Raw genomic sequence first — 72089 nt, 5'->3', positions numbered from 1 at the left:
ACAAGTTCAAGATCTAAAGTTATATTCTTCTCTTGGGGAAAACAAAACAAAACAGTTTCAGATAATTTTGTTTGCTTCCAGAAGCTGAAAACATTAGTATCATAGAACATCTCTAGTTTGAAGGTACCCATAAGGGTCATCAAGTCCAACTCCCTGCTCCTCACAGGACTATCTAAAACTACACTTACGAAATACAGGTCTAAAAAAAAGAAAAAAAATCCACATATGCTCAACATTAACAAAACTGTGCATTTGTCAGTGCAGCACCTAGTCCCGACACTTGGACTAAGGTTAATTACTGTTCCAGTTAATTAGGGGACTCAAGAGCCTCTGTCAGCCTCCTTCAGGCAGGCATCGGACCCTGCAGCACCTCCTGGCTGCAGGGACTTGAAGCTCCTCCTCAAGATCTGTAGCAGGCAATGGGACCCAGTGTATTTGTGTCTTTCGCCTCCTTCTCCCTTGTGGTAACAGAAGACACGTGTGCATTGACCTTTTTGTGTAGGGCAGGGTCCCCTGCAGGGGAAGCAACCTCGAAAATATTTATATTGAACTTGCAATTAGTCTTTGCAAAGCCTGCGCAAAGTCAACATAGTCTTAGCAAAGGAACAGATATTTTTGGCCTATTTAAACTATGTTCAATCTCCTTTCCATATTGCCCACTTTTACAGTTAAAACAAAGTAGAATTCTAGGGACAACTGAAATACGGAGATACTTATTCTTCTGACTGCACCAAAGTTTGTAATTAGACAGTAATTCAGTCATCTGACCACAATCTCTTTCTTACATCAGAAACATCTCTGGCTTTCAAGCCAGCTCTAGCAGTCAGCTCTTTCCAGCACTCAGCCCTTACCATTGAAACTAATTACTCAGCTGTGGATAACGAACCTTCCAAAATGACCCCAAGGGCTAATGGTCCAGTCCTCCTCCTTCCGAGATCAGTACAATGATCTATAAGGTGGTTTTGTGATATGCATCACATAGATGGAAATCCTCTTGATTCCCATTGCCTAGAAAAGTAAAAAAACCATTAATTCAAGCAGAAAATTTTACAACTTCTGGACATTCCGTACACAGCCCAATGGTATAATCACCGGTGTCAGCACTACAGTCATGCCGGCAGAATGGGCTTTGTCCTCTCTGCATGAAATTTCTCAATTCTGTACTTTTTCCAGTCTGTGAGTCTACTCCTTGGTGATTCTGGCTCTAGCAGTTGTTAAGCTGTGATAATAACCAGTAGATGCAATTTCATTCTTATAGCAGGATTTCTCTGTTGTAGTGTTTCGTGCTGTGGTCCATTACTCCAAGACACAAAGAGCCCAGCAGTAATCTCGCAGCTCCCAGCTGACTTCCTGGAGCCTGGCCTGCCTTGCCCAAGCCAAACTGTGTGGTGTCAGGTTGGAAGCAAAAAATATCACTGTTGGTAGCAGTGATGTAGTAGCATGAAAGTAGAATTTGTTATGAATGTGAGGACTTGAATTCTCAGCTAACAGGACAGTCTCCCCTTGAAAACCATTAAGAGCCAAGCTGGTCAAAAAGAAAAAAAATACCACATACTTTAAATAACTTCTCCATCAATTTAGAAATGCAGTCACTGACTTTTTCCATATGCTGTTTCAAAAAGATGATTTTCAAATATCAAGTTAGGATAATGGATATTTTTCAACATCCAAAAAAACCAAAACAATAAAACATTTTTCATAAAGGTATTTCTTGCAAATCAAGGCAAATGTTCACTAATTTTTCTATGATTCAATGATTAACCGTGAATTGAACTGTTCAGCTTTTTCTGCCTCACATCGTCAATGAGTAAGACTGTGTCAAAGCTACAACCATCTTTCTGACACCAGGCTCAGAGCTTTTAGAACTGTTATATTAAAAGAAAAGAGAGTAAAAAAAAAAAGAAATGAAAATCATGACTTTTATGCTCCTCCTAAGTAATGGTCCTCACTGTGGGTAGGCACACAATGCAGCTATAGCACACTGGGCTTTCAGATCAGATTAGCTGCAGAGCATACAGTAATTTTTTTCAGATTCCTGCGTGGCATGTGGCTGGTTCTCTTTTCTACGTCATATTTTAATAGGCAAATTATTAGAAAAAGCCTAAGTGTAATTTTTCATATTGGAGATCATTTTTCATTTGGAACCCATTGCGTCTAAGTGGTTTCTGCTTTGTTTTGAGCTATGTGCCACGTGTCACTCAAATATTTACTTTGCATATGAAAGCAACTCATCTCTAGATCTTATCTGAAAAGAACGATGTTTCATATTTGAGTCACATTTATCCTTCTTGTGTAATCAGTGCTCTAAGAAATATGTTGCATTCAGACACCAAACAGGACAGGCAAGTTCCCAGTCAATAGGATGTATGCTCAGCTACGGTAAACTGGCATTTTAATTAGGAAAAGGAATTTTTTCTACCAGCATGTATTTATGGTAGACAATAGCAGGAATATTCACAGACATTGAGATTTCTTGAATTACAAAACACTCCCAGCTCCAGATAACATTGACTGCAAGCAAATGCCTGCTGGTGTAAACAGGAGGGGAATTGTGTACACAAGGTCCCTGCTTTTTATAACCGTAAGGATGGTTCAGATTTTTCTCCAAGCTTTACTAGGCAAGGTCCTTTATTCATTGTTAGTTTTCCAGCAGCAGAGAAACTATATCAAAATACGGGTTATCTGTAATAAGATATACATTTAAATTTGTTTTTGTCATGCTTTAACAAAGGTTTCAGTCAACTGGGCTAGACCCTGAACACAAACAGCAAGAAAGAGACAATCATGCTTCAAAGAACATACAATCTATTTAAAAGGGAGCAAAGAGAGGAACACATCTCACAGGTTCATCCACCCAGAAGTTAGGAGCACAGTGTGAGCCAGTTGGCTGAGGCCCCACTAAAGACAACGGAGAGACACAGAAAACTCCACTGTGCTCCATTCACCCTCACACATGGCATGAAGAAGGCCTGGCCATGGAAGAGAGCTGCCCTGTCCTAGGGGCTTGCTCAGGACATTCTTAGTCTTGGGCCAGGCTCCAAACCTCCCTGAGCTTTCACTGGGGCAGCTTCCCCACAATATTGCCTTATATATGGGCCTGGGTAGGGCTCAATATCCAGAAGAGCTCTGGCTTCACCAGCAGCTGTGCAGGAATCTCCAGGTGAGGTTTTACAGCCTGTATCATACACAATGATCCTTCTGATCTTAACTCCATGGTTACAACATCCACAGTCAGAACTAGGGCAATCAACTACATGTAGGAAAAAAAAATACCTTGAATCCAGTTGTCCCATCCTATGAGATGACAGGAAAAAAGCCCCCAGATAATTGTCAATGTAGCTCCTACATGCAACGATATAAAGATAGGAAAAGCAATCAGCTCTGATGGATTCATTTATAATGATTATTACACCCTTGTTTTTCTCTGATAGCATACATGATATTCAGGGGATTTATATAATTATTCAAAGGGACTGATACAATCTTTCTCTTTGCTAAGTATCACACTGCTCCTCTTAGAGCAAACAGCATAATTAAGATTGCAAAAGAAAGCCAGTGATATGTGTGTAAACAGAAGTTTAAAATCACTCACTTCCCCTCCAGGCTGAAGAATCATGATGAAGTTGGTGGGTGACCACAGCAGGGAGGGAAACATGTATGGCAGGAGGGTCCTTGCATTCCCTCATCTCCCCTGCAATAAGGAACACGTGCATGCCCAGTGCCACTCGGAACAGGTGGAACAGATCTGGCTCTCACATCAGTGCCTGCCTCCTGTGTGCCCATAAACAGCCCTAAGAGCTTAAACAGCTTCAGGTTCTTTCATGAGCGTCAACTTGGCAGAATGTTAAGCATATTAAAGCTGTTCTAAATATTTAAGCACTTAAACCACCCTACACCACAGTGAGAATTTCTTGTCCATGAGTGCTTTTGGATGGATTCATGGCTTCATCAATTTTTCTCCTCTAATCTTCGGGGGGAAAAAAAAAAGACACACCCTCCCCCCCCAAGAAATGGGCCCTTTCTCCCACAGATTAGTTTCCCACATAATGGTAGTGTCTCTGATTGCAATGTTACAGTCACTGAAATGCAAGGAATGAAATATATCAGGGCTAGTGATTACCATCTTCACACCAAAAACAAGAACAATATACATAATTACTAAATTAGCAATTTTATATGTCAATGTGGAAGAGGGGAACTATGTCTGAGACTAAACTTTGTGCCCCCTAGAACACCGGGTATGTGTTCAGAGAAAAAAATATTTCAAAAAAGCTACAGTCTCACAATATCCTACCACAAAGAAATAATAATTTGATATGCAACCATGGTGATCCTAAAATCTATCTTTAACCTACCTTATCAAATGTTTCCATGAACAACAGAAAATCCAGTCTGTGCCAAGCATCTGCCTGGTTCCCCCCAGAGCTGTGCAGGAGAGAAGGGGAGAGAGGCACAGACAGCCCCTGCAGCACACACCCCAGGAGCAGCTCCTCTTCCCAGCCCAACACGCTATGGACACTTACCTCGAAAACTGAGAGAAACACATGCACTTCTTGGTACCCACAGCTTTTTTTCCCATATGTACATACATGCTTACAAAGCTATTGCTGAGGTTCAAATCCCAGAGGACCATCTCACAAGTATAATTTCACAGATATTTAGCTATCGTATATATATACACATAAATAGAAGGGACTATCGTCGACTCCATTTTGTTTTACAGGTGTTACTTTTGACACTTCTCTCTTTTCTTTCTTTAATACAGTCTTTTCACTAGACCCTAATGAACATGTAGTGACTAAACCTAATCCAGCCTCTGTCTATACTAAGTTCTACTATGGAACTCCCTAAAGGTTAAGAGCACATTATGTGCTTCTCTAGTGGAGATGTGGCACTTCCCAGAGGGGACCACAACTACTTTGATGGTGGTCAAATGTAAATCATGGCATGAGTGTAGTGTATAAAGTGCTGAGCCTCCATTCTTGCCAGCGAGGCAAACCTGATGCAAGTGCTCTGCACCTGGTCCTTCAAGTCTGGATGAGAGGCAGGTGATGGGCTTTCACCACTAACACCACACTATCCATTAACAAGAGAAATCTCTGTTCCAAAGAGTTTCCAAGTTATGGTGACAAAACGGGCATGAAAACTCAACTGTTCACTCTCTTCTTCCTTTACCCATTGGCAGTTGCTCAGCTGTAACTTACTATTTTGCCAATTATTTTGCAATCCTGACCTCTCAAGGTCAGGGGCTTCCTGCACTGCTGCAGCCCTTTCTTGAGTAAGACTTTGTTTGCCCAGGAGCTGAGTAAACAGTGTGTTTTGGACTGGTGATGTGATTGTCCCAGACAAACCAAATACATCATGCTCTCTCCTTGTCAGGAGCACTGTGGATGGGCTCCTGTTGTGGAGAACAGTCTTTGCACAAAGCAGTTCCACAGTGTTTGGATGAAGCGAGAATGATCCTTAGTAAGAAGTTCACGTGGCCACCATTATATTTGGAGATGCCAAATCTGTGGGATCCGGGAATGTGTTTTCCGTTTTGTCTTTGTTTCTCACCATTCAAATGTATTTTAATTTGCAATGAATTAATTTTCCCCAAGTCGAGTCTGTTTTTCCCATGATGATAATAGTGATCTCCCTGTCTTTATCTCAACTGAAGAACACTTCATCTTATTTTCATTCCCTGTACTGTTGAGGACAGTGAGAGTGTCAGGGTGGGCATCTGGCAGCTGACCACAGTCAACTCACCACAGAGACCAAGCATCTGTTTACAAAAAGTCCAGTTCAGCTACCAACCTAGTTACCAAGGATATCCCAGCAATAATCATGTCAATGGTTACCACCCTGCACAGATATCTTTGCTGATCTAAGCACAAACGCTTAATCCCAGGGAGTTAAAGTGATCATTGACTTTGATAACAAAATATCAGAGCCCATATACAACTGTACCTATGGCTTTTCTTCATCCTCTGTGATGGGCTGTACAGAAGCACAATGGGTTGGGATATACATTTTTCTCCGCTGTCCTCATGTTAATCCTGTGCTGCTTCTAATTGTCTTCATCTAGCTTTCAGGTTAGCATGAAGTAAAATTTCTGGGATATTAGAAAACTCTCTGAGAAAAAACTCTGGTGCAAGCCTGTCACACAACATTCCTTTTGCTGCAGAGCAGGTGTGAGCAGTAGGCTGGGACTGCTGGCGAACTGCGGTAATTATACACTCTCTACCAACCCGACTCGCTCACGTCTTCAACTGGATACGCTACTGAGGCAAGACAGCAGGTCATGTCACCGGTCATGTGTGCTGCTTTTCTTTCCTAGACGCATCACAAGGACATGGGTGAAGTGATCGGCTTTTGAAGTGTTTTTTCCCCTCGGATTTGCCAGAGCTACCTAAAGGTAAGAGCTTTCAAGTTACTTGGGATCAATACTAGGATTACTCCCTAGGAAATAAGGAAAAGGAGATGGCAAGGATCAAATCAGACAGTGAGGTCAAGGAGTAGGACAGTTCTGGCTCTCGGTTGTAAATGTTAACTCTTTATGTAAGCTCTCTCTCATGTTCCTAAAATATGGAGCTATAGATTTTTCTCAAGATATTTTAACTTTCTCCTAGAACAGATCAGAGATGGATAATCAGAAAACCTGCTTTCTGACAAGGTGAAGCTGAAAACAGTAGTAAGAATGGAAAATCAAAATAATACACCATAGGAAAGGGCTTAGTGGGGACACACCTGCTCTCTTCAAATGAATGTTTGTTCATAATAACTTTTAAAAAGTTGCTAAACAAGGTCCAGATGCTACATGACATGTTACTTAAGCTGTTCTATCAGTTTTCAATTGAAGGACAAGTTATGGACATTATTTCAATGTGGGTATAAATGAAATGCTGGCTGCCCATGATTCAATGCTGTTGGTAAGGGAGTGCTAATCCATAAAAGAATTAAATGAAAAGATGGCAACTATCAAATGTTAAGGTAATGATGAAGTGCTGGAAACAATTGTGTAAGGCTGCCCTAAATTTCGACAGCTAGAAGAGAACATGAAAGACAAAATTGTGTCACTAGAGGACACGCTGAATCTAAACTCCATATTTCCTCCGTTCTGTTGTTTCCTCAAGTCTGAAGGCAAGGCATAACGAAATTTGGACCATGTCACTGCAGAATGGTCACAGTGTCTCCCTGATACAGTACTTCTCTATACAACGTAGTTGAGAAAAACCAAGAGTAATTAATTTGCTCATTGCCACTGTTGCAGAACAGGAGCTGAACCCATCTTTTCCCCCCCCTCAGTCCAGGTTAATGCACAAACCACTGGACAATACTTCCTTTTAGTGGTTAGCACTCTATTTTTGGAATGGTAATTAAGGAGGGACAAGTTCTAATGTAATCCCAGGGCCCAGTTGTGCTCATCCTTCAGAATACAGGCCCTTTAAATGTGAATGAAGTTGGTCATCTGAGAGAAGCAAGGGATTATACCTCAAACAGTAAATTAAAGAACAAGATTTAAGAGATATATCTGGTTGGCATCAAAGGTTAACACAAAAGTCAGTGATGGAGCTTATTCAGAATTTTAATTAATAACCTTGACAGAAATATAGGAGTGGCTAATAAAACGTATGAATGAAAAAACAAGTAATGGAAGCAGAAAATCTATTACACAGAATGATAAAACCTAGAGAATTGCTGTGACAGAATTTATATGTATTATAATGCTACAAAGCAGTGCATTTAGAAAATTATATTGGGAATTTCAGCTACAGGCTGGGAGTTCATTAGCACGAAATGACATTGGAGGAGAAAGACCTACTGCTGGTTAATGACAGCATAAATACAAACCATCAGCATGATGGGGCTGTGGAAAAGAAGTAGTGCTACTGGATTATTCTAAAGACAGCATTTCCATTAAATGTAAGATGACATTCACATCATTATATATGTTGAGGACAGAGCTCATTGGCCACTCATGGCCAAGAAGGCTGAATTCACTGTACAGAAATGAGGACTTGGCAAGGTCGCTTAGCCCTGCGAAGGAAAGGCTGCAGAGAGACAGGAATGTTCTCTGGGCTCTCTTGAAGGGAAAAGGTTTTCCTATAAAAGCATGACGCTGGCACAGTAACAAACAGGAATAAACTACCATCAATAATTTTAGGCTAGAAGGTTTGTGAAAGTTTACAGCATTTTCAACTGCGTTAGAGGTGAGAGCAACAGGAGCAGTAAATGTACTAAATTATAGACCAGAGCTCCCTTCATGAAGGAATAACCTAACATAAATGTCTGACCAGGGACAGGACTGAAAAATCCAGGGATTCCCTGCCTATCCAGCAGCCTTGTGAGCCCACATAGGCAGGGCCAGGCTGCTGATCTGCATGCACAAATGCTGCAGCTTCCTGCCAAGCACAATAACCACACAACCAACCTTCCAGGCACACATCACAGCAAATAGACACTGGTTTACACTTAAAAACAAAAAAGAAAAACCAAAAAAACCTCAAAACACTAACAAAAAACCACCAAAAAATCCAAAACAACAAAACAAAACCAAATCCCAAATCCTTCCAAATCTCTTTCTCCAAAATGGAAAAAGAGCAGAGCTCTTTCTTTCTCGGTAGAGCTCTGTTCTCCAACATTTCACTCTTCAGTATATGCTTCCTCCTGATTTTGTGAACAATGGTTATGCTCATTTTACTCTAAACTTCCACGTAAGCCATGGGGACTTGGATTACACATAAATATCTCCCTTTCCACACGAGAGGAGGAACAGTATCTACACAGTGACTTTCTGGATTCTGCCCAACTCCCTGGCTCAATGACAAAAACATCCTGATGACTTCAACAGATGAACAACCAACTTCTTCCACTGACCAAGCAGTGACTTTACATATTGGCTAGTGAGTCAGTGCAGTCAAAAGACAAGCCAGTGGAATCAAGTGAAGAGCTTGCAACAAGAAATACAGTTCATCTTCAGTTGCATCCCCCCTAGCTACATCCTCTCTGTTTGAGAAAGGAAGCTGGTAAGCCTTATACAGGCCTAAAAGCCAGAATAACTGGAGGATTAAAAATGAAATCTGGGAAGAAGAATGGGGAACTGGAAGACCATCCTTCATCTCATTGAAAAGGTTCTCTACTTCAGAAATCCTGAATACATTTTAATGTCCAACTTTTAATTTGTTGCCAGTAGCCATCTGCTTCTATTTTAAGAATAGGAATAAACAAATACCTGAATGCTGCTCATTTATGTTTATCTGCATTAGAGCTGGAAATGTTCCTTCCTGAACATCTGAAAAGCCTCAGCACATTATGAATGTTACCATAAATGACCAACTTGAGGCTAAAGGGAAAAGATCTCTCCACTGAGGAATTCAGTGTTTCATTGCTACCTGAAAACTAGAATTAACTGCTTCAATAAAGTAAAACAGAGGCACTCAATATTGTTCAAGCCACAGATGCAAATGCATGCCAGCAATGGCATTTTATGGTCACTCTTTAAAATAGCAGAAATTGAAACTGTCTCATAAATGCAGCTGGAAGGGCTAAATGCCCAAGAAAAAATTAAACTAGTGACGACAGAACAAGAACACATTACAGCAAACTGAAAGCCTTTGGACTAGTATCCTACAAGTCAACAGATCACCAGCGAAAACTGCTATACATCCATGTGTCCATGATATCTGAAGATCACTTACTGTATTGTTATAACATTAATCTTCCAAAATACAAAACTTTTGAATGTATTACCCTATCTTCTTCAAATACCTAAATGACTTCATCTTTCCTCCACTGCTTCAACCAGAATAGAGAGAGGCTGGTGCCAAACACTTTCAAAAACTTTTTAGGAACTTCATTTGGAGTCTGCAGTACAAGATCAACAATTAACCTTCTTGATAAAAAAAGCCTCAGTTAAAAAAAAAAAAAAAAAAAAGATTAGTAAATGTTTAAGTAAATCTTTGTCTGCTCTCACAGAAGTATCACACAATTTTTTTTTAACTAGGCCAATCTATTTCTGACGAATAACTGCAACAGAACAGAATACCAAGGTAAGGGAAATGTTACCTGGACTCCGATACATGCGTACCTGCCAAATCCCATCTGCCTCCTCTTTTTTTCACACTATAATTTCTGAATCTGAGTGGAGAAGAATTAGTACTGCAGTGAACTTCAATTCTCAAATGAAATTGTAAATACTTCATTGGCACAGGCTCATAAGACTAAAACAAAGAGGCATCGGCACTCAAGTAATGAGATTTCTGAAATGACTGTTGAGTAGTTCCCAGTTTGTGTTCTGCTGAGCTGTACCTGGGTCAACATGGACATGAATCCCTCGCGACTCTCCAGGCTCACGAATGCTTCCATTTCAAACACCACAATGTCACCTTTGAAGAAGTGTTTGTGGGAAAAGCATGTTTCCAAAGAACTTGAAATCAAACTGGAAAAAGTACTTCTGAAAGGTGAAAAATGATTTGCATAGACAGGACTGTCTCTCTGCCCACCTCTGTGAACATGCAGCACATGAAAAACCTTTTGGAAAAATACAACAAAGAGGATAGGAAAATCATCGTTCTCTTTTCAAATCCTTGAACCATACCTGGGAGGCCAAAGGACAACTGTCAGGATTGTCCTCCATGCGTCTCAGTTTCCCCTTTACAAAGCACAAGTGACAGCACCCGTGCCTCTTTGCAGGCACACGTCGAACTGTTCTCATCTGTGGGATTATTCAGCCATCAGGGATGTTTGGGAGGGAATGTGAAGGGGGCAGGTGAGAGCTGGAGCATGGGGCCCTGCCATGGAATTTCACAGTTCAGCAGCTTTGCTTGGCTGCCTGACGAGTGCTCTTCACACCAGAACACAAGTGCCTGGAGCAAATCCAGAGGAAGATGATGGAAACTGCCATTTCCTATTCTCCCCTAGGATATGTCCTTCCTGGAACATAAAGGCTTTGTCATTTCCACTTTCCTTTCACTGAACTGGTTCTTTGTGCATATGCCTCAGGGTGTGATTTGCTGCTTTTTTTTTTAATACTAATTTCCACAAGACCTCAAGTAAGCTTTATTTTCCTGTGCAAATCGATTATACCCATATGTAGAAGAGACTGAGACCTCAGAGGAGAGAAGGCAGACTCATTTTGGTGTGCCTGGGACTATACATTTCTGCCAGTAGGTCAAGCTTGCAGTTGCTCGAGTCAATCTCGAATGCTTCACATAAACCAAGCCGCCACTTCAGGAGTGCACAGGGCTGTGCTCTGCCCTCACAGAGAGCTCCATTTAACTCGGTGTGACTGCAGTGAAGATAACTTAAACCACCCCCCTAGCTATTAAGCATGGGCATTCTAGATGTTACTGGTTTTTGGAAGGGAGTTTATCAGGACATTTTCCTACTCTTCAGGAACTGCTACCTGATATTTCTCCTTATGAGTTTTTCCTAGGGCTACTAACAGTGTTTGTTCTCTCCTGCACATGATTGAATTTGAGAGAGGAGAGGAAAGTCTATAGCTCTAATCTATGACAATAACACTTTCAGGATTGGGGGTCACAGCCCCAAAGATCTCTCAGACATCACAGGCATGGATGCAACCAAGAACTTAGAGTAACCCATATACACCAAATGAAACAGTCTACTGAGTTGCATAAAACACCCTAGAGAACGCATATCCTGGACCTCTGGACTTTGGGCACTCTGCACCAGGGAGTAAGGTACCCGCTGGGCCTTTCTCCCAGGTAGGCTGAAGAAGCTTCTGCAGAAGCTGAGGCCCAGCTGCCCATCCAATTCTCCCAGCTCATCTGCTCTGGGGCAGGTCCTCCATCACAACACACAGAGCTACTGGCAGCACAATAAGAAGCACATAACAAGACACTGAAAGCAAGCAAATGCAGGGCACCAACTTCATCAACAGCCTAAGGCCCAGAGCTTCTGTGCTTGATGGCTCTAATAGATCAAACACAGACCTGGCATCCAGTGGGAGTCCCACACTATTCCTGGCTCTGCTGCTGATTCACTTCTGCATCTCTTGTCCTATACATTTAACTGGCAGTATTATACTAATACCTCACTGGGTGGGGCAAGGATTAGTCAATGTTTGCTTGCATTCAGCTCTTAACTGCAACTCTCTCACTACGTTAACCACTATTATTCCCTCCTACTCTGTGCCTCATGACAGGCCTTTTGCCTGGTCACTGGATGAAATTCAAAAGCCCCTTCCTCTTTTCTTGTTTTACAGTGAGATGAATTCAGCAGAAACGTCACACAAACTGACACCACCCAGTATTTAGTGTATGGTGTTTAAGTACCAACATAGCAATAAGCCAAAAACTTGAAGAGGCTCCCTATAATTTTGCCCACTAGTTCCTGTCCCAAGGAAATAGCCCTTGGCCAACACTGGCTAGTGCAAAGCTGTCTATCATCACACTCCTGAACCACAGTTACAGCTGACACAGTCTTTCTTCTGCATAGTTCATTATTCTTGCTTAGCTCTCATAGCTTCATCTTATCCAAGTTCTCTTGATTCTCAGCTTTTCTTTTTTCCTCTCAGTGGGATCCTCATGAAACTTCAACAAAAGCCTATTAATACCTGTGACATTCCACATCACCTGTTTTAGCTCCTTTATAACAAGTATACCGAGATGTACCTTTCCCCATCCCTCCTCTCCAATCCATATATTAGTAATTTGCTCCAGCATCTTTAGCCTTAATGTGGCCAATGCTGCATTTCTGACTTTGATTCCACACCATCCTACCTATTTCCTTTTATTATTCATTCTACTATAATTTTCTACATCACTTCCCATTCATGCAAATTTGTGGAAATTACATCACTTCTTCCCTAGTGATATTTTCCATTTCCTCCTTTTCTTCCTCCCTAAAAGGACTGACACTTTATCTCAGCACTACTAATCCCCCCTCTTTTGGCCTCCCCTAGACATACTGCACCTTGAGAACAGACCTGTTGAGACCATCTTGCCTTGTTGAACAATTTCTGTCCTACTCCGGTTTGACTCACGTACTCAGGCAGCTTGTGCTGACTTGCCAAATGCTACATTTCTCAGTCTCTACTTGCTTATCCAAGCGTCTCTTAACAATATAACCCCTCACTTTTGCATCACCAGTGAGCAGGTGAGATGGGAACAGCCCTGATCCAAACCAGGGAAGGTGTCTGCACGGGGACACAGGACATTTAGCTAGACTGCAAGGAGCTATGTGGAGTTACCTGAGCAGCCAGTAAACCTGCACTGGACTCATTTAGTAGCTCTTCACAAACATCTTTGCTTCTTTTCCCCCAAAAACTACCCTTCCTTGCTAACCTGTGTGAAGGCTGTAACATTCTTCTGCAAAGGACTCCTGTGGTTAACGTTAGTAGGAAATCAACTAGTTAATACTGGTTCAAGGGACAGCTAGGAATAATTAACACCATTCCATTTACAGTAACACAAACACACATCTTTACCTGTATCCTCTTCCTCCCACTCCTTCACTGGGAAGGATAGCTCCTGCTAACACCTGCAAAACACACATATTTTGTGGCCTGATCTTGTTCAGAGCCTCAGGCAGCACAGTCATATTTAATAATGATCTTTCCCAAGAAAAGCCTGTCACACTAGTGATGAGACAATAGTTTCACAGTACAGAACTGGTCACAGTAACGATGATGATAAGGTTGCACAATAACCCGACGAAAGACAGAACTGAATTGCCACTGGTTGCACTGTTGCAGGCTCTGACTTAATGACACGTGAAGGTTTTTCACAGGTGCTCCAAAGTGTGCTCTTACCCTCCTTGATTATTTTGACAATCCATAGAAAAAAAATAGGTTAGTTTTTCTGCAAAGGTAACACTTTCAGTCATGAGTTTACACACTTTGAATAGTGTGTTCTCTGGGGGAACATTTTTCCCCTCTCCAGCACAAAGGAATATGTTAAGATGGTATTTTTCTGCTCTACCTTTTCATCTTCCTCATCATGAGGTGTAACAGGAATTGGCTGCACTTCAGTCTATAAAAAAAGCCAGAATATGAGAACTGCTAATTCTCTTCTAAGTAAAATCCGAGTGTGAGAACCAAGAATTACGGAAGCAGGCATTGACAAAGACAGGGCACTGAAAGTCACTTACAGCAGATTTTCTTTTGCACTACTTTCGGCAGGTGAACTGCAGAGATGCCTAGTGAGAAGGGACGTGTGGAAATTCCTATGATTATGTATGAACCTCGTCAGGAACCCTATGCACCAGAACCCTCCACACCAGAGTACTGCAGCCAAGAGGGTAAGCAGCTTTTGCCAGCAGGGTTTTGGAAAGAGCAGCCTCTGGGTGGTTGTGGGGCAAACATTGATAGTTGGTTTCCGGAGCATAACTGAGTCAGCTGATAAGGGGTCCAGCTTTGCCAGGACATGACGGGTTTAGAAAGTGCCTTTGCCAGCATAGAAAAAAGAGGTAGACAGGCTGGTAGGCTCTCCCAACAGGAACATCACTTAAAATGTCAAAAAATATTTTTGTTGGTTTAGTTAATAATTTTTCTAACACCACATGCTTTATTGGAAAAGGAATTGCAATTTTATCTCTGGAATAATTTAATATTCCTAACAAGCAAATGTTCAGCCAGCAAACTTTGTGCACGGACAGGCTATATCTTGCTTAAATTGTAATCTAGTTTTCCAGAGGACTGGCCTTTTCCCAAACTCCCCTGGCTGGCCAGAGCTGCCCTCCCTAGATGAGTCAGTTCTGCAGCCAGGTTCTTTAGGGACAAACAATCCCTCCCCATTGCTGTCTCATGGGGACACACCATGACTGAAGTGCTGGCAATTCAGCTCAAGGACTGCAAGTGAGCACCACCAGCCTGGTGGCTTGATACCACATCCATGCTAGCTGGCTGTAAAGTTTTATTTTGAATGTATTCATTAATGTATTTTTTAATATGTTCATTGATTTCATGCTCAGGTCAGCTGATTGCATTCTCAATTTCTAAGATTAGTAAAAGAACTAAAAAAACATAAGGTGTCTTAGTCACCACTTCCCTTCTCCCTTATCCACAACAAAACAAAAAAGATCTTTAACTTTTTTCTAGAACAAAGGGTGTGCTAAAATTACTTGGATGGAGGCTGAGGGCAGACAAAATTCAAACTAGAAAAACTCTAAATACTAATAGTAAGGGAAGTAATCACTTAAACTAGTTAGAAGTACTGGTGGATCCTTTATCAGTAGAGTCCTTAAATTAAGACTAAGTATCATTCCAATGTTATACTGGAACAGATGCAGTTACTGCCTTTGTGTTGAAAAAAATACTCTGTTTCTTAGCTTGTGTTATACAGAAAGTGAGATTAGCTAATCACTGTGGGCTCTTTTGGCTTTAAAAAAAATAATCCATTAGTCAGTTCAGTAGTATTTTTTCCCTGTCCTGTACTTCACTGACCCGTGTCAGGTCTCTCCTGTGAGGCAACTCCCCACGCAGCTTCTCATCGGACTCCAACAGGGGCTTTTGGAAGGCACAAGCTGTTCACATTTTTACCTTTTGCCCTGTTTTTCTTTGCACAGGGGGTTATGAGTATCCTTCTCCCCCACCTTACTCCTACCGAGAAACAACGACCATTGAGCAACCAGGTAAGTGCCAGGGGACTGCATTTCTGACAACGTTCATGGTTCTAAATGCTAACAAAAGTGAAATGTTTTAGTTTTAAAATCAACAGAGAAGTTTTTTGACCCAATCACAATCTAAGAGGCTGGAAAATTTCCCTAGAAATGTTGGAAGATAAACTAAGATGAGAGACTCAGACTCATTTTTCCAGCATTAGCTGATCTACAGAAGCACTAATTTTTTTAAATCCTGCTAGGACTTTCACAACAAATCATTTAAAGTCCAGTATAGGTGGTTGTTCCTGTTCTAGTCACCTTTATGGAAGTGGAGAAGCTCAAAGGAGACACTGTGCAAAGAATTCCAAGAACAGCCAAATAATGTCTCTTACTGGAGGGAAGGAGATACATACTTTTTTAAAATCCCTAAGATCAGAAGGCAATTAAACTTAGATATGCTACATCCTGTCTATCTAACAGACCATACCTTTTTTTTTCTTCAGACTACAGTCTGAATGTACCCTAAACTTGTTTTAGGATGCTTAAAAACGTACTTTTCACTGAAAAAAATCCTGAAAAAATACCCTTCATGTACATACAAGGGGTGTGCCCCTCAAGGAGTATGACAGGTCCAGACGGAAAAAACATGAGGGAAGCCACAGACTTTACAAACGGGTTAGAATAACTACTTTGATAAATTCCTTGTACCTACTGAAAAGCTGATCCAGAAAGCTCCCCTATATCCTTCAAATCTCTTCTTCAGGGAGAATATGCATTTTCATATTATTTTAAATATCAGAAGATAAATTCTCAGTGTCAGTGTACATCCAGCAGTGGGTAGTGGAGACTGCCTGACTATAGGGATTATCCCATAGGCAATTCTCTGTATATGTCTTTATCCAAATAAACACTGGCTGCTGGTAAAAGCAACATACTGGGATACACACAGAAGCAGGACAGATGTTCTTATGAATATACTTGAAATAAGTAATAGCAACATGGGTGCCTCTAGAATAGCCATGTTAAAGAACCTATATTCTCCAATTAAGACTTTATAACTTGTAAAAGATTTCTCGTGCTTCTAATTTTGCTGCTTCTCATTTCCTCTCCAACTCAGTTTACTTGGTGTCTCAGCCTCCGATCATTGTAGCAGGAATCTTCTCAAGCAAACCAACATCCACAATATGCCCTTCCTGCCGCCAGCACATCACCACACAGGTCACCTACAGACTGGGCAGACTGTCCTACCTTCTGTGCACCAGCTTGTGTATGGTTGGGTAAGCTTTCATGTATACTTGGAATATTTTTCATAACAGAAGATTAAAAAAAAAGAGTCATTAAAAAAAGTAAAGTTCTAGCTAGCGCTTATATAGACAGTTTGCCCTTTTCTAATGGATAAGAAGTCATTCTGTCCGTACTAGATACAGTCATCACAGCTACTGGGGATGCAAATTCGCTAAATTTAACCAAGTATGTTATGACTTCTCATAAGACAGGCAAAAATTGGTACAACATTGTCTACTTCCTTACTGTAATTTAGAATCAGGCTCAGAATCAGAATAATGCATAAGATGTTAGCAGTGAAAATGATTAATTTTTTGAAAGATACTTCAACATTAAGAGACTGGAAAGAAGTGAATTCACGCAGTGAAAAGGCAGACAGAACAAGACAAAGAAAAAGCACAGATGTAGCCAGCAGAAAGTCAGTAAACCATTCCATGTATGTCCATCTCTTTGGCTGTTAGGTGCTGTTTTGGATGCTGCTTCGTACCTCTCTTTGTAAGGATCTTCAAGGATGCAGACCATTACTGCCCATGCTGCCAATTTCATATTTATAGATACAAAAGACTATAGAAACAAAATTTATGCAACCAGATGATGTCAAGTCTCTCTTTCCTAATGGCACAAGATTCTACAGATAAAACTACTGCTAGGAAACATACAGGAGTAGGCTTAGGATCTGCAACTCCTTTGCCAGTGAATCCATCTGGAGTTTACCATCATGTGGTTGGACTGACTTTAAAGCAAAAAACTTTGAAGACTAATTTACAGTGTCACTTGAGTTTATGCTCTATTTGAATCGTTGTCCTGAGCAGTGAAGTGACCAGCGCTACTAATCCTTCTCTCAAATCTCCAACCCAGCTGGAACACAGACTCTCCTGGACTTTTCAACATACCAGTAACCGAAAGGTTGTGACATGCACGTTTTAGAGAAGCACTTACCTTCCAGATGCACTGGAACTGACCAGTCAGGATTTCATTTCTCTCTGCTCTTCTTCATATGGGACCTACCCTCGCAGGGCTGCAGGTGGTACAGCGTAGCTGATTATTTATTAATGAAGCACTAAGTTATAAGACTGTCTTTACTGTGTTATACATGAGGTAAGAAAATAAAGCTGTTATTGTTAGCAATACTGGCAAAACATCTCCTGTCTGCACTGGTTCTGTGACCCGTTGCATCCAGAGTGGAGACACAGGTCAGACTGGGGCACCCCGCTTACATTAACAGACCAGGAACCAAAAGGCAAACATACAAAAAAGAAAAATTCACAGGTCAATTTCACAGCTTGAAAAAAGCATCGCTGAAAACACAACACGAGGCCCTCAATTTTACCTCTCTGCCTTCCCAATGCTGTGTATCACCTCCCGAACAAATGCTCACCCAGCTCTGCACTTTACAGAGAACTTTTGCAGTTCTCATCCAAAGTCACTTATCTTGTAAAATCAAGTCTCTGTAATTACTTGCCCAGAAGGTGCTGAAACTCTGCTCAACACTAACAGCAGCAGCTGTTTGTTGCTGGCTGGAGAGATCAACACAAGAATAAAAGAAAAACCTGTATTTCAGTGTTTTAACATCACAAATATTTTCATGTTACTACCATAACTATTGTGGGGAAGCGGGATGTGTGGCACGCAGCTCTGGGGCTGCCCCCCTACCATTGCCTTCCATTGCCACCAAGGTACCCTGGCCCTGCGCTGAAGGATCTGCTGATACCACGAAGCTAAAAGAACGCTAAAACTTCCCACTTAGCTTGACCTTAAGCTTGATCAAACTCTTTGGTTCAGCTATTTGGTCAATTTAAGCCATAAAAAGACAACGGTGCCCCTAATTAGCAATAGTGACTCCAGAATCCTGAGGATCCTCCTAAGGCCAACCAGCAGCCAGGACCCCCCCTCTAGGAAAGGCCCGGCGAGTAGACCTCCCACCGCGCCGCCACCAGCTATTCTCCCGAAGTGACGTCCCCATCAACAGTTCCCTTTCCTACAGTTTTCACACAAAAACCGTGACAAGTTCTGCGGTGAGACAGACCGACGCCCCCGGGAGCCGCGAGCGGCGCCCCCTCAGCCGCGAGCGGCGCCCCCTCAGCCGCGAGCGCGTTTTACAGGGGCTCGGGTAAACGCGGCTGCAGGCCTGCGCGGGCTTTTGTCTCACGAAGTACAAAAACTACAGCCTGTAGTCTATAGAAACTCCAGAGTTTAGGCTGTAAGGACAGGTGAAAAACGTACACTCGCACCAATGTAGGTGAAACACTGGAGAAGGGCTCTTTGCCAGGAGGTGTAATGATAGGACAAGGGGGAATGGTTTTAAATTGGAAAAAGATTCAGATTAGATCTCAGGAGGAAATTTTTTGCTATGAGGGTGGTGAGGCACTGCAACAGGTTGCCCAGGGAAGTTGTGGATGCCCCATCCCTGGAGGGGTTCAAGGCCAGGCTGGATGGGTCTTTGAGCAACCTGGTCTGGTGGGAGGTGTCCCTGCCCAGGGCAGGGGGGTTGGAACTAGATGATCTTCGAGGTCCCTTCCAACCCTAACCATTCTATGATTCTATATTTCTTCAAAACCCATGACCAGCAATTTCCCAGACAAATCAAGGCCATGCCCTGGGCTGGGGGTGTCCATGTGGGAGCAGCTGCTGCCCCTCCAGCCCGGCCATCACCATGGCCTGAGGAGACCCATCCTCCTGCTGAGGAGAACAGCAGCAAAGGCAAGAGACGCCACCAGAGAAGCTGCTGCTGCCCGTAGCAAAGGGGAATGGCTGTGAGAGCAGGGGGAGTGCGATCCAGTGCTCCACAGGGCGTCAGCTCCAGCGCCCAGCCTGAACCAGCACCCAGCACCGATGGGATCCCACCTAACAAACCCTTCCACCGGCCTCCTCCAGACCCAGGCACGGCAGGTGGCCTAAGCACCTGGCAACAAACTGCCCGTTATCTGCATTTGAGTTATTTTTACATTTTATATATTTAGACACAACCTCTAAGCAGAGCACAGGCTCGGTAGTGCCATTTCTTGAGCGAGGTATTTGTAGGAAAGAGCCTTCATGATGGCCCCAGGGCCCCATGTGAAGCCCAGGGCCAACACCTCCCAGCCTTCTCCAGCCCATGGAGCAGCCAGGGCCATCCCCACAGCTGCCACCCCGGCTTCCACTTGGTAGCAAGGTCGGCCACTCCATCCTCTGGTGACCCAACCTACTTGGGCCTAATGAGAAATAACACCACTGCGATTAAACCTGCAAGCAGCCAAGCAGATGTCAGCATAACAGGTTCTGTACCATTTCACACTTTTTTTTTTTAAATGTTAGGATTTTTCTCCATTTTAAAACCTGGCTGTGAAACAGCAAGCTTTGCTCTAAAGTAGTGGTAAATAACACATCAAGCTGGAAAACATTTATGAGGAAAGGTGCACAAGCAAAAGCGTATGGATATATACCTATCAAAGAAATTACATTTATGTTTTAAGATGCAAAGACATTTGACATAAGTAGCTAGAACATTTTTACACCAGTATTTGAAGGCACAGTAGTTTATACAATTATTTCATTTAAAAAAAAAAAAAAAAAAAAGGCTTCCAACTATAGCCTGGTGGTTTGCAAATTTAGTTTCCTGCCCTGCTTCATACACAGCAAACATCAACATCACCTGGGACAGAAATTAAGTTGCACACAGATTTAAAGCCAGATTCAAGTATATCACATGTGCACATTTTCCCCTTTTTCTGACCCTAAAGACCAGGCTGGTTTAAAAGCCAACACTAAATGACACCATGCTGCTCACACACCAAACACTGACACTCCCCGCCTCAAAATCCAAATGCTTGTTTAGTTCCTCTGAGAAAAGAGTCAAAAACATGGAAATTGCCACAGAAGTCAGGACTCACCTTCTGACCAGCTCCTCCCTACATTATGAATATCGTTCTTGACACACAATTTGGCTGAATTTTGCAGAATTTATCTCTTTGATCTAACCCAAATCACCCTGCCTTCTGAGCAAGCCATTACCTTTCACTCCCAATCTTTCCTAAAATGAACGGACAAGACACCGATGCAGCGTTCGATCCTAGTCTATTTTATTTACACTATATACAGTTCCTACAGAAAACGATTTTCTCACAAAGGATATTAAATAGCAAAACCACGGCGTAGCCTGGGCGCGGGCAGTGACGCCTGCAGCCAGCGCAGCGCCCACGGGACGGGCTGGTCCGAGCTCCGGTGGGATGCCGGGTGAGGATGCTGGTGTGGCGGGATGGGACGGGATGCCGGGTTGGGACGCTGGGATGCCGGCTCTGGAGGGGCAGCAGCTGAGGTAGATCCAGTACGCGGGAGGCACTGCACGCTCGGCACATCCTGCGGCACGACATGGGCCCCATCCTTCCGACGCTCTTGCAGCCGCACGGATTCGTCCTGATGTTGCTAAGCAAGCCTTGCCTTCTTGTATAAAAGGGTGTTTTTGTTGGCTGTCACTCTCTAGTCAGCGACTATGTCGCTGGTGTGATCTGCTTAGATTTCACAGAATGCTTTGGACTCCTTTAGGATAAAAGGCACTACGTAAATCTAGAGGAACAACGCTTGCTATTTTCGTAAGGAGAATTCAGATGGGCCGTTAACATGATGTCGCTCTGATGCTGTGTACCATGAAATCACATCCTTATTGCTTAACACATTATCATTAACTTAATTTAATGCATTCACTGTCACTTATCCAGATAATTCCAAAATCTGAGCAAGAAATGGAAAGCATGGCAATTCCGAAGAATTGCATTCTTGTTAATTTTTTCAGAATGAACTAAATCAACATACTGCACCTGAGAACACTTCCTGTTTTCCTCTTCTCTTCATAGGTCTGTGTGTTTTCACATTTGAATAAAAAGTTACTCGTGCTCCAACAACAACAAAAAAATCATCAAAAATGTCAGTTATTGAAAACTGCATATGGAATGCCTTAAAATATTGTCTTTTCAGAACTAGTGTAGGAGTAGCACAAATACTGAAGCACATAAAAACCAGTCATCTACAAATCAAAAGGCACCCCAAAATTAACTTTGTTTGTGATATTTTCTTCTGAAATAGGAAGTATTGTGATTTCTTAAGATATTCCCTAAAAGCTGCCAACATCCCACAAACTCAAAACTTAAGTGACATTCAGATACAAGCTCAATTTTTTATCAGTGTACCATTAAATTCACAAAATATGATTAGGGCTTACTAATGCTGACCAGAGTCTTTGATTTTATGGAAATATTTTCAGTACAAATCCTGACATTTACTGAAAGCCTGCGGAGACAGTCCACGTACTAGTAAAAACACCACCTGGAAGCTGCTGAAATTCTCACCAGTTCAATGCAAATACAAATCAAAGGAAAAGTTTATCTACTTAAGGCAAGTCATTTAAGCATTTCTACCTGTAACCTATGCACTCAGATGACAAAACAAAACAAAACAAAACAAAAAACAAACAACTAGTCTGACTGGAAATAAAGAGACAGTTAAAAACACTGCAAGATATAAATTAAAAAGAAATCCAAACATACCTAAAGCTTGAGCAATTAGTTAAATTTTAAAGCTACGTGAATGAAATAGATCTTAAAATTTAATTTAAAAATACTTGCTGGTGTTTTCAGTGATCACCAGAATCCATCTCACAGAAAGGTATAAAGGCCATTACATGTACACAACCCCTAGGAAATGTTTATTGATAGGTCGGAGAAAGGGAAGCTTCTAAGCACTTTCTGTTTTGGTTATGAATACAGGGAACACATAACATTGGGAATCTATTAGTCTATTAAGAGAGCTTACCTTTAGAGACTCCAGATTTCACTTTACACCACTTATAATATTATGACTTGAGAATCTGGACCACAAAATTTTGTACAGGCAGGGAGAGTCAAGTCTACCACAAAGACTCTACTACAAGCTTTACAAATGAACTAGTAAAATAATTTTTCCATTTGTCTAAATTGTACATGGCTCCTTCCTGGAAAATCTTTTATTTGTTAAGCGCAAATGTGACTAATTAGGAGGTAAAAAAAAAACCCAAACCCAAAATCCTCCAAGCCCCAAAATAATTTCACAGGAAAACCTATAAGTTCTCCCCAAAACAACCAATACGAGGATTATACAACTGTCAACACTTAAAAATCCCACACCTTCAGCAAAACCTGACAACTGAAAACATTTCCCAAAACTCTATTTCCAAGGAGAGGAGAAATCTTCTTCAACGTCCACGTCATCACTCACCGAAGAAAAATTTTATAGAAAATTTTATTCAACATACAACATTTTCCAGCAAAAAAAGGCAATATACAGGAAGAGTTGTTGTACACTGCGGCTACAGAAACAAAATAAAATACTGGAAAAGAATGTAAAATTAAGTGTGAATTGCTGATCTATCTTTACTGCACTCAAAACTAGACACGCGGCTGGCATTAGCTCCAAAATAAAAGGAAGCAGTCTGGGGACTGAAATAAAACTACACACAATGAATATCAACATCAGTGAAATTCACTTGCAGACTCACCCAACAAAATTAACCTCCAAGTGTTAAATTGTACATGTTCATTCATTAAATATACAATTTCATTTTTTCTTTTTTTCTTCTTTTTTCTTTTTTTTCCTCCTTTTTTATACAAAGTCAACAGCTTACTAAACACTAGTGAGCATGCCCTCTGTGCTAAAAGGCTATTTCTTGTGTTTTCCCCATCTCTTCCCATGTTAACTAAATCAATGGTATTTATAATCCTTTCACTTGCTTTTGCCAACTTTTGAGTGTCATTCTATTTGCCAGAAGATGGCATAATAAATCGCAGCGGTATTTATCAATGGTTGAAAATTTAATAAAAATACCCAAATTCATCATTTTAGGACTCAGGGCATCCACTTGGCAAAACGGGATGCAAAGTAGGGACTAAATTAAACGAAAACTAGATTATTAAAAAAGATTCTATGCAGCTGGAGAAGACAAAAATCCCGAATAAGTGCCAACAATGTACACAATGAAGTAGAGATTGCTATTTATTGATGATGTGAGTTTTTTGCATTTACAAATGCACAAAAATGTCATTTAAAGTATAACTGAAGGAAATAAATCTGATGTGAGTCTAAACATAAGACTTACTAGCTGCAGTGATGGTGAACACCACACTGGGAAGAGCAGCCAGCCAGCTTATGCCATCTATAAACGTACTACAGACAAATATTTTGCCAATGTCAACTGTTCTACTAAACTCTTCCCTCATTATGCTGACAATTGCCTTGCGTTACGTTTACCATAAAATAACTCTCATTGGCATCCAAGCTTTATAAAAACACCTTCATTTTGCTCAAAAAGGGCAGTCAATAGATACAGAGAAGCCAAACTGAACAGCCTCAACAAAATAAAATTAACATCAGCAGCAAATCCTCTTGCTGAAGACTTCAGATATAGTGCACGTGTACCAAAGTTCTACAGTTGTTAAAAAGGTGCACACACACACTTATTTTTGTCCCTTGCCTTGACAATCTGGTTAAGTAAGTCAGTTATGGATTTTAATAGCTTTTTCAAGGTAAGTGTAGCGACTTCTCTTTGGGGCTTTATTGAAATGGTCAAGCCCTAGCCATGGCCTTGGATGAGACATGTTGCCTAGAAAAGAAAAGAGAAAAAAAATAATGAAGCTTTAAGACTAAATTGGAACGTTTCCTTTACACAAACAACTCCTGTGTTCCCTGTTCACAGTTTGCTGGGAATCCCAGTGCAGGGAAGGGGATTGCAGAACAGCCCTACAGTCCGCAGCCACCAGGTCTGCTCTCCTGACCGCTGCTCCCCTTCCAGTAATACATTTTACATCTGTTTCTGGATCAGGTGCCTGGTTTTTCTCCTCTTCTGTCACTTATAGGAGTTCACAGCAATGAAGTGTGTGCTAAAGCAAGAAAACTACTGTCATAATTTATGGCCGCAGGCACAAAGTACCACCTTTCACCAAAGTACCGAGCCTGTTTCAAACAGGAAGGCATCCATCAGCTGAATATATGACAACCTATAGTATTTGCCATATTGGAAGTTATCTCTGCTGTATTAAGTTATTCTTATCACCTGGTTTAAGTGGGAGTATTTGTTAAATTCATGTAAAATGCAGATATTCAGTTAATTAAGAAATCACATAACCGACCTCTTTATTTTCTGAGGAAAAAAATTAGTCATATTTAGATTGTAAGAAAACATACAGATTTTTTTCATTTGTTCAGCCCAATACAATTTTATCTACTGCTAGTTTTCATGAAAAGCTGCAGTCCGCATACTTCTTGAAAATGGAAGAAATTCTCTTTTAAGATGTCCTCAATGCAGAGCATCAAATGTTCTTTGAAGTGAAATGATAAAGGCAGAAACTAAATAGCCCCCCAGCAAGAAAGGCACACTCCTACATTCAAAGCCATCAACTGCAACCACTAAAGCATAAAACACTTGACCTTTTTGGTTCCTGTATCTGCATTTCTACATGTATTTTCTTCCATCAAAATTATCTTTTTCTGTTTGACATAATGGTCAATGTCAAATATAAGACAGAGCTGCCAATCTTGCTGAGATGTCCTGAATATCTCTTAAAGAAAGAAATTAAGTCCTACACCGTTAGCGCCAGCACAATCATTGCGAGAGTGCATCTTTGTAAAAGCAGAGGGGCACCACTGACATCAGCTGCGTCAATCAAATGAGAGAATGCCATTTCAATCAGTTCAATCACTCCAGCATATGTTAAAATCTGGTATTTGCAGAAACGCATGAGCCCCACACCTTGAAATACACTTTTATAAGAAGGTATTAATTAGAGCACCGTAATATCACCCCACAGGAGAATTTCAGGGGGGGAATGAATTCTATCGAAGAGTATTACATAAAGGGGAAACTTCCCATGAACTCTCAAATTAAAAACCTTTAATTTCCCATTCCCTAAAACTCCTACAGACAGTTCAAGTTTTTCCCTTTCCAATTTCGGCCATGTTCTGTACTTTTGACCTAGTTACCTGGTTAGTCTTTCATGCTGTGTTGACACTACTGGCTCTGTTTTGCTCAGAAAGTCCAACAATTCATTTCAGATTGTTGCCTTCCCCATCCCGCCCCCAGAAAGATGATTCACAGAATAAAACCAGGACTCTGCCTGCTCTGAGCACACAAGAGAGAGTTTATCTGTCCATGGAGAAATGCCCACCTCTGAATTCATCATCCAGAGACCCCTCACAACCCCAGTGCAGAAGAGGAGGTCCCTCCAGTGACACACTTCTCTGCTCACAGATGACTTGTGCAGATGCAGGCGTTCCAAGTTTTGGCAAGTCCCCTCAAATTCACAGCCACGAGCCATAAACCCGGCTGTGTATAACATATCACAGTGAGAGGACTTTCTGCTAGGTTCCTGCACAGTACTCAGGAACAGTCTACGGTTACTGTCTGAGGTCTAACCCTCTGTGGGTTTTGAAGTAAATGGACAGCTACAGGATTTCTTTGCAACTGTTACATAAATCCAGCACGCAGCTTGAAAAAAAATCAGAGAAAGTTTGGCCCTAGCACAACCTGCCAACAAAAACCAGAGCTCATAATTGTCAGAAAAATAGAACTGCAGGAAGCAAGTTGTCCTCAATCTCATTTCTACCAGACAGAGCTTTCTGGCTTTCAGCAGAGCTCTGACTGCAAATTCAAAGGTGCCACTCCCAACTGAAATGCTCAAAAGATGACTGCGTGCAACTCCTGAAGCATTAACCTGGTTTCTCCTATGTATAAATCCCTTAGAAAACAGAGCTTTAAATACCAGTCAAGTAAACAAGATGGCAAACCATCCACAAATTCAGAACAGAGCTGCATTTGTAGCTTGGTGAATCACCTCTTAGGAAAAAAAAAATCTAAACAGCATCCTATTCACATATCTAATGCTCTTGTTAAGATTCTTCAGATTCATTGAAGATATCAAGAAAAAGCAAGAAGCCCCTTCAATGAATCTGAGAATTCAAATGCCTCTTTGCAGCACGCTTAAAATAAGAATCTTATGAGAATGCACCTTAATATTTTTTAGGAGTAACACGAGCTACACACACTCCAATAACAATGTGAGAATCAAACGTACAGGGAACAGATGGTCAATACAGACAAGGTGCAACTGACATGGTGACTCTCTCCTTTAAAGTACGCTATACTGATATTTGACCCATTTGGTCACTCACATGCAAATTTTTAACTCACAAGGGAACAGATTATTTAGTTACTTATATGCTTATAAAAAAAAAAATACACATTCTCAGACTAACATATACGAGTTACTTATATGCTTATAAAAAAAAAAATAAATACACATTCTCAGACTAACATATACACTTACCACTGTTAAGTGTGCACACAAGTGTATATAAATACTTGCTTAGTTACTACACTTAACGTATTTCACATACAAAGAACAATCTCTTTCTGCATCCCGAGTTAAGGATAATCACATTACAACTCTTGAAAATGGAAGAAATTCTCTTTTAAGATGTCCTCAATGCAGAGCATCAAATGTTCTTTGAAGTGAAATGATAAAGGCAGAAACTAAATAGCCCCCCAGCAAGAAAGGCACACTCCTACATTCAAAGCCATCAACTGCAACCACTAAAGCATAAAACACTTGACCTTTTTGGTTCCTGTATCTGCATTTCTACATGTATTTTCTTCCATCAAAATTATCTTTTTCTGTTTGACATAATGGTCAATGTCAAATATAAGACAGAGCTGCCAATCTTGCTGAGATCTCCTGAATATCTCTTAAAGAAAGAAATGAAGTCCTACACCGTTAGCGCCAGCACAATCATTGCGAGAGTGCATCTTTGTAAAAGCAGAGGGGCACCACTGACATCAGCTGCGTCAATCAAATGAGAGAATGCCATTTCAATCAGTTCAATCACTCCAGCATATGTTAAAATCTGGTATTTGCAGAAACGCATGAGCCCCACACCTTGAAATACACTTTTATAAGAAGGTATTAATTAGAGCACCGTAATATCACCCCACAGGAGAATTTCAGGGGGGGAATGAATTCTATCGAAGAGTATTACATAAAGGGGAAACTTCCCATGAACTCTCAAATTAAAAACCTTTAATTTCCCATTCCCTAAAACTCCTACAGACAGTTCAAGTTTTTCCCTTTCCAATTTCGGCCATGTTCTGTACTTTTGACCTAGTTACCTGGTTAGTCTTTCATGCTGTGTTGACACTACTGGCTCTGTTTTGCTCAGAAAGTCCAACAATTCATTTCAGATTGTTGCCTTCCCCATCCCGCCCCCAGAAAGATGATTCACAGAATAAAACCAGGACTCTGCCTGCTCTGAGCACACAAGAGAGAGTTTATCTGTCCATGGAGAAATGCCCACCTCTGAATTCATCATCCAGAGACCCCTCACAACCCCAGTGCAGAAGAGGAGGTCCCTCCAGTGACACACTTCTCTGCTCACAGATGACTTGTGCAGATGCAGGCGTTCCAAGTTTTGGCAAGTCCCCTCAAATTCACAGCCACGAGCCATAAACCCGGCTGTGTATAACATATCACAGTGAGAGGACTTTCTGCTAGGTTCCTGCACAGTACTCAGGAACAGTCTACGGTTACTGTCTGAGGTCTAACCCTCTGTGGGTTTTGAAGTAAATGGACAGCTACAGGATTTCTTTGCAACTGTTACATAAATCCAGCACGCAGCTTGAAAAAAAATCAGAGAAAGTTTGGCCCTAGCACAACCTGCCAACAAAAACCAGAGCTCATAATTGTCAGAAAAATAGAACTGCAGGAAGCAAGTTGTCCTCAATCTCATTTCTACCAGACAGAGCTTTCTGGCTTTCAGCAGAGCTCTGACTGCAAATTCAAAGGTGCCACTCCCAACTGAAATGCTCAAAAGATGACTGCGTGCAACTCCTGAAGCATTAACCTGGTTTCTCCTATGTATAAATCCCTTAGAAAACAGAGCTTTAAATACCAGTCAAGTAAACAAGATGGCAAACCATCCACAAATTCAGAACAGAGCTGCATTTGTAGCTTGGTGAATCACCTCTTAGAAAAAAAAAATCTAAACAGCATCCTATTCACATATCTAATGCTCTTGTTAAGATTCTTCAGATTCATTGAAGATATCAAGAAAAAGCAAGAAGCCCCTTCAATGAATCTGAGAATTCAAATGCCTCTTTGCAGCACGCTTAAAATAAGAATCTTATGAGAATGCACCTTAATATTTTTTAGGAGTAACACGAGCTACACACACTCCAATAACAATGTGATAATCAAACGTACAGGGAGCAGATGGTCAATACAGACAAGGTGCAACTGACATGGTGACTCTCTCCTTTAAAGTACGCTATACTGATATTTGACCCATTTGGTCACTCACATGCAAATTTTTAACTCACAAGGGAACAGATTATTTAGTTACTTATATGCTTATAAAAAAAAAAATACACATTCTCAGACTAACATATACGCTTACCACTGTTAAGTGTGCACACAAGTGTATATAAATACTTGCTTAGTTACTACACTTAACGTATTTCACATACAAAGAACAATCTCTTTCTGCATCCCGAGTTAAGGATAATCACATTACAACAACTGGCAGAGCAACTTCAGCAGTCAAAAAATAGTCAGGTTGTCAGGATAATCACATTACAACAACTGGCAGAGCAACTTCAGCAGTCAAAACATAGTCAGGTTAACAACTCACCAGGTTGGGGCTCAAAATCTTTCAAGTTCACTTCATACTCATCTTCATTGAGATACTGGTGTCGGCCCATCATTACAATTGCAAATTTAAACTATGAAAAGGAGAGGGGAAAAAAGAAAATGGTAAGATACAGCACTAAAATAAAGCCTTCAAGTCTTACTTCACTGTCTAATTCACGGGCGGTTATGAGTGGTATTCTTCAGGAGTTGAAAAAGGCCAATTCTGTTTAAAATCTTTACCAACAACCTTGACAATGGGGTAAAATGAATGCTCAGGGAATCATGAGACTGCATCGTGGAATATTGTGTCCAGGCTGGAGTCCTCCAGGGAAAAAGAGATGGCAACAAACTGCAGCAAGCCCAGAAATCGTCCAGAAAGACAGTTAAGGGGTGGAGGCCATGGCATACCAGAAGCTGAGGGAAATGCAGTCATTTAGCCCAGAGAAAAGGCCAACGGGGGCATCTAGTCTTCCACCCACTGAAGACTGTGACATAGAAGCAGACTCTTCTCAAGAGCTGCACAGCAAATGGACAATAGGCAACCATCACCAGTTGCAAAACGAGTAATTCTGATTACATGTAGGAAAAACCAGTGTCTTCACAACGATACCGGTGATGCTCTAACATACAGTCTCCAGACCACGGCAGAATTCCCATCCGTGGGAGTTCTCAAATCGCAACCAGGTAAAACCCTGAGCAACCTCACTCACCTTCAAGCTAGTTCTGCTCTGAGCAGGAACCTGAAATTGGTGGCCTCCAGAGGTCCTGCACCATCTAAACCTTTCTAGGTTACTGTAATGTTTTGCCGAATCTCTCTTTTGATGCAGGACAGAAATACTATTGCTACACAGCCTACTTTATTTTCTCAGAACAAGCATTAAGTCAAACAACAGTTGTATTGATCAAAAACTAAACTTCAGCCAAATCTGTGGTGTTCCAACTTCTTAAAATAAACTCATTTAGGGTCTACAATCAGCAGTAAAAACTCTACCAACATGCCATTACCTTTTCAAATTCTTTTTCTTGTATGTCCAGCATTGTCTGAATCCGCTTCATAACCTCTCTGAAGTGTTCACCCTAATAATTACAACAAGACTTTTAATGTGAAGAAAATGTAGGAAAAAAATGGATGCTGTTAATATTTCCTGCTTCAAGCTTCAGTGAAATACGCTGCCTTAATCTCTCTGTTATTTACAAAATTACACAAGTGTCAACATCATCCACTACAACAGAATAACAATGTGAAGTTGCTGAACTTATAGCAAGTTAAGAAACAGTTAAAAAATTAGCACCAAATAGGAATTTGGAAAAAAAACCCAAACCTGCACAACCCTTCTAATCATATTAGTTTAAAACCTCTACACCTGTGATGCTCCCCCTCAATTAGTAACTGTTTTTAGTACGTTTCTGTATGCTGTGTATGTAATGTGCCAAAAAAAGTGATGGATTCCATCAACTTAAAGAAAATAATATTTATCAACTGTCAAACACAGGGAAACGCAGTGCAAATAGTTTCCACCAGAAATCAACACACAGGTTTTACTCTAAATTGATCAAAAATATGGAAATATAGTAAAATTGCATGCGTTGCAGAGAGGTGGACATATTTATCATTCCAAAACTTTTAGAGAAGTAGGCAATTTTTATACAAACTAACATACACAAACCAGAAAAACTTTAGAAGCAATTTGCTAACTGCCCCCAGAAACACATTTTGATACTAAGAGAATTAATGTGAAATTCAGCTGCAGTAGCACCACATAAAAACTTAGGAATTTAAATTAAGCTTTCAAAATTAGCTTTCTCTCTTGTATTAACTTCCCCCCTGGAAGATAAGGCACATCAAATTACAGAAGTTATGAAATGTACAGTGATCTTAGAAAATGTTGAAGACAGCAAAGTAATTTTTCATAATCATATGTCAAGCCAAGAAAGCATGGTCTAGCCACTTTTGCCAGCAAGTTTGCATCGCAGTTACTACAGTGGTATTAGAAACAGGATTCTAGGTTTGCTGGGGGGGTTCTGCAGGTGGTTGGGGGTGGAATTGCTTTGGTACTATTTCAAGTCCCCTGCTGATGCCGAATGCCCGCTTTCTAGGTATTGCACAGGCACACTGAAACACTGCACAATCTGTATATGCAAAAGAACTGAGATGGTAAGTGATTTAACTGCAAGAAGGCATATATGGGGCAGACCCTTTTATGCAGGAGCAATATTATCCTATACACTTTTTATGCTAATCAATTTATTTGACAGTACTGAAAGAAAGCATCATCAATATAATCCCTTGGGGAGAAAAAGGGAGACATACTGTACCTGGTGTATCCTCAGCAAGAACGGAATTCCAAATGTCCCAAAAACCTCTTTGTGGAAATGTGCCACTGTGATTAGCATCTCGTTTTCTTTATCTATATCTACCTGGTCCAGAGGAATTTCCTAGATCCAGACACAAAATTATGACTGTAATTAGCTAAAACTTCCCCCAAAAAAGTAACCTATTAAGTAACTAAAAGCTTAACTGAGGTACTGTTACTGATATAAAACAAGTATTTAAAACCAATTAGAAGAACCACGCTGTTTGACAGTCTTTTTTTACAGAAGTCATTCAATGCTGGCATGACAGCATTTCAGCTTCCCCTACTCAGTAAATACTCTCCAGGCTTCCACAAATGGCTTTTTTGACATGAAATCTTCTATCAGCTGTGGTGGTAGCTGATAGCAATATCACAGACCACTTGTCTCCTCATTACAGTTTATATTTGGAACTTTTTTGTTTTGAATTTCTGATCTCTGAGGCAAGTTAACAGATTTGAATTATGAAATGTTTAGAGAAATATCACATGGTAAGTATAAAAATTTGGCTCAAAAAGCTCAAACTTAACAGAAAAGGTAACCAAGTCTCCTAGAATACTCAAGTTTAGAGTATGAAAGTGGCTTCTAAGCATAAAAATTTTTATCACGAGTCCTCAAATAAATCTTGGAACTATTGCTAAGGCAGCAAATGTCCTATGGACAAACCCCTGCCAAGTCTTCATGTATTCTTACACTAAATATACATCCAAATCATTATAGGGAAGCAGAGGGAACAAAGGGAAAATTTTAGAAGGGTTATCTTTAAAAATACATATATATTATCGTGCAATCTAGCTTGCTGCAAGTATCACAGTATTTGAAAACTGGAATCCAGAAAGAGAGAATTAGCACTTGAAAGAGTTTCTTCTCTCAAAGCCAAGATTTAAGGGTTCTTTAAGAAAACAGTGCTTACCTCTATTCGAAATGTTCGACTTGTTGCAGGTGACAAACACTCTAACAGCTCATCTTCCTGATGGACACCAATTATTTTGTAACTTACAATTTCTAGCAGCCTTAAAAATAAACAAGCAGGAAAAGCATTAAAAAAATTAAATATAAGATACTTCAAAATAGATCAATGCAACATTTCTTTCTCAAACCTTGAGAAAGATTAGTGTACTCAGAGTATGAACAGGTGCTACTACTGCATTTGCAAAACTTAATTATTACTAAAAACTGAATTTTAAGCTGCAAAATTACAAGAGGTTAAACTACTTCTGCTCTTGGTAAAAAGGGCCAGTACGTGCAATTACAAGACAATGGTTTTTAGATTATTTTTTACGCTATCTTTAAACGACCTCACTTTTAACTCCCAAGAAGCAAAGAGCACGAGATGCTTGGATTGGAAACAATTACTTAAGAGTTAACAAATGCAACCGACGAAACTTATGCATCTCAAGTAGATAATATGAGCTCACTCAACAACGTGAATCTGGAAGCTTTTTATTTTAACATAGTATCAGTCTTCTTTTGATAGTCATGGTTTCCACAGTATTTTAAATTCTATGGATACTTTTCTGCATAAAATCCACATGATCGTGTAAAAGAAATCAAAATCTTTGAGCTTTACCTTAATTTCCCTGAACCTTTTTCAGAGAGTTCTACAACTTTTTTACATTCTTCTAACAGGTCCCGCACACACCCATGTTTATCTGGATATACTGTTATTTCCTATGGAATTTGAAACAGAAAAATTGTTAGAAAATCTGAAAATGTAAACAGCCATATTAAAGCACAGAATACACTGGATTCTTCCCTTCATCAAAAAAATCATCTTTAAAAGATAACAATTACTTAAGTGAACACCTATGTCATCTTCAAATTTTAGTTAAAAACAGACACTATCTTTTTTAATTTATTTTTTGTGACTTTTTGGTGGGTTGCGTTTTTTTGTCGTGGTTTTGGGTTTTTACATAAGGTAAAACTTCGATCTAACTTTGTGTTCTTCAGGGAAAACAGTGTGTGTGAATTATAATCACAGCCACAGCAGCTTTGACACAGAAACAATAGCAGTTGTGTATGTAAAAAAGCCAGGCTCACTCACCTCTTCCCTAAACTGGCTATTTAGCCATATGCATTTAAAACTTCTTCTGTTTTCAAAATCAGTTATTTTCATTTTGAGCTTAAGGAAGGAAAGAAAGACACTTTAGGCATACTTTGGATAGGGCAGAATTATTTTTTTTTAAATGAGCATCAATAAAAACAAAAGACTCTTACCTGTTGATAGTAAAGTTTTTTAGGTTGCCTAGGCTTGAAGAACTGGAGAAGATCTCTTAAAGTACCTTCATAATTATGTCTAAGAGGATTACCAGGGCCATCCCTGTAACTACAGAAGGAAAAAGAAAAACATCAGTATCTCCTTACAATCCACCACCGCTCAGTAAATCCAAGTACATTTTTATTCCTGGCTTCCTGTTTCATAGAATTGCTAGCACAGCCTGAGCAGCACTATATTCATTGCTTTAGTGATTTTTAAAAACAGGCGAGTGTACAGGAACAGACATACCATTTGCTGTGCGTGTTGAGTCTCTCGGATGTTTACAAGCTCCCCTCCAGTGCTGCAGGGCGGCAGCCCTACATTCCTCTGAAACTACTACTACAGCAGCCCATGGATTGTGAAAGGTTAATTTGTGGAGCCGTATGACACAGCAAATTCCAGAGTGACCACAGCACTGGAAACTATAAAGAGCTACTCAAATTACGACAGTCTCATTGGTGATGAAGGTAGATACCTTCAAGGTTAATAAAGAGTATTTACATGAACAAAAATGAGATTTTTTTTTGTGTGTGTGTACTATTCCTGCAGCATATACATCTAACTACTAATATGCTGATTTCTGCTATAGTTTTATAAAGATTCAAATCCAGTTTTACGCCACTATGCCTGAGAACACCACTTTAACCAGAAATGTGCCTTTTAGCAGCTGCAAACTTGTTAGATCATCTGCATAAAACCTCATTTGCAGACCTGGGCAGGGGGGAAATCAGTAAAGTAACTCCTGCATTTAAACCTGTAAAATCAGCAAAAATCCCGCTTTTATGTGTGCCTGTGTTTGCTCTCCTCCATTCTAGAAATTTGCATTCACTGAAACAGCACTTGCATTAGCTTAATAAGTTGTCCCATAAGGTAAGGCTTTGAAGTAATTATTGATTTTAGAAATTTAAACAGTGATCCTTTAAAATGCATCTTTTTTTCAATGACACTTACTAGAGCTCTTCCAAAAGGTGCAGTTCTTTGAGGCTCTAGAGCCAGCCACTGCAATACTTATAACTGTCTATGCAATTTGCTGTGCATGCCAGAACCCTAAAGTGTTACTGGTAAAGAACTAGCTTACCATCTGGAAAAAAAGCTACAAAGTAACTGCTACCTATATGTATTTTGAAGACTAGTTTAGACACAGAACACTACGGAAATACATCTTACCCTTGTGACTTGAAAAACTGTAATAGCATTGGATCCGTATTAAGTCTTTGCGCAACTGTCTTTGCAACCTGCAAATAAATTTTTCTGTAAGTTCTGAATTATTTCAGACAGTTATGACATTGCTCTACAATCACAGTCATTTGTTACATATCATGAACACTGCACTACCAAAATTCTGAGAGAGACCTACTATGTCTACTTCCCCAAGGCAAAATTAACTATTATCTTCAGCTTCTGAACAGTTGACAAAAAATAAGATACACTAGGAGGGGGGGGAAAAGAAAACAGAAAACTTGTCTGTTTTGTTACAATAAATTACTGTCACCAAAAGGCCACAAAATCCACAACAGCAGCTGTACTCCTCTTCTGGTTTTGTTTGTTTGGTTGGGGTTTTTTTGTGTTTGGAGTTGTTGGGGTTTTTTTAAATTACAGTATTACTGGGGAAACAAGTAAGACTTGGTCTTTGAAAATGCCCGCTGTTCTTTAATTCACTCCAAGGAAGTCAGCTTGCTGGGTAACATCACCACGTTCTTCCCATCAGTATATTTCATGTCATTCCCTCACAAAAAAGCATGGGGATTCTCTGTCTACTTTTACCTTACCAAAATAAACCATAAAGAACTGATACTTCATTAAAAATGAAATGAGAGAAAGCGAGTTGCCAAAAAGCAGATGATGAGAACAGGACAGCAAAAGTCACCCCTGACTTCCCTGCGTGACAGAAAATAAATTGTCTGGTTGTAAGTGATCTGTTTGCCACTGACAAAAGCAACTGCAGGGGAACTGAGGGAGCTAAATCTACACAGGCTTTTAATAGATGACACCAACTTCTTCCAATAGCTAAAGAAGTTGAGAAACTTTTGTGTGTCACTTAGAAATCAAATGGATAATTTCATTAGAATTTCATTTCCCTCACAGAGCAGTAGGACATATCAGGAAATAATCGTTTTGTCAAATAACTCATTACTAATGAGTAATCCTCACTAACTGGAGGGTTTTAAGAGTATTTTCTTCTCACAAGCATTAGTGGCCTCCTTAAATTTTTCATTACCACAAAGCAAAAAGTGTACAAGAACAGAGGTACATTTTTTTAAAAGTATGTATAACACGCTTGAGAATTAATGCAAAAGTTACTTCCCAAACAAGAAAACAAAAGCAGAGAAACAAACAGGACACATGCCTGAAAGTAATTCATCCTATTGGATAAAGTAACAACAAAGCCTGGGTCATTGGGGATGGTTTTATCACAGAAAATGACATCCACACGATGGTAGAGGTCTCGGAAGTATTCTTTAGCTGTTGGTAGCTCACTGCTATCATTTTCTGGGTCATCCCTACAAGAGCAAACAGATGATAATACCATTACATATCACACAGTTACACATACAAGCAGTTAGGACTTTTAAAAACATGTTCTACAGTAAGTCAGCGACAGTTGAGAGATACAGAAATCAAGTTTAGAAACCTTTTTAAAGAGCCACCACTCGTACACAGTAGAACTAATGCAGTCAGTAGTGACCCACACCCCGGAGTATTTCCGATCTGGCACCACCGATTCCGGTCGTTTCATGGTGGCACTCCAACAGTAGCCATCCCTCCCTCCCACCCTGGCACACCACTGCCTGTCTGCATTAAGGCTGCCACAGCTTTCCGTACACTCCTGTATTCACTGCTCTGCACAGAGGCCAGATGTACAATAGCACTCCTTGAACCATGGAAGCAAGAGAGCTCGGTACAGATGCTGGTTTGGGTCACTACTGACTGGTACCCCTATCTTCTCAGCGGAGAAATAGCACCAGGGTACAAGCTGTGCACTTACCCAGGAGTCAGCAGCCAGCCAAAGGTGCATAACACCAACTGGGTCAACAGGGAATGCGAGTTCCAAGGCATGACATGAGAAATACATTCATCTCACATAATCTGGGGTAAGAGTGCTGAAGATAGACTAGCTGGCTTCCACCCACTGTCAGCCCATGGAGAGAAACAGAGCAACACAGTTGGGTGTGACCATCAGGAGTGAGAGCACAGAAATGCTGATTTATAGCCCTGACAAGCTTATGAAAGATCCCTTTAATGGATACAAGATGCAGGAGTTCTCCTTTTGCCTTGGAGAAAACTCCAGCTGAAGCACCAGTACACCCAAGAGTCGCGTATGCCCAGGCAAATCAGGAGCATCTCATCACCGTAGACAATATGGAACTTCTTGTGAGCATGAGTAAAAGGGGGAAAAAAAGGGAAAGCTGAAAGGAGCTCCAAGCCAAGAGCCTTGTACAGTGGTAATGGTACAGAGCTTGAGATCTGAAATGCTGGTGGGCTCTTTGGTGTCTGAGTTACAGTGGCTCCGAGTAAAACGCTGCAGAACTCAGACACGCTGCTGAACCACACTCTTTGGTAACATTAGGACCTGTTTTGGGTTATTAGTTTTCTAAACTAGCACGACACCTCCTTTTCCTTAAAGAATCCGGCATGTGATAATTAAAATACTACCATATTTTTTAATTTCCTCTTTGAAGAAACTAATGAGAACTGCTGAGAATGTGTCTACTGCTGGAAAACTATACTTTGCTCTTATTTAAAACGCTAAGTTAAAGGAAGTTCTGCTTTCAAAGTAAAGCGGGTGGTTTAATCGCAATGATAAGCTGCCCCCTTAAAATACATACTTTTGAAACACTATGATGTCGCCATCCATGAGTTCATCAAGAGCTTTATCAAGAGATACATCATAATCTTGAATCCTTTCTGTTAAGTTGGGTTTAACTTCCTGCAATAAAGAACAAAAATTGCTGATCAGATATTACCTTATCAGATAAGATAACCTGTATCATCTTTCAACTGAAACAAATGGATAGATACAGATGTGTAAACTAAATGTAATCTTAGCTAAGGTCCAGATACATCCAATTGTTATTGATAGAGCTGGCTGCTCATTTTTACCTCTGAAGACTCCCTCAAGTTATCTCAATTTTCAGAAGTATTTTGTCATTCAGCATGATCTTGTTAGTACTGAAATTTTTCCAAAATTCAGAGATTAATTTTCTACTTATGCAGCTTCCAGGAAGCCTGGAGAACACTGATTATGCTCACTTATTTTAATAGTGCAAACTTCTGTACAGCAATTCACTTGTCTTTAAAAAAAAAAACAAAACAAAAAAACCCCAAACCAAAGACACATTAAAAATGCATACATTATAAAATATCTATATGCATATTATGTATTTATACTTGTAGGTTGACCTCTTGGTCAAACTACAATCCTGACCTGCACAGAAGATGAGCACCTGACAGTTTTGTTTTCTAGGATGGAAGTGTGCGTGCTCCCCTGGAACCACCAGAGAGAGCAGCATGACTGCTAACAAAAATCACAATGAAAAAACCCAATTCCTTGTTCTTCCTATAGAAAGGACTTTGCCTTGGCAAGATCTGCATCTTCAGCACTCAATAAATACAGCGGTTATAAAGATTTACTACTTCTGCATTTGGGCAGAAACACATTAGACTAAGTATTGTGTTTGCTGACTTTAACTTAGGGAAGGAAGGAGAAGATGCAACACTTTCTCATCTCCTCTAAGGGGGCCATTGAAAATTCAACAGCCAATAATGTTAGCGGGATTAGCTCCTCCAACACTGTGACTCTGAGGATACACACAGATTTAGCACAGCAAAACCGCACGTGTAGGACTTCATGTGGGGACTTTTTGTTTTTAAAGCCTCACGCTTCTAGTTGTTTAATTTTAAATCCATTTTGAAGTTAACTATCTGCTGATACTCTCTTGCAGCGCTATAGACATCAAAGCTACAGGTTACAGAGTGCTTATGTTTTATAAAATACCATTTCTATGAGCAACCTTCTTTTAAGCAATAAAGCTTTTTTTTTTCTCTAGTTATACCATGTAAAAGACAAAAATATTACTAAAAGTGTATCAATCCAAACCTCATAGAGGATAAGGTTAGTTTCTTGTGGAAATCCTGCTCTCTCGCACATAACTGGAAGCAAGTCACCTATTGGAAAAGAAAAGGAATGTGAAATGCATTGCACTAACTGCTAGTGAGACCTCCTGCAAGAAGAGGAGAACTTAGCTTTTTTACCCTGGATAAATAGTTTTTATATGCCTAAGAAAGAGAGCCTTCCAGGTGAAAGCTTCCCTTATTGACATCTAACCAAGAGACAGACTTTAAGGTTTCCTTCCACTTCATTTGAACAACAACAAAAATATGTGCAAGGCTATCCAGGATCAAAGAGAGGAAATAACACTGTTCTTTCTCCAGAAAAAAAATTTTAATCTTTAAAAAAAAAATTAAGGCAGCTAAAATGCAAAATTAGAAAGAATGTACGAGTCAAAAAAATGACAAATCAAAGTATTTTTACTCAATGCACATTTGCTGAATTCTTTAAATGGACCCATACGAAAACCAAGACTCATGACCAATTCAGTCGGTGCAGCTGCTCTGACGGTACCATAGGGAAAAGTTGTCCAACAGTTATTTTAAAAGCTATTGCAGAAGTTCCACACATTCCAAACAAAAACTTGAAATAGAAGTAAAAAAAAAACCAAACTGGGGAGCAATATCAGATCACAAAGCTTTACAGCAAATCTGAAACAGCTGTTTATGTTGAGCAACATCTGGTAAATACAGCAAACCTGTAACAAAAAATTAACTGACAGCCAACGGTGTGTTACGGCACCACTCTCAGCCTTGCAGAAAGTTCCACTGACACACCACGGGGAAGAAAACTATCAAAGGAGCAGCACTGGGGTTGGGAGAAAACAGAACTACTTCTGTGGCCTACTTCTGATTTCAGTGATAAAACTACTATTAAAAGAAAAGAGATATGCAATCTGTTGCCTTAAAAATATATATATAACACAATGAAATTAAATTTTAAAACTCACGTATTTTACAGGATATAGGTGTGTAGATATGCCCACAATAATTCAAACTCCGAGTCTTCGGATCATACATCTTCAGAAACAACATTACATCATCTACAAATTAAGAAACAAGATTTAATTTTAAGTAAGGCTTATTTGAGTATGTATGGGGGGAAAAAACCACCAACCGCCTAGATATTTTTCTTAAACTGTAGCAAAGATGTATCTTTATTTATTAATTTGATTAATGCCTCTAAATACTCTTAAATACTGATTTTTTTTATAAATTACTTTATATCGTAGAATACCAGGTAGGAAGGGACCACAAGGATCATCTGGTCCAACGTTTCTTGGCAAAAGCACAGAAATATATATATATACACACACACACAACATACGTAAAAATTTATTCAGTGATTCTAAGAACATGTGGAACATGCCTTACACTTGAAGAGAAATGAGGGGAAAAACTGCATGAGAAAAACTAATTTCAGCATTGCAGTTTGATGGGTACCTCAATGTCATTACTGAAAAAAGGAGTGCCCAACATTTTTCAAATAAAAGCATTTTCTGTTTACTCAAGTTTTAGCATATATGCTTACGATCTTTATCAAACTTGGGTAATGTTGCTCCAGTAGCAGCCATCTCTGGATCTACTGTTTCCAAAAATATTGTCCATGGATTTTCATTGTCACTGAGTTCAATCATCTATGTAGAAAGATGTGGAAGAAGAAAAAAAGTCTCTGGAGAATATAATATAACATGGTATCTGCATTTTCCTCAGATAAAAGAACTTTGTAACATTCTATGAGTGGGAGAATTATTTTTTTTTTAGTTGCGTTAGTGACAGGAAGTTTATGAAGTTTATTAAGGAAAACAATGACAATTATAAAAACACCAAAAGTTTTAATGAAACAAAAATGACTGGTTTTATTTAAAATTAAACTATTTCTTTTTCATTTAAAAAATATACCTATAGCTATCTTTATTATGGCAAGAAAATGACTTCACTTTAGAAGTAACAGGACAGTGAAACCAATCACTTTTTTTTGGTGGTATTTAGACACACTTTTTTACATTTTAAGCAACACATTTCATTAAATCCAGGTTTTGCCCGAATAATGGAGGACTCAAAAATACATTTCTGTTTGAAATCCAACATAAAAATAACGATTATGCTTTTTTCATGTAAGAAAAGTTACACTCCTCCCTCCCATTCAAATCAACCCACTAAATCTTAAGTATCAAACTTTACCAGATACAGCTTAAATTAAAATCCTGAAAAATCTGATGTTCCAGACTTACAGATTCTTAGAGAGAACTAAAAATCATTGGTGATGCACAAAAATAATGTCCTCTATCAATGAATATTTACCGTTTTATTGCCATCTGCTTCATTATCTAACATCGCGGGTCTTTTTGTTCCATTACTTCTAGCTTGCATTGGCCATAATCTGATTTGATCCTGGGGAAATCCCTAAAATAAATAAATAAAAAAAAATCTGACAGGAAACAAACAAACAAACAAAAAGGCTGACATACTTTTATTAAACCCAAACAGATCTTCTATTTTGAAAGATCTAAGTTATGACTACTGCCAGTATCCAGAGAAGATAAAGTCTATGAAGTAACCATAATGTAAAAAAATAAATAGATACAGATACTCAGCTACACAAAACTTACCATTGTTTGAGAGAGATTTTGAACGAATTCTGTAAGTGTGGAGTTTTTTAATACTTTGAAAACAGTGTATTTCACTTTTTCTTCATCATACATATCATTGCCTTGGTGACCACAGAACTGATCCTCTGCCACTATCTGAAAAATTACATTTAAAGGTTACTATTCACATTAGCTCAGCTGCACAACATAAAACCTTCTCATGATGCTTCATTATGCCATGTCACTGGCTCTCTGGAAAGTGGCATATTGCTAACACTATTCGTGTTCCCATAAAGAAAATAAAGATTATAATGAAATTTTTAAAATGTGATTGATAGTCAAATCAGCCTAAGTAATTAACACACACTAATTCTTACAAAACCTGAACAATTAAAAAACAGTTGTGCTTAGATCCCAATCTTGGAAACATGTGCTCTGACAATCTTGGCACTTAAAAAAAGGCTATATAATTATTTTAGTGGTGTAATACAGGGAGGCTGGCCTAAAAAGTTTCCTGTGTCTCCCACAGACTCTGTTAACAGAGAGACAAACGGTGCAGCTCTGCCAGTCTCTCCACCGAGAGCAGCTCGAGTGTAAACGCAGCGTAGAACAAGCCAAACTTCACCCATGTCTCCACTTAGGAACACCAGAAAGAAGATGCAAGGAAACATGGAGGCAAATAGAAAATGGGTTCTGTTTTCTTCTGCCAGATGGGCTCTGGAAAGAGCCATAAACAGGGTTCCTTAAGGCAATTCATAACAATCTAGTCCATCTGGCTTTTCCAAAAAGATAATTGCAAATACAAGCACTCTCTCCTTCTGCTTCTACTTGATGAGTTCAGTCTGGCAGTAGTCCAGGCTTGCAGCCTATGGCTAGATACATGCTAATTTTAGAAAATAATTCCTGAAGGAGATAAAAGTGCGGTGGCAGGGCAGCCATTTAAAATAACCTGGTCCTTTTCCTTTCACCTGAACTTACTATTTTCACTTGCAAGCACGTAACTCCTAGAGAAAACAGAAATGTCCATAACATACAGTACTGTTTGTTTCATTAGGATTTATTGCTTATGTAAACATACTTACAAGCACTAAAATCATAATTGTACTTCAAACACTATTTCCAAACACAAATTTTAAAAATATGAAAATCAAGGTTTGTCTTGGGTGGCTCAATATTCTGAATTTTAATGGTAAGGTAATTGCAACTTGATCTATTTCTAAAGCTGACCTGCACTTGCATATAGAGGTGAGCTTCCTGCCTCTCCTTCCTCTTCTGAGCTTCTATCCTCTTCTCTTCTTGTAGCCTTTCTACAAGTTGTTGAGGAATATCATGGTCCGTGACAGGCTGCAAAACTTCACCTATAAAGCAGATTTTGTGACGTCATTTTGAGATTTACATCAAACAGGTTTTCCTTCATACATGCTTGACTTTCCTCTGATACGAAGTCAAAACTGGCTTTTTTCATCTTTTAATTAAAAACATGGTTTGATATGATCATGTATTGGCAAAGGAAGCATTTTCTATCCCAAGCCAAAACGCACTACTTCCATGAGATATGTATCAGACTTCTGAATTAAATATTCATTTCAGGATTAAAAAAGTAGTTACCACCAGCCAATTTTCTTAGTAAACACATATCTACATTCTTATAATCAACTGGATTTAGTTTCCATCACTTAAGTTAGTTCGTTAATTTTTCCATCCTATAAAATAATAATCAGTGTAGAAAGTGTTGCCTTACTGTGCTAAGACAAGACAGCACTAGATCAGCACACACTTTCCAGAAGTCAGAGAAAGGCTGGCTGGCCCCATGGAATCTATATATTCCAACTATTAATAACGAAGCTCCTTTGTATAGGAAGGCTGTCAACAATTCAGAAGTAAAACATAGCCCTAAATCCCTGTATGTAAATCTAACTTGGAACACAGGCAGAGTATACATACTTAATTTTGATTCCCTGATGTAAACCAACATGTAAGCATTCGTACAGTGCCGTACAGATAAGTCATCGTCGTGACCTCCATAGTTGTGTTCAATTGCTTCTTCCTTTGTACATCTTGATACAACATCATCATCAAATTTACACCACTAGAGAGAAAAATTTATACAAATATAATTTTACACACAAAAACATGTTCTTGAATGATAAAGAAATCCTATTTCTGGCATGTCTTTCAGCTCTTTGAAGTAACTAAAATTGCTCTTCAAGCAGCATGAGTTTAAAATGAAAAATCAAGTTCAGTGTAATTTGTGGTACCTGCTACTTGTGCTCAGCATAAGGAAGGCCTTAAACACCAAACCTTTACTGAAATATTTGAATGTTTTACACTGAATATCAAAAGGCCAATAATTATTCAAGAAATTTTTCTTAAGACTGTTAGTCAAATATCTCACATTTATCTATGGATTTCAGCAAATTGACCTTATTTGCTGTAAAATAAAATAAAAAGCAGTGATGCACAAGGTATATAGTTATCATTTGCAAATTTAAAGTAATTTACAGCAAATTTTAAACCGAAACAATAAAGCCAATTAAGAATGAGACAAACAGCAAGAAATTCACAGCAAAATCTGACTTCTGCTTTTAAGTGTGAGCAGTCCTGTACACTCACAGGAGTCCTGTACGCTGTACAAAACCTGCCAACTCAAGGGAAGAGGCACCTGACCTATAACTGTCTGATCCCATCATGTCAGCTGTACCCGTAACAGTGGGACATACAAAGATACTGAATTTCTGACTCACAGAAACATTTGAAACGTTCAGATTTGCTTCAGCCTGAAGTCAGCCTGAAAAAAATGCTGGCTATAAGCTGATTGCAGTAGAACTTCAACACATATATACACATGAAGGAAGGAATCCCCTTCATTGCAAGTCTTTTGCCAAAAGCAATAGCAAAGATGAAGCTGCTCCTCTTAAGCAAGCAAATGATTCTTTAATACCTCTAAATGCAGGCTCCTCCCCAAAGAGCAAAAACTAGACTCAAAGGCTGCTGGTTTTTCTCTTTGTAAATACAAAGTAAGTTTCCCAAATAGGTTAGAATAGGCACCAAATGAGAAAATATCAAGCTAAGAACTATGCGGAGAAGTCAAATCGCTGTGCAATGAAGGGAGTGTGCCAGCACGCTCTTCTGTCAGGGAACAAAAATTCCAAAGATTTGCCCATTATGGAATCTGCAAGTATATATTTGCAAAACACAAACACGTTTGAGTGCGTTTCAATACTCACTTTGCCATCCCCCTTTGGATTTAAGTAAACAACATAATGTCCGCCATGGTTATCTCCACTGTGTACTAAAACTGCATGAAGAATGTAATTCGCAGGATCTTTAGGGTCTGTTTTTTGCAAAAATTCATCTAGTGGCAACTGTTCAGGAAACTCAAACCTAGTTTTGAAAGGAATTAAGACACTTGTAGTTAAGACTGACACATGCTATTATGCAGGACATCAGAACTTACTCCTAAAGCAAGCTACACAATCTGAACAAGTTACTATTACAATGCTGTTCCTGTCCATAATATACTGCATACTGTTTTAATATAGAATAAAAATCATATTCATAAGCACCTCTGAAAAAGCATGCCCTCAGTAGCAAGGACAAGAGCACTTTAACTCATAACTGTTTTGGATTCAATGCGTCAAGGGAAAAGCTCAAAACTTGTTATTTTCTAGTATACAAATACAGCTTTTCTAAGCACAGGTGCCACTGGACTGGAACGTTATTTTGAAATGTCTTTCAGCAGCTGTAGTCTCACCTCCTTGGTGAGACTGAAATCCTTGCAATACAGATTTAGTTTACAACCAACAATATCTCTCCTTGAGAAATTATCGGCCTCTTCTTAGAGTGAGCGGGCACGAAAGTGGATGGAGGGAAAGCAGAGGACTACTTACTCATCCTGCTTACTCTTGTGGCAGCCTATGGGAATGTACTGACTTTTCCCCCACAGCACAAAGAATGTTCCACAAAGCCTTAAAAGATGCATTTGCTTGTTTTGTATTCAAAACAACATCTACAAATTACTATTTAAGTACTCAACTTGTCATTCAGAACCTTCAAGTTCAATCAGTGCACCTTTTGGGGACCTCCACCATATGCGACTGCACTCACATTCTTCTTGGGAGTTGAATCAAAAATGGGATTTTTGGCAAATTACTTTTTGGTACAATATATTCACAGGTCCAAATTCTACAACCGAAAAAACCAAACCAACCACCTCCCAACTCACCTATCATTTATCTTGATGTTTTGGTCAGTCTGAGGATCATACATAAATCTCATGAGCTGTAGGTGTAATACTGGTGGCAACGTTAGGAACTTCACACCTTTCTCTGCCTCCTAGACATTTTAAAGGAAACGGAGGGTTGAAATTGCAAGATTTTTAGTAACTTAAAATGCTCATCTGCTGCAGACAATCTTTACATGGAATTTTATTTTATAGGCTTGACAACACATTGTGCACCAAAGAATGGTTCAAAACTTGGGTGGAATTTAACTATCTTAACACTGTACCAGCCTTCCCATAGGCTACTCCAGTAACACTTAAAAGAACTCAGTTCATTTAAATTTAGGCCATTCATACAAGCACACATGAACATATCACTGCATTAACAGCAAGTTACCTGTATAAATAAAATTAAAAGTGAATTCAGAGGCAAAAACCTAATTTTTGATTAATTATGAATTTCACGTTCATTGCATCCTGCCAACAAATATTTGGCTATCGTGCTGTACCTTCTTAAGCAGAGCTAAAGAATATAGAGAACATTACTGACAAAACCTGGTATGTGGAAGCTGCAGAAATAAGCTTTAGTAAAGCAACTTTTTTTTTAAGAAGAACTTCAGCTTCCTCCAGTGGGTAGAGCAAAGTGCAGCTGATTCAGAAACACGTGGACATGCATAAATGTTTAAAACTCCACAGGTTCATTTGGCGTTCTTGTTGATGACAGAAAAATGACCTCTCTAAAGTCACTTTTAGAGCCATGCCTTTTTTTTACTAGACACACAAGAACAGACTACTCTTAGAGGAAAAACTTTACTGATTTCAAAACTGAGAAATCACTGGAGAAGTTAACCATTCGAGTCACTAAAACAAGGGTATAAAAGCAAAACTCACTGCTGATTAGACCGTTTTAAATTCTCCATTTCAAGAAACATAATAGCAACTACAAGGAGCTATGTAAAAGCTTGCCTAAGGAGAAAATCCACCAAAATCACTTGATACAACTTAGAAAGGGTTCGGCAATTATTTTTTTGGCCACAATAACTTTTTAAAGTTATTTTCATCAAAGACACAGAAATAAAATTTAAAACCAAGTTAAAAAAAAATAAATAAAAATACCTGCAAGCCATGTTCTCCTGCATCGTACTTGTTATCACCATCCAACTGTTCCACTGCAACGTAGTCAATGAAGGACTCAAAAACTAAGTGAAAGAAGATTGTGGAATTATAGGGAAGAACTAAGAAAAGTGTTAATTTGCTCTAGCCTGAGAGCTTAACAGTGTATTCCTCAAATAACATGAAGACATCAGAGCTTATGTTTGAATACTTCGGGCTTTGTAAAACAAAAAATAAAATATTTATTCTGTTTAAGAAACACACCAAACTTAGGTGCATACATAAGAATATCAGCAGATTTTAAAATCACAGTTTCATGTGTCTGCCAAACCTTGTATTCTCACTTTGCAACTGTTAAGCATCAAGCTAGATGGTTTTGTTTGCTGGAATCTTACATGCCCTTTATCATCTCATCTATGTGAAGTACTTGGTAAAGTGATGACAGAGCAGCATAACAGAGGTCCTTTGATTAGTTTATTCTTTTTATTTGCTTGCTACTATGGTTAGGTCTAAATAACAGTCTATTTTCTCCAAGTTCATCTCCATATATAAATTATAATCTACTGTGACAATACTACTCTTATCACCATGGCATAGTGTACACTTTTATGACACTGAGAAAACTCATAAAATTGATATTGTTTCATGAAAACATATCAGTGAGAGAATTAGGGAGGAAGCAGCAGAGAAGGGAAATGAGAGAAGGGAAAAATGATAATGTAAGCAAAAACATTTTCTGTAGAAAATCTTTTCTATGAGGTGTCAAAGACTCCTCCCTCTGAAATTAAAGCACAGGTATTTCAAAGTGCTGAGCACCATCAAACCCATCTGAAACCAACAGGCACTAGCTACGTCCAACACGTTGAAGTATTTGATTGGTGCATATCACAATGTATCACTTACTATTTTTCTTTCCCTTTATACTTAGCTGGATGTCATAATAATCTTCTATCCGTTCAGATCGATAGTCTACATGTTTGCATTGGATATAAGACTGTAAACAAAAGCCAAAAAACACAGAATTTCAATATATACAAGTAACAGTTAATTTAAACAAAATATTTATCTATTTATTAAATACATACCACCATCTTCCCTCTGAACAATTTAGGAATAGTGCCTTCTACACATGTGCCTTTCATTTTATTTTCCACATTATCAAGCAGCTGAAAGAAAAATTAGTTTTTACATAGGATAAACTTGCAGGTTTCAAATTTATTCATCACACACAGATGAATACCTCACTGATAGTAAACTGAGTCACTCACATAAAAATGAAAATGTTAATCTATTTGTAGTGCCATCTCCTTTCTAACCCTTTAAATCCTCCTCTTGCCCCTAAACACTGCCGAGGGCTACCCGAGCTACATTCCTTTGAGTTTGGAAAACCTCACAAATGTAACAAAGCATTTGCATCTTCAAAACTGCATTTCCCTCCATGGCTCTAGGAGCACCACTAGCATACAGTCCATTTATTTTTAGCCTTACCTATCCTTTATGAATTCCTCACCTGCAAAAGGCCACAATCAATCCCATTCTTAAAGAAGAGAAATAAACCAAGGCAAAAACTCTACATCTTAAAGACCTAATTGGAATTAATCCGTGCCACTACTACTGTTACTAAATTATATGTACACGATATTGAGGGACAACATTATGCATCACAGATCAGTAAAAAATAGTAAAAACATACCACTCGACATAATTCCTGGACATCATGTTGCATGAAGCTGTCTAAAGTTTCCCACCTTTGGAAGGCAAATTAATACAAAATTACTATATTATGAAGAGAACTCACAGCAAAAAAACCTTTTGTCACTACTTTACAGACCAAGGATTTAATACATAGCAAGATGTAAAGACTCTGAGATTTAGTACTGGCTGATGCGTATGTTTTTTTAGTTCTGTAGCATTTACTTGGCAGGACAAAGGGGCAGTGAATTTGTGGGACGTTTTGGCAGCTGTTCTGTGCTCATATGCCACCTTCTCTCTATGGGTCTGGGGACAGGGAAGATACTGGAGTCAGCCGAAGAGGCCAGAGCCAGGCCATTGCTAGCAGAAGAATTCTTCCAGTCTACGACCTAACCTCAGTTCACATCAAAAAAACCCTTAAGAAAAGGCCTGGGAGCAATTCAATGCTGTCAGAGTAGTTTCGGCAGCATGCTTCTAGCTGCCTCTCTTTTGAGGGCCCTTCAGGTGCAGTCAAGTAGTGTTCAGGGTTTATTTCAGCACATGAAAAGAAGTAAATGGATTCATAGGAAATCCTGTCTCCTTTGTGCTCATCTAAGGAGTTAATCCTGGATGCACAGAAACTCCAAGGATGCGATGAGGCACCCGTTCCTGAGCTGTCCATGTGCAAACACACCCATGTGAAGCGGGGTGAGAAGAGCAGTCTGGGAACACCTCGTAGCCCAGGGAGCCCACTGCAACAAGGCTATTCAGCACTACTGCCTTCAATTAAAAAAGCAGCATAAAGTGGTTTTATTTCAGCATGTAATACTTTCTCCTATAAACTCTTCAACTTGAACTCAAGAATATCTTTCAAATTTTAAATCTTTGGCAACTCTCTTTGCAAAAGTGGTGGCTCCCAACCATATGGAGTAAGCTGTGTTTACTGTAGGCTCTGGCTTCAGCATGAGGTTCAACCCCAGCCCTTGGAGCCACAAGCACAGGGGTGACCAGGAGCAATACTAACTTTGGCTTCCCCTCCCACGCTCTTCTCACTGACCCACTGTCACAGGGCACCATACTACTCCCAGAAGTGCACCAGAACAATTTTGAGGGGGCTCACACTTAAAAAGCTGAATGAAGCGACCTGTAAGATAATTAAGAATGGAAAAATAACCTCCAGACTGCCTGGGCCTTCAACACTTAAAGGACAAAATCAAAGAAAAAGGTTACAGACTTATACTAGGATAAAAAAGGTCTCCTTCAGACAATGGCATGACTTTCTACTGAAAGAAGCCAAACTTGGTTAGAAACTCCCAATACCAGTAAGAAGTTGTGCTCTACACAGCATATAGGTAAGCTTCACACAGTCAGAAACCCCTGTCTGATTTGATGGGGGGAAAAGACCAAATATTCAAACACACTCAAAAATTTTTTCCCAAGAACAGGCATGAATGTATTTGTAAAACCTTGCTCTCAGATACAAAATTAAGCATCTTCTGCACCCTTGGGAAAGACCTCATAATGCTACTAAAGATGACACAGTTGGGATCTTAATTCAAGATGAAATATTTAGTTATCAGCAAGTCTTTCCAGTGTAACAGGACAGCAAGAGTGCTGATTAATTAAGTATACAGTGTGCTAGTAGGAAGAGGGTATGACCAGATAAACACACAACTCTGAGGTTACCAGTGTCATTTTAGAATTCCCCCAAAAGGTCAAAAGGAAAGGTTACAACGATGCAAGGTTACAAAGTCTTATCAAGATACAGCCACTACTACAAGCTTGAGCAGAAGATGCAGGTGGACACTAGGTCAGCTATGTGAAAAAGATGATACAAACTTCCTAACCAGCTTTTAAATAAACAAATGCTTGTCAATATTACTACGAAAGACTAGTCTACAAATACAGTGTAATGTGAAATACAATCTTTTAGAACAGTTTCTGATAAAATCCTACTCCATGCCTATACGACATGCAAAGAATAGGCTTTTACAGGCTATGCTGATTTTAATCTTCTGTCCTAACTTGTGTTCAATTGAAACATCCAGCTAGTAAAACAAAAGAATAAAAATCAACACCCTCACTCAATGCAGCTATATTGTACAATTCTATGTCTAGATACTCCAGATTTAAAATCATGCCCTGTAACACCATCTCACAAGAAGCACCACCAGACTGGAAAAAATACCAGGCACTGAACTGGATACTGGGCAAAAATGAAAATAAAAAGCAAGCCTTTTTGTAGATGTTTAAGGGAGGAAAAGAGGGTGCTGGACTGAGGAAAATGCAAGGAATTGTTTAGAATGTGCTCTGGCACCTTTACTTCATGCAACAGATACTCCTCTTAAGCTTTAAATCACGAAACAGAATACAGCATTAAATGCTTCTAAATTGTGCATTGGGGAAAATACGTGCATCCTTGATATGTCATAAGAAAATGTTACAACAGTCATCAGTGCAGAACTAACAATATGGAAATGTAAATTACTGCTATTTCTCTAAATTTAAAACAGATTTAAATTTAAAAAAAGACATTAACAATACATGAACTGCAGTGTTTCAGCAACAGATTTTGTCCTGAATTTTACTCAAGTAAAATGCATCACGTTATTTTCAGGTAACAGGTAGACTATAGCCCCGTTACTAACAGCTCTGTTTTACTGTGTACCACTCCCTCCCCCAAAAAATCTGACTCTTGGATCGGCTGTCTTTAGTACTGACTATAAATGAAAACGTATCCAAATAAATGAAAAAAAGTTTGCAATTAACACAATGCTATACTAAGAATTCTCTGCACCACTCTAAAAATACCCTTTTTTATTTAAAAAGATTTTAAAATAAAATCTTTTTAAAGAAAAGTTTTACAAAGCCTGTAATAGCCCAATAAATAGTCTAAATTTCTGAAACTTACCCGAAAGATTTTGTTAACTTTTTAGTTCCAACTGGTTTGTCACTATGTTGCAGCTCATAAAACACTCTTTGCAATGCTAAAGGAACACTTTTGGATGAATCATCTCCTTCTGTGGGCATCATGTACACAGCCTGAAAAAGCATTTAGTCCAATTAGTATCTAAGGAAAAATTTATTGCTTATATTGTTTAATGCATTCTTTCCTCTTCAGTGACTTCCTTCACGTAACTCCATTTAATCATCACTCCAAGAAAGTCTGAAAGAAATCTTGTACTGTAGTGTAAAAACATTGTCTGCAATGACTCTTCTTGGAACACAGTGGTTAGAAAGATGTGAACAGCAGATTACATTCACAGTTAGTTTTTTTTTCTAATTCCACCCTAGAAAAGTAAATGCACTAAAGCATTCAACACCTTCAAACAACTTATCACACCCAGTATGTCTACACAATGGTCACAGCAGGACCAGATACACTGATCAATAATACTACAGGTTTTTGAAAATAACTTCAAGTTTGTGCTGTAGCTTGGCTACCTGTGAATATCATCACCTACAGTGGGGAACAAAACCAGAAAACAAAAACCACAGCCACATGAAACCATGAAGGACAACAAGCAAACAAAACCAGAAATGGTCCACATGGAGCAGAAGGATGTCAGAGGAAGCTTTGAGATTCCCTTATACATTCATTCCTACTTAATGCCATCACTGCCCAGCAAATAAACAGCTTAACAATTCCTTCACTGATTATACTGATCTGGGAAGGACTGACAATAAAGAAATTACAGAAATAGACCAAACAGGGATTAGGAGAGTTCAATAGGCACTGGGGGGGAGATTTACTGTTTAAAAAGCGTACTCTAATATATCTAGGGAAAAGTAACAACAAAGAAAAAGTATTTACAGGGAGATGTTCATTTAGAAAGCACGAACGTAAAAAGAAATCACAAGACAACTCTGGAAGGAGAAAATAAAGACTCCAATATTAAGTAGCATACAAGAAAATAACCTGTTAAAAACAGAAGAATTTTTGCTTGTGAAACAACAGGGAATGATACATTTCTGCAAGTGAAGCACTAAACTGGATCTCAGTAATTTTCACTCACTTCCTGTGCCATCCTAGATCTCAGAGGTGTCCAGCACCTCTGATGGATCCAGTTCTTTGGTTCCTTATATGCAGAGCAAGGTTAGTTCCTCCAGTATATAGCCAAATTGTTGAGGAAACACATTCGTTTTTATATGAAAGCAGCACAGAGGTGATGGGAACCAGATGAGACAGACATTAGATTAAGACAAAGCTGATATAAAAAGAACACAAGGGAACGATGAAAAAAAAAAAAAGGAAGAAAGAAAAAAGGCAAAAGAAGTTCTTAAGTTGGCAAGCCAGTTTCCTATTCCAATGCTGAATATCCACATTTTTTTTCAAAAGTAGAGCAACACAAATACTTAGATGAATAATATAATAAGAATCTCTCAGCAGAATAGCTACAGTAATAAGATGACAGGAAAGAAATTATTTTACTGAAGTATCGAACAGTTTCATAAAGAAAGCAAGTCCCTGACATTCAGACAGAAAAACATTGGTTAATTATGCAACTGTAAACCAATATGATAGTTCACATGACTTTATCTTTTAATTTCCAAAATGTAACAGTTTAATAGTTCTGAGCATATCCAGAAATGGAGACCCAATGCAACTGTAAACCAATATGATAGTTCACACGACTTTATCTTTCAATTTCCAAAATGTAACAGTTCTGAGCATATCCAGAAATGGGAGACCCCACAACCTCTCCACACATCCTATTGTAAAGCTGGACCAATTATTATCCATATGCAGAACTACAGTCAACGATACTGATCTGGGCAAACTCCAAATATAAGTAGCTAAGATTACACCTTTGATTTTACAAGCAAAAGTTATTTTTTGCTTTAAAACATAAACATCAAAACAAGTCAGCATCTTGCAGAGTTAACCTCTCCCTCTCCCTGTCCCTTCTATGAGCTGGACCTTTAGTCTTCACTGGCTAAAGGCAGAAACAGGAAACAGTCAAATGACCAAGTCAAATATCTCTAATTAGGCCCTATTTATTGTTTCTGACATCTTATAAAGGCTTTTAAACAAACAAATCTCTAGTAAGTTACTTGCTATATTTAAACTAATAGAAATAAGATACGAAAATCAAGTAATGAAAAAATTCAAATATAGCCAGTGCTGACACATTTTCATAAAATTAATATTAAAATGCTAAATATTCTTCAAAACAAACCAACATGGTACTACAGCAGGCTAAAAGTCAACCTAGTGGTTGACTGTTCCATCAAAAGGTATAAATGGGAGTTCAGAATACCTTGATAATTAAGCAAAATCAGATCCTTTGCATTTAGTTCCTTTTTGGTTTCCTCATATACCATCTGGACAATTAACTCCTTTCCTGTATCTCTCAAGTAATATTAAAATAATAATTTGCAATTTATTTATAATTGCTACATTCCAGCCGCCTTTTCTTCTGAAATTCTAAATGTGTTACTACAAACGAAACACTTAACACACAGCCTTCCTTTGTTTCTTCCTTCTGTTCATATATATTAGCATCAAAGCCCATTTCTCACACCTTAAATGTTTCTCCAAGCTAAAACAAACCACTTTTCAAAATCAAAACCTATTTTTATGCCTTACCCTCCAAACTCTGAAAGTTTCACCTCAAGGTCAAGGAGTAAGGCATTTTGATCCATTTGAAAAAAGCAGAATCTCTAATTTAACACCTGAGAAGTTCCCTCAGGAAACGAACACAAAAGAATGACGGGGACGTGTGTAGGCAATGGCTATAAGCAACAGACACAGAGATATGAGAAAAATCTGATGTTCACATAGTAAAAGAATGCTACAGATAAGCTCAAACACAGTGTTTAAAGTCAAGACAATTACTTGAAGAAAGGATGAAAATACTAGGTATGAAATTCCAAAGCCAGGTACGATATATTCAATAAATTGAGGAGAGCCGCATCAGGGAGAAACGTACTGGACTAGTATTTACGATTTAAGTGCAGTTGTATAAACATTCTGCAGTGTTTTCTTGAATTGTAGGGAATTTTTCAAGGGAACCATCAAAGAGTTTTAAAATGGACTAGATGCAGCCCCTCAATTACTGCCTGGCTGGAGGCACTGACGACAGACACAGGAAGACTCATGCGATGTCATCCAAGATCAAACACGGAGCTACCTGGGAAGTTACCACCACCTCTTGCCTGGGTGGACTATATTTAAGCATGCATTTAGCATACATAGACAAAGGAGATACGCTCTGCAGAGGAAGTTCCTTTGCTTTATTCCCTACCACGGAAGCCACCTGGTTGCTAATAAAGGGAGGTGTCATTTTAAATACCCAAGAACCTCCCATCTGTTGTCTGGAAACAGAGCATGGAAGAAAGGATCTCTCCATCAATCCTCACCCACACTTCACCAGACTCTGACTCTCCATAGGTACCTGTTTGTCTTTACTGCTCTTCTTTGCTTTCCCAGCTCTACTCCTGACAGCAACTTCTCTGTTAACAAAGCTCTAAGTAACAGCAATAGAAATCATTGTATCTTCTAAGTAAGGTGGATTAACAGAAATAATGGAATTGGTGATTAACAAACTGAGGATATTAACACATTTTATTTTACTCAGTTTTAAGAAGAAAAAAGTTCACTCAGAGTGAAAACAAAAATGTTGTAGAAATTCACTTTTTAAGATGAGACAACTACTGATTCTTCCTTATCTGTAATAACGGCAAGAGAGTATTAAAACTGTCTAAAACTACTGCTGCAGTCTGTTCTGTTTATAGTGGCTCTGAAAACCTGAAAAATAAGTAGAGAACTGGGCATTTCAGCTGATGTCCTGTAACATTTCCACAAAGGAAGCTGGAGTTACCAGCTAGTAAATCAAGCTCTCTCATATGGACGCTATCCAGGTACTAACACTCCCGAAAAACTGATATTTATCTGGGATTTGGGGGAGAAGTGCAGGGGAATGCCTGAAAAGATCCATTCGGTTGAAAAAAAAAAATATCTGTATCACAAAAAGAATTTCTTCTTCACAGAACAAGATTACTTCATGGTACGTATTGATTTCCTGACTACAAGACAGTCTTGAAAGGAACTACTCAATTGGATTAGATGTAGCTATTATAAAAACACATTTTTCTTTCAAGAGCAACATGAAGTTGTCCAAAAAAATAAAACGCACAAACATTATGAGTGCTGAGCAAAAGGCATTATAATGAATGATAAACTGAATGGGTAAATTATACCCCTTGCAAAAAAGAAACAGGTGCACCATGTAAAACACGTCAAGAATGTATTTCTTGTACATGGCATTGGTAAGATCTCTGTTACAGACTATGGAGCTCAATGTGCTATTTTTTGCAGTGCTTCAGAGTAAGCAGCACATTGCAAATGAGAAAAAAGAAATCCCAACTGGGACACTTGCAGGCCACAGTGATATAAATAATGATAACATGGTAGAAAATCGACAGTGGAAAGTAGGTACATTAAAAAAGGGAAATTTTTCAAGAAAAGAGAGCTTAATGGAAAGGTAACAACTAGTATATGTAAGAGAAAGCAGAAGCCAAAACAGTTCATTTTCACTAAGACATACACAATAAGCACAGGAATGTGCAGTATGACAAATTGGGCTCAACAGGACACTCCAAATAAACTAAATGGTGCCAAGTCACATGTTTTCCTAAGTATATCTGCTTTTCCAGAGAGCCACCTCCAATATCAAGTCGGCATTTATGTTTTTATCCCATTAAGGCTACTGCACGGTTTTTAAAACACTACATTACCTAGTATATTTCACCTTGGGTTTGGATATTTATTAAGCTAATATTTAAAGCAATCCTTCCTTCCACAAGGAAATCACATCTCCAGTAAATAAAAAAACATATGAACGAGACAAATATAAAATGAAGTCATTTAAACTACTGAAATTGTAACACTTTCCATAACTACAAAGATACTAACCAAAATAACAGAAGATTCAACTGTATAATATAAATTAAATTACAAAACACATTGACTACAAAGCTCATACCTGTTTATCTTTGTACACTGTTTATTCCTGAGAAGTCATAATTGACTTCCCTATTTTAACTATTTCAAGAAAGGAAAGCTACTTCTGTCTCTCATCTGCAAGATGTGCAGTCATCATCTTTTTATTTCCACAAATTCAGAGCAACATTAACACATAAGACAGTCAAAGAAACAGCCCTTAGGCTCAGATCTTCACCAGGTACTCTCTGCGCTTTCACAAAAACCAAGAGCTTACTTTCAACAAACTACAGAAGGAAGCTTCCTGAGCTCAGCCTCAAGTAAGATGTGCATCACCACGTAAGTCATAACTTCTCTGAGAGGACAAAGGAGGCAAAAGAAATGGACAGCTCTGTTTTGAAGCATTTATAAAGAGAACATCTTGGATATTTCAATTAGCAATCCCATTTTCTTTCACATAATAATTACCTTTCGTAGTTGATTCGTGAAAAATAATGTCTGTAACAAACTGTTCATGTAACAAGTTGCTCCCTGGTTCTTTAAGCCAACATATCCTGTGTGCTTCTTCGAATCCCACCTAGAAGAGAGTTGGTAGTTAAAAACAAGATAGCTTTGTATTAACTATAATAAGGAGGATTTGTTCTAAGGTAGTACTGCTTGTAGGTATCAGCTGCTCTTCATCATTAAGGTTCAAATAAAAGGCTACACTTCACCACTGCTTGCCAGTAACAACAGTCTTTGCAATTAAATGCTTTGCAATTTTGTTAGTTTGGGTTTTTTTAAAGATATTCTATATGGCAGACAAATTGTTTACTATAGAAGTGTACTGGAACCCAGAACTCTATTTATAAGGCCAAGTCTGCATTTGGTTAAAAGTGACATGAAGTAGAATGACTCAAATGAGGCAGTTTTAAAACAACAGTAAACTAAGGGAAGTTCGACAGCAGAGCCACCTGCCTGTGTCTGAAACCCTTACCAGTAGATTGGAAAGATCTGTAACATCAGAAACATTAAGGCTAGATTTGCAGAGGTGTTAAATCACAAATCAATTCATACAGAAGCTAAAGTTCCACAAATTATGCTGACTAATGCAAATGGAAATGTAACCTATACAAAAATCTCTACGCAACTACTGAAAAACATTGCTGCGTGAGAATTCATCAATTAGAGGTGATAAAGTGAGAATCTCTAATGACAGCTACAAATATTAACACTACAAAACACTTGAACAATCTCAAGCAACATAAAAATACTAGAATTCTATTGTTAAACAAAGATACTTACGCTACTCCATGTGGAGCATCTGCTTGAACATAGACTTCAAAAGTCACTTTGTCCTCTTCTATAAAGCCTTTTTCAGGATCAGTAACTTCCTGTAAAACAGGAGCAACACACCAACATGAAAACTGCATCTTGCAACATGACTGTATCCAGTTAGACATCACTTAATTTCCAAGCCTGAGCCATCAGTAACAATAAACTGAAGAAGAAAAATTGAAGGACACCAACAAAGCTGGTTTTCAGCTTAATACACTTTACTTTTTTAGTATCTTGACACAGGAAACTTGTTCCTGGCTTTTAAGATTTTGCAGCACTATTCCCATTTTATATGGATAGTAAGAGTTGATAATCAAAGGCTCTGATTCTTCTGGAAAATATTCCAGCCAGATAAAAAATGAAGGGCCTGACCACTAAAAAAGCTTAAAAGCTGTTTCAATTAAAGAAGAGCCTCAGTGTTATTATTAGGGCATTAAATATCTGTACACATAGACAAAGAACACATGGAAATGCAAGAAAAATCTATGTTGCTTCAGAATGACATTGACTATCATGCAGTGAAAACAAAAAACAAGCATTCAGGTATGCAGAAAATAATAATGAGGGGATATTTAAATCACAACATAAGCAAAAGCAATCTAAACAGGAATTTATTAAGAAATTGAAAAAGAATCTTCAGCAAAGACAGAAGAAAAAAAGAGCTTGAGAAGGAAAAAAACCACAACCTTTTCTATAGGTATCTCAGTGTTCAAAACTGCTCCTATCTAGTAATAGATTAATACATGTCCAATTACTTACACTCCAGGCCATGAAGTTGGAGAAGCCCCAGTCATTTTCCTTATGAAAAAACAAGTGACTAATACGACGACTGAATGATTTTTCATCATCCTTGTAGTTTATTATCTTGAGAACTGCTTGTGCATGACAAGACCATGACCTATAAACACAGAAGAAACATTTGAAGCTTATTCAAAACCAATCTTTTTATAGTCATTAAAATGAATTCTTTCTTAGGTATTTTTGGTATATTACTTTCACATATAGGATTTTTTTTTTCTTTTCCTTATTTGATGTTAAGATTTGGTTAATTGTTATTGAGGACATGAATCCCTGGGGCTTCCTGAAGTCACATTATGAATGTGAAGCTGGAATAGAGGTTTTCTTAGGGCAGCAGTGTTGTTAGGAATGTACCAATTGCAGGTAATAGTGGTTTAAAAAGTCAATTGCTCTCTCCGGTGAGCTATTTCAGCACAGATGAGTAGGCCAACTCCAAGCAGTCTTGGTGTCTTTAGAGTGTGGTAACTCAGCCTTTGGCTAAGGAAAGGAGGAAGCAGTTCTACCCTCCCTCCCACAGGATAAACTCCCCAAATACTCCCATTTTCTCAGCAGCATTTCTTTCTGACGATATCTGTTCAAATTCATCCCACTCACGCAAGAAATCGGACCAAATCTCAGTTTGGACACGGTCTTGCCACTGCCTCATGCAGTGACATTACTGCTTGCTTAGCTCCACCAGCTGCACCTTGGTTGACACTTTTGAAGATCACATTATCCTTTTCTGTGAGTACTTGTGTGTGAATAGCTTCTCCTGTGACTCGTTAATACCCTTAAACTTTGTTCTTTACCTCCTGCACTGAGCACTCACTTTTTAGGTTACAAAAATGATGGAAAAAACCAACTTATTATTCAGACTGAACTAAAAGTTGTGTGAGATTTGGTGCAAGAACAGTGTTTAATCTACTGGAAAGGATACCTATGAGAGGTCTGCACTGCAGCTGGATAAGCTGCAGCAATGCCCCAGAAATTTGGATTTATCTTTTCAAAAATTTCCCTATTATTTACAAAAGTGGTCAAAGATAGCCAATTTTGACTTGCATGGAGGACTCACAAACACGTACATGTTCTGGATCTCACCTGATGAGCTATCGACTCCGTTGAAGGAGATGACTACCTCATACACTGCTCTGCCTCACTTGCCAGCAGTTACCTGCTCACATGCTTTACAGGCAGGATTTACAGCTCAGCAGGGTTAGAGAAGCTCCAGTAGCACTTCAATTTCAAATAAACCCAGAACTTTTCCCATACCAAGAAAACTGTTAGTCAAAGACTCCTCCCAAGCAATCACACAGAAATACATCTAAATTCTACCTCAAACCTGTAGCTACACAAGCTACTTTTAGCTCCTCCTAAAGAGAGGATTGCTCTTGTGCTTTGGGATTTAGAAAGGTAGGGGGAAAAGGGGACTCAAACCCTTGCAAGAATTCTTTCCTCTTGCAGAAAGCCAGGAAAACTAATTTTTTTGACATTTGCACTCTTTGCAATACAGATTAACTAGCATCAAATGAAGAATTGTACAACAATTAATAGGGTCTTACGTGGAATCAGATTCAGCGTTGCACTGAAGGAAGAATCCTACGCTTTTTTGGTGTGGTCTGTCTGGGTAGAGTCGTGGCATAACCATGATCTTCCATGGCAAATTCCGTACAAAGCAGGGAGGACTGAGAACTGACTCGCTCAATCTGTTGAAGCGTTCGACTGTAAACTGAAATGTTGCTTCTGATCGCCAACTTGTATCTGTAACACACACACACAGAGAATTATTTGAAAAACCCCATGTTCTTCACTCCAAAATGTCACTTCCAAAAACACGCAACGTGAGCATGTTTTATGCAGTGGGATATGGGAAGCAACCAAAAAACTTTTTAATTTTTAAAAACACTGTTCCGAAAAACTGAAAGACACCTTCCTTTTGTACACTATTTTCTTAAAAAAATCTTTAGCACTAGAATTTGCTACCACTCGTTTCTTCTAAAGCAGTGGGTACAGCAAGACAGAAACATCAAATGCTTTACAACGCAAATCACAGCCCACTCGAACTCTTCTTGCTGTGTAGTATCTTCAGCGCCCAGTTAAAGTTAGCTGCTTGCAGGAACCAAGATGTGCAAAGGATTTTCACAATCTGTTCAACTGCCCTATTGATACCAAGTCACCATTTAGTTGTTTCCTGCTTGCAACAGTATCTATTCAAAACAGATCTATTCAAAACAGATGAACCTCATGGTTGGTTGATGGGTTGGTTTTTTGTTTTTGTTTTTGGTTTTTTTGTGTGTGTATGTTTTTTGTTTTTTTTTAAATCTCATCCCAGCTTGCTGCAGAATAGCTTAAGAGTAAGGTCCTGAATTCTTTGCGGTATGTGAAAATTTTAGAGATTTTTAGTGGTCTGGAAAAAAGTTAAATGAGACTGCTTTTTTTCAATAGCTTATTTTGACACACACAATAAACTAATTTTGCCTTCTTCCCACATCCCCAGTTCTTCATATACCACAATCTGTTCTGCTTCTGTTGTACACAGCTCTAAGAGGGTGCCGGAGACTGCAACAGCTTCAGGAAGGCTCTCTCTATTGTGACGTGCTTCATATCACACATGGGGAGGAAAAACCTACAACTTATCCCAATTATTTTAGAGGCCAGGGATGAAGTATGGAGTATATACAAGACACTCCCCTCCTTTCCTCCGGTTCCAACCTAACATCCATGTAAGGCATAAGGGGGCTGCTCTCACACTGCCCGTGGGCCGTGCAGAATGAAGCAGGTAAGTCATGGGCGCACCCAAAGCCAAAAGCACCAAGGTACAACGACACCAAGCCAGAAATCAGTTCATCAAATTATGTGACAAGGCACACAGTATACAACAATTACTTCTGTACAGGCAAAGGAGTCATTCACTCAAAAAGCTTCTCATGGCATTGTGGACAGTGCTGAATGATAGTTTTTTTAAAGAACAGGTGAGCCTCAGTTACCACTTTACTTAAAAAAATTAAACTCTCCTGATTACAACACGCAACTATGTAAAGATTATACACTTCAATATAGAAAATTAACAAGTTTTGTCCACAACTGCCACAGCTTTGACACATTTTATTCTTCTCCCTTGCAAAAGGGTTTTCTTTTCAAGCAGATGTCCTAATTCTGGTCTTGATCTTGGCAATACAGTTGATCTTATTCGTGTATGGCCTGGCAGCCCTAACACTGCCAATTATTTCTTGAAAGTAACAGCACTACAGCAGAAACCAGCTTCCTCTCTCCTCTACACCTGCAATGACCTTCGCCTTATGCTGTGCTGCCAGCTTCCTCAGTAACAGAAGAGTTCAAAGGATTATTTTCTTCTCTTGTTCCCTACGTGCAAATGTAGCCAACCAGCAGTCTACCACCGACTTAAAAACTGTTCCCTACCCATTTTACCTGCTCACTGCCCGTTGACCAAGAGCTAGTCTTCTACAACCAGCAGCCGGAGGAGCGGGCAGCATCAAAACCACCCTTAACATAGTTAAGGATTTAGAAATCAAGCCTGGCATCACGTGTCTCTCAAACCAGCTCGAGAACGCCTCCCTATTCACCATCAGGATGAGTACTTCTGGCCTTAGTCTAAGCTTCCGAAAGATGAGCCGACCAAGTCTGCTTTCTGCCTCCTTTGATGCAGCTTTCAGAGCACTTCAGTACGAGGATGCAGCAGCGCTGCCACGGCGTCAGCTAAAAGAGGCAGCCCACGCAGCATCTGCAGATGCTTCAGAGAAAGTTTGCCTGCATTTCTTGATTTCTTTTCAGGAAAGCCTGAGCACGAGAGCTCACCAGGGAAGGGTACTCTTCTCTGTTAAATATTTGAGCAATCACTAGTAACTCCTCCACAAAAATGCAGCCCCATAACAAGGGTCAAATTTAAAATAGAAGTTTCTTTAAAAATACAAAACACAACCCCCCAAAATAACAACCTTTCTTTCCTTCCAGAAAGCCCATATTTTTGGCAAGTGTAATCAATTAAAACATGAATTATATTTAAAAATGAAGTTTAAATAGTAAGTGTGATGAGTATTCTGAGCACATAAATAAAAAAAAACTTTTTTTTTTTTTTTTTACCAAACATGTCAGTCAGTTTCCAATAAAAGACTACAATTGGCAGCAGGATAATCTCATAGTGACTGACAAGTAAGACTATAAATCCCTGAACTACAAATTTGACACCTGATCCTGAACACAAGGTAAAAAGAACAGACCCAGCTGACAACGCTCGGTGCACTTACATGCAATGGATTATATCTGTTATGTGGAAAAGATTTTTTTCACTGATGAGATGAATGTCACATTTAGCACCTTGATACAACAAAGACCCTTCAAACCAGAGATCCAAATACAGAACACGATCAAGTTTAAGACTGAAGTACATATTTAAGTGTTTATACCTTTGAGAAAAGCAGATTTCTTTATTCTCTTAGTAAATGCGGCTACCTTTAAAGTACACTGAGGTTATTAAAATATTCTGAACCTAAATTATTAATAGAGAAACTGGCTGAATATTCTATGAATATTTTAATAATGATCCAAATACAGCATGCAATACTAGCATATGGCTAAGACTGATGCTTCTGAAAGCCTCCTAGCCCAGCAATTCTTCACAGAAATGAGACTTCAGTAGGCAATTGCAAAGCTGTGAGTTTATGTTTAGCTAGGGACCTTCTGTTTGAACTTTTAACTTCTAAAGGAATTTATTCTGTGTGCTGTTTCAAATACTTATGCACTTGAAAAGAAAATTTCATCAGAACCTTGTTTTTATTATTTTTTATTTTATTTGCAGAAGCTGCTATTCCAGCTCACAAAGCTTGTTTCATTGCACAAAGCAGAGCACATTCCTTCAGCTGGTTCTTTTAATTGCTAAGACATCACACGTGGCAACACCAGGTTCTAGTCAAAACGCTTGAGAGAACACAGCCTTATCTGAAAGTCCTGGTGGTCCACTGCTGGCCCCATTACGTGTTCTTCACAATGCCTGTAGTTAGTTGCCTAGCAAAGGGGATCAGTCATTTCTAAGCAGGAAGAACAAAATCACTTCAGAAGTTTCTTGAGCTCAGAAATTCACCAGAAAGCTCGTTTCTACGATCCAGCTGGAAGCATCAACCTTTTATCCTACTCTTCACCTCTTCTGCAGGAACCATTAAACTCATTAAGATTTTCACTAAAGAGGTATCTAAATTCTCTTCATGCATTCTTTATCAGCTCAGATTGGTCTCATTTGCTATGAATAACTGCAATGAGAAACAGAGCATGTTTATCAGAGGCCCATGTCTCCCTATATTTTTTTTTCCTATCTTGTGCATCTCCAAGCTGACCATTCTACATGTACATCCAGCTACAAACCAGGATAGGAAGAGAACAAAGAGCAGGAGAGCAATTGCCCTGATGTGTAAATAATGCAACAGCAAGCAACTAATCTGATTTACAAGTCTTGGAAAAGAGGCATCATCTTCTTACATGATGCAAGTCTTCAGGAATGTTTTTGCAATTATAACATTTTGCAATAACACTATTTTCTATCTGTGTCAATGCAGAGCTATCACAGCACCAAGATGTATCCAGATACTCCTTATTCAAATGTGATAATGAGGAACTATTAGAATATTGCTTAATAATTACATTTTAACCATGAAAGAAGCCCCACAGCAGACTGGACCAAAGCTCCTGACCAGAGTGAAAGTCCAAAATGACACTAGCATTACCATAACACAGAAGCTTCCACAAGCCTTTTGCCAAATACCTTCAGATACTTCTCCCTGCTGCAACACCTTCATATCCAGTTCTCTGACAGCAGTTGAATATTTAGTAAATGACAGAAACTGTTTTACAGCAGCTTTTTGGTTAAAGAGTCAATGTTACTCTGCATGAGGAGATGAACATCTGATTACCCACCACCCTAGACATGGCCTGGGTTTCATGAGATTTTTCTGCAGCTTAAGCCCCTTTAGCTTTATTTGTGCAAGTATATACAGATCAACTTCTGGATGGATGTCTGTAACTGACCATGTGTTATCTACTGGCTGTGTTGATAGCAAACACCATCAGGCTTTCTACCTATAAACATCGTTATTGAGAAGGTAAGTTCACCTGTCCTTGCCAGCTGGTGTCAACCTACACAATCTTCTCTTGCCAACCTCCAAATAGCATGGCCTAACAAAACCATTTAAAGATTTAAAAATCTTTTTAACAGGTAACCCGATTTTGATATAAAACAGAATTCTCTATTTCAGTCTCAGCAAGTTACTCTGAGCAAGAAATCAAAAGCCCCTGAATGAGATCAGGCAATCAGACAAAAGAATTCATAGGCTAAGCAGACCTCATTTTTACTTTATTGCGAGAATCTGATCATGGGAAACTTTATCTTTGCCAATGATAGAGAGGCAAATCAACCATGAGATGCTTTTGTCCTGAATTTAAGCCATATTCTCTTCATGGAACATTATTATTTTCTATCAGTATTCTAACTATTGTATGTTCCTTGAATACATAAAAGCAAGCACTTTTTTGATGTTTAATTCAAACTCTGACTTTTCTCAAACAAAAGTCACTCATCATTTTGCAGAAATCTAAATAAATGTTTAAGTCTAGTCCTGAATATACTCTCACAAAACAGCAGGAATTAAGGAATCAGAGGTGAAAAACCCTAAATATTTTGTCTCCCTTTTCCCAACTCAATTTTTAACTTAGTTCTTCAAAATAAGAACAGTCCCTCCCAAAGTCTCTCCTAAGAAATATCATTGTACATTTTCTTCACTAAATATAACAGACTTAAGTAAATTACAAGCTCATTATCTTTCTTTAAGTAAGTCCAGACACATCTACTTAAAAATTAGTTGACCTGTAACAGAAAAAGACACCCTAATTTTTATTTAATAGACCAACAAAAACCATTTCAAAACCACAAATCATTGTCCATTTTTATTAACAAGACACCAATATGTACTGCTTCCTTTGCATTTGCAAGTAAAAGAGCATCAGAGTTGGGGAGGGGGGGGTTGTGTTCCTCCACAGAATAGTTACCACTGACTTAACATACAAAGATAAAAACTGATCACAGCTGCCACCTGACAAGAGCAGGACAGATAAGGATTCTAAACATCCTGAAGGAATTGCATAACTGACAAAGTCATTATTCAGCAAAGCACCAGCTGCAGTATGTCTAAAGGGTCATATCACAAAAATGTAACAATGGACAGTATCACTTTCAGCAATTTTTAAATAAGTGCAATTCCTTCAGGATGTTTAGAATCCTTAACTGACAAAGTCATTATTCAGCAGAGCACCAGCTGCAGTATGTCTAAAGGGTCATATCACAAAAATGTAACAATGGACAGTATCACTTTCAGCAATTTTTAAATAAGTACCTAGAAAGAATACAAGAAAAAAAAAATCCCAAGCCTTCAGATGCCTAATCCTATTGTACAGTTACATTAAAAGGATGCCTACACAGAAAAGCAGCAGTCATAACTACAGAGGGTTTCGGTTTTTTTAATGAGCTGCAGTTCAGAGGACACAGTTAAGACATGGACCTTTTTGTCCTCAAAAATCATAAAGCAGCAAACAAATGATGTGTTTTTATCAAATATTTACTTACCATCTTCCATGTCTTCTTCAGTGTTGTTATGCCCATCAGCCATTGCTACGTTCCCATTAATGACAGGATTTTGAGTAATTCTTGGAGGATCATCTGTATCTCCAGCTAACACAGAAACAAAAAAAAAAATCAGCTATTTTAATATTTGGTAGTGCTTATGAGAGACAAATATTTCAAGAGAAAAAGGCACACTTGTTTCCCGCAAAACAGTATCTAATGAAGTTATAGCACAACAATTGTACTGGTAAGTGTCTCACTATAAAATTCCTCAAAAAGATGAATACCTATAGGTCAAGCAAGAAGTCCACATTAATGCAGAATACAAATACAAAGAACATGAATTGATTCTTAAGTTTCCAAATGGCCTTACAGTCAGCATCCATAACCAAGTCTCATTAAATAAAAAATGAACTTTTAAATGGCTTTTTCTGGTGTTCCACATTTTTATACAGAAAAGTTTCTAATAGCAGACTTTCTAAATGAACAATTTACTTTAAGACTTCCTTGGTGTTACTGATTTTTAAAAAACAAACAAACACACACCAACAAACAAACAAACCTGAAACATTTAATCAAATATAACAGTAAGTTTTAAAATCTTACTTGGGAAAAATTGGAAAGGAAATGCTTTTCCATTTCAGAAATATTGTAGAGGTAACATTTTCCAGTTTCTAGACATTACATTCAGCTACATTAACGTAAGCACCACTAAAACAAGAGATGTGAAAAGAGATGTGAAACTCCATGAACTAAAACCCCACTATTTTAAAGACGCATGGCTTTGATTGAACAAAACATCTTCCTGATGTATCCAACAACTGAATAACGCCTCCTTCTGTTGCTTGTGCATCAAAAGCTGATGGATCATTTCAACATGATTACAGGGAAGCAGATATATTCTTGAATAAACTAGGTTTTATCACCAAACTGTAAAACCTATAACCCCTTGCAACTACCTCAAGGACAAGCACTACTTAAAAGACACTCTTTAAAGTTTCTCTTTGATATACCAGTCCTTCTATTAACTTGAGTATTCTACTTCACCACCAAACCCCCGAAGTCAGTGATTAAGAGCAGTTCTTTGCCCCAATGCACAGGGTAGTGAGGGGTGTGTGTAAGGAGCTCGGGGAGCGCCCGGCCGCCCGTCAGCACCCTGGACAGAGCCGGCCGCGCCGGGCTGAGCCGGGCCCCGACCCGCGCTGGGGCTCCCACCCGTGTTCGGGCCCCCCCACCCGCAGCCGTGGGGAGAGGTCGAGCATAGGGGTGCTCGGCTGTGTACAAGAACAACTGGGAACAGCAGAAACAATGAGCCTAGACATTCCTCTCCCATCCGAATCTCTCCTCGACAAACATACACAAACAAGTAGGACGAGCCACAGCTACTGCTGGGTGACAACGCTGGAGTCTTTCAAAAGGCAGGGAACTAAAGCCCACGGTATCCACGTGAAGGGTGAAGTAGGATCAGTCACCAGTGGCTTCACAGTCCTCCCTCCCCTCACAGCCACGCTGAGGTGCGTGAAACACTTTTGCAGCCTCATTCCAATCCACAACACATGAGAAACGATACTTTCACCACCAGCATTCCCATTCTGGTCATTTACTCTTCTGGCAAATCCACAGAACTCACAACCTCTGCCCTGAGCGTGGACAGAGATCAGGTCAGAGACTTACTTCTGGATTACAGAGCTACAAAAGATCATAAACTTAAGGCTCCAACACGGTTTTCGGAAGCTCGCTAGTATGCAGCAGATCTCACTGAGGCATGATTGAAGTGTGTATGCTGCAACATACAGAATGCAACACCCACAATGAAGTGTGGGCCTTTCTCCTTCGGTTTTCGGAAGCTCGCTAGTATGCAGCAGGTCTCACTGAGGCATGATTGATACAGAATGCAACACCCACAGTAAAGTGTGGGCCTTTCTCCTGTCTCATTATTAGTAGGAAAGCAAAATGAAGTACGATTTAAAGTTTTGATTTCATTAGAACAAGGTCTGCAGCAGGTTGGCCTCTGGCGCTCCAGCCGCAGAGGCCCCCACTGGCAGCTCTCAGCGCTGGCAACGCTGCAGCACAGTACAACAGCAAGTTAAAATAAACAGAACTTGATTACAAAAAAATTAAGGGGAGGGACACGACACAAATTTAAACTGCTGCAACTCAAGAACAGGAAAAGGGATAAAATAAAGAGTGAGAAGGAAAAATCCCTAAGTTTATTTCCACAGCTTGCCTTTTTTTTTCTCCTTCCTTCTCTTTTTAATCTTCTAACAACAGCACGGTGAGAGTCTAACAAGGAAGCTCTCCTCCAGGTCACTCTCTCCTATCTGGAAACACGCAGCATGCCCACAGCAATGCAACAACTGCTTACACCACATTAATGCTAGGATCTTTTTATTATTTTTTTTTTATTATTTTTTCTTACAGTTATCATCAAGGCAATTTAGTATCTAGAAACGAATGGAAGCAACCACCTGAGGAATAGTCAGTTCTTCACTAAAAGCTCATCCAAAATACTCCTTTAGCAGAGGATTTAAATGTTGATATTTTATTTTATGGGGAAAGAACTGTCCTTAACTCAGAAAACAAAGAGTTTTCTATGAGTTACTGCTCTACATTCCTCAGAAGTATGAATGGTTAGCGGAGAGGAGGGAGAAAAATGCAGAATAGATCATAGGAAAAGCAATCAACTTAAAAGATAAACAGAGGCAGCTTCTGAGAGATGCTATTTAGTGATAAGATAAAGTGAACCATGATGTATGCCACTGCTGCTTTTCCTGACATTTATTGACACACATTTTGTAACACAGCTTTCAGATAGGGACCTCGATAACACTAGTGAATGTGTCTGGCTTGTGTGAATAAAAGAAAAATTTAACTTCTAACAAAATTCAACTATTACAGTAAAACACAGTTGTTGTTCAGCAGATTTACTACCAAGCAGTATGACAACATTTATTTTCAACTATTAACATTGAAAACCAGTAATTTATGTTTTCCTCTGTTGTGCTTAAGAGCTCATAGGAAAGAATTGTCAAATCACACGAAGATTTAATTAAGAAACATGTTTTCCTTTGCCTCAAGCAGAACGGTGCCAAAGAGTTATTCAAATCATACAATGCAGGGTTAAGGAAAAATACCTGTCCACACTGGCCAGGAAAACCTTCCTACCAAACATACTACTTAATACACTGCAGCTGAAACCAGTGTTTCAACATCACCCCAGTCATGTCATCTGTCAGTTCCTAGACCAGAATACCCACTTTTAACCGTAGCCCTGGAATAAATTAAAGATGCAGTCTATTAATCAACCGAAAGTTGACATAAACCACATAAATTAAGAAAGCATTACAACAAAGTATGACGTGACCTTATGAATAAGGAATGTTTTTAACTCTTTAAATATAGTACTGCAAAATATTAAATAAACATAGCTTTCAATAGCAGAATTTTAGACACTGTCAGACTGTTTGATGAAGAGCACTTATGCTGTTGCACTTATGCTCCCCAAAAATGCAACACATACAACTTTATAGATATTCTTTCATTACAAAAAGGAATGCAAGGCAACACAAAGAATAGTGATGACAATTTCTTCTGAAATGTTTAACATTTAAGGTTTCTATCTACTCATGCCACTGCATTACAAACAAACAATATTGCTTTAAGTGTTTAAAGGCGGTCTCTGCAGGTTGGAAGTGAAGACACCTCCCAAAAGCTATTTCAAGATATTAGTAAGTTTGAGCAAAAGAAAAGCTTTTACTGATTTACTAAAATATCATGAATGCTGAAACAAAATCAAGTCTAAAAATTGATGTATACAACCGGAAAGAAACTGGAGCCTGACAATATAGCTTGGGAAGTTAGTAAGACATGTCAGTCACCTTATACAGACGCATCACCAGATCACCTATAAATGACTCTGCAGGTGCACACTTCTCATCGCTCATTAACTAAATCTGTCACTGAAGTGTTAATATGAAAGCCTGAAAGCAAAATGGTTATTGTAATTGATGCTGGGGGAAGAAGGTAAAATTCTCTTTAACTACCATCTTGACATAGGATGCCAGACCTTACAGAAAGTATTAAAAAAAAATTTTAAAAAATCTCCTTATTATGGCCTCTGATCTCAACATCATCATACTCAAGCTCTCTCTCTATTAAGTAATCAGAACAAAAATAGCACCAATGATTAAAAAAGACTGTGCTCAAAAAAAAAAAAAGAGTGGCTCAAATGGATTCATCTGGTTTAATAAGATGAACTCAATGTCACTGGAAGATATATTGCTCTATTGTTCTACTGCTCACAGAAATTAAACTCTACTGGGAAGGAATCTCAAAGTTTGCCGTATTTGCTATATATGCAGAAAAGATTTTGTCAGGATCATATGGTGTTTGGCCTGTTAAGTCCTGTTGTAAGACAGAAGTACTGCAGAATTTCACCTCTCTCCAAGACATAGGATACGTTGTGCAGCAGCAAACACGTGCTGGCAGCCACATGTGGACAAAAGCTACAGAATGACTCCACTATGGCAGCAATTAAATTACAGCAGAATACTGCTACTATTTTAACAACGATGACAGCGGGCTACTAACTTCACAGGTTTCAGTCATGACTCATAGCACACTTTGAAAGATTATCTACAATGTTTGTCATTAGCTTTTGGATGTGGCAGCCACAGAGGAGAAACTGAAGCAGTCTCCCTAGCAGGTTATGAAACATTTCTGTTTCCTGTTGAGGTTAGAGAGACCACAACGGGGGAGTAATAGTGATACTAAAATCTTGCTTGCAATTATCATGTACAACGGCCTCACAATGGAGATCACCAGTACCAAGGACTTTCACATGTCACTACAGACACAGACCTCCATGCAGAACTGCCACAGCTATTCCAGAAATGAGGAGGGAGCTGCGGTGACGGTGGCATCAGCAGCTCAAGAGAGGTCAGACAGTCCCTCACTGCTGGCAGCAGCTCCAAGACATTCACAAGCCAAGCTTCATATCCTTTAGGAGAGGGAAAGCTGAGAACATTCAACTTTCTCCTCTGCTGCTGGGCTACATGGACATTCCAGAATGAAAGCCTTCATAAAAGTTTTTAAAGAGCCTTTCAATACTACTTTTTTTTTTTTTAAATATAAACTCCTGTCCAATCACGGAATCTATTATAACATCTTTTTAAGAGTACATCAGTATTTTAAATATGTCAAATAAACCTGTAAAAGTTTACTTCTTCAGTGTAAACTGAAATTCAAAATGCCAGTCTCATATGGACAATACCACACAAGTTAAAAAAAACAATTAAAATATCAACATTGCTAGAAATTATAATAAAAAAACCACTCAGTGATTTCAAACGCTGTATTAAATATCACCTCTTTTACCAGCAAATTGACCTTTGTGATTGTAACTATTGGGCAGCATATCAAAATACATAATTGAAGAATTTCTAAAGCAAGCAATAAATGCAGTGCTTTCTGATGCAGTTACCGAACTGTGGTGGTGCAAAGAGGACACTGCTGAGACTCATTCAGAAAATCTTAAAGAAATAATATTACTCCTTGAAAGCAAACAGGAAAGTTAGAGTAATGTGAAGAAGATAAAATACTTGC

The 72089-nt window shown here is 39.0% G+C and overlaps 2 protein-coding genes across 2 annotated transcripts; one reads left to right on the top strand and one right to left on the bottom strand.

The window, feature by feature from the left end:
- The first annotated feature begins 6267 nt into the window (after window positions 1–6267).
- LOC106884749 (cell death-inducing p53-target protein 1) lies at window positions 6268–17918 on the top strand. The gene is made up of 5 exons (XM_014936287.1): window positions 6268–6397; window positions 14126–14244; window positions 15511–15576; window positions 16664–16823; window positions 17292–17918. Exons 2-5 carry the CDS (start codon window positions 14139–14141, stop codon window positions 17398–17400), a joined length of 441 nt encoding a protein of 146 aa, XP_014791773.1. The 5' UTR covers window positions 6268–6397; window positions 14126–14138; the 3' UTR covers window positions 17401–17918.
- Window positions 17919–23060: 5142 nt separating this feature from the next.
- On the bottom strand, window positions 23061–66597 carry USP7 (ubiquitin specific peptidase 7 (herpes virus-associated)). The gene is made up of 30 exons (XM_014936458.1): window positions 66489–66597; window positions 60424–60622; window positions 58847–58985; window positions 58055–58143; window positions 57239–57347; window positions 51737–51867; window positions 48848–48902; window positions 48240–48320; window positions 48058–48148; window positions 47158–47240; window positions 46045–46154; window positions 45047–45203; window positions 43764–43908; window positions 43047–43177; window positions 41841–41975; window positions 41533–41634; window positions 40760–40865; window positions 40179–40271; window positions 39218–39285; window positions 37947–38047; window positions 36467–36620; window positions 35287–35354; window positions 34080–34188; window positions 33907–33984; window positions 33433–33533; window positions 32776–32875; window positions 31827–31946; window positions 30516–30587; window positions 29512–29602; window positions 23061–24436 (listed from the first exon to the last, which is right to left on the bottom strand). Exons 1-30 carry the CDS (start codon window positions 66529–66531, stop codon window positions 24330–24332), a joined length of 3168 nt encoding a protein of 1055 aa, XP_014791944.1. The 5' UTR covers window positions 66532–66597; the 3' UTR covers window positions 23061–24329.
- Window positions 66598–72089: the final 5492 nt, after the last annotated feature.

This window comes from Calidris pugnax, unplaced genomic scaffold (assembly GCF_001431845.1).
Source record: "Calidris pugnax isolate Ruff unplaced genomic scaffold, ASM143184v1 scaffold17, whole genome shotgun sequence".
NCBI lineage: Eukaryota > Metazoa > Chordata > Aves > Charadriiformes > Scolopacidae > Calidris > Calidris pugnax.
The sequence above is the reverse complement of the archived record's forward strand: the minus strand, read 5'-3'. Positions and strand labels throughout refer to the sequence as shown.

Coding starts and splice junctions, on each gene's coding strand:
- USP7 (XM_014936458.1), bottom strand. CDS start 66,531: ATGGCTGATGGGCATAACAACACTGAAGAAGACATGGAAGATG. Junction 33,534..33,906: donor ATAGCCAGTTTAGGGAAGAG/GTGAGTGAGCCT, acceptor CAAATTCCATAG/GAAATAACAGTATATCCAGA. Junction 31,947..32,775: donor GTCGAACATTTCGAATAGAG/GTAAGCACTGTT, acceptor GTCTGGATCTAG/GAAATTCCTCTGGACCAGGT.
- LOC106884749 (XM_014936287.1), top strand. CDS start 14,139: ATGCCTAGTGAGAAGGGACGTGTGGAAATTCCTATGATTATGTATGAA. Junction 14,245..15,510: donor AGAGTACTGCAGCCAAGAGG/GTAAGCAGCTTT, acceptor TTCTTTGCACAG/GGGGTTATGAGTATCCTTCT. Junction 15,577..16,663: donor AACGACCATTGAGCAACCAG/GTAAGTGCCAGG, acceptor TCTCCAACTCAG/TTTACTTGGTGTCTCAGCCT.